Source organism: Nelusetta ayraudi, unplaced genomic scaffold (genome assembly GCF_046127955.1).
Source record: "Nelusetta ayraudi isolate G7.1 ecotype Tasmania unplaced genomic scaffold, CSIRO-AGI_Nayr_v1 ptg000056l, whole genome shotgun sequence".
NCBI classification, from domain to species: domain Eukaryota; kingdom Metazoa; phylum Chordata; class Actinopteri; order Tetraodontiformes; family Monacanthidae; genus Nelusetta; species Nelusetta ayraudi.
Genome location: NW_027466106.1, coordinates 1380345 through 1449495, shown reverse-complemented (window position 1 = coordinate 1449495; position 69151 = coordinate 1380345). Strand labels below are relative to the sequence as shown.

Genomic DNA, 69151 nt, shown 5'->3' with positions numbered 1-69151 from the left:
TTGGAGCAGTTGCAATTCTATTTTTTCAAATCCAAAATATTTCCAGAAAAGTTGAGCAAATGTCAATAAGAGGAATCTTAATTTTATTCAGGCAAATATCACGATGCGTGTGTTATTATCACTAACAAATATTATGAAGGCTTTGGTGTCATGCGCAAGAGATGCAATGGTGTGTGTGATGTATTTGCACGTGTTTGGACGCTTGAACTCACCGTTGCTGTACAATAACTGTAGTTTGTAATGAATCCCATTGTTAGTTTTTTCACTGGTTGGTTCCTGCAAAGGGGGGGAGAAACATTTTTTTGTGAATATCAAGCGTCAACAACAACACCGACCAGCACGTGTTTGTGTATGTGTGTGTACGTGTAAGTGTGTGTGTACACGCGCGCTGGCGACAAATATTTATAGTCAAAGTATAAATAAAAACAGACAAACCGGCTTTGGGTCTACACACAGTGTGTGAGTGCAGACACGTTGCCATTCTTTTCTTTTTAAAAATAAAATAAAATAAAGAAAATCAATGTAACACGTGACAACCACTCGGCCGAGTCACACAGGACCGTTTCCAAAACACGGACCGATTTTTATATTTTTTTGACGTGTTGTTTTTATCCTTTTTTAGTAAAGACAAGGGGAGTAAACGCCGCTTACTTTTTCCTTCTCCACAAAGTCCACAAAAGCTGTCCTTTCGATCTCCACGGGCTGACCCTGTCTGTCATACAGCGCCAGGACGAAATGGAAAAAATTGGATTTTCTGAGGTTGGAGGGTGGCTGCTTTTCATAATGTGCCCGTGCCAAGCCGACACCGCTGCGGGGAGAAAACAGGAGACCATGTCGGTTAAGCGCCCGGACACCGGAGGGGTGGATGGGATGGAGGGGTGGATAGATAGATGGATGAATAGATAGATAGATAGATAGATATATGCTTTGCTTTGCCCTGTGTGTGTATTTGTTTGTTTTGTGCCTGTGCTGCGTTGCGTCGCGTTGTGTTGCGCGCGTGTGTGAGGATGCTAAGATGATGGAGGAGAAGCTGATGGAAACACGTTTGGCGGTGGGTGTTTTTTTTTCCCCCCCTCTTCTTTCGCGAGATGCGGCAAGCGCCGCTCGCTCGGAGCGCGCGGAGAGATTTCTTGATTTGTCACAATATAATGGCTAATCTGATGTAATGAAAGAACGAATGGGGTGGGGGGGGGAGAGAGAGAAAAAAGAAGAGCCGAAGGGGGGGCATTTATTGGTAGCGCCGTAATTGATACGGAGCATTCAGGGGATTGAAAGGGGGTCGATATGATGAGGGGAAAGGGAAAATGCGTGAAGGGGGGGAAAAACAAAACCAAAAAATTCACATGCGGGGTTGTTGTTTTTTTTTTTCTTGGCAAAAGCGTACCTTTGGGCGGCCGTGTTCGCGTCCACCACCCCAGCTGTGTGCATCCAGGAGCGGACCGAGTTCAGTCCACCCAGCGGTTCCTCCTTCATCGTCGTCCCGCCCCGCGGTATAGTTTCCTGAATCCCAAACATTTAGGACGCTGTTCTTTTCTCTCTCTCACACACACACACACACGAATGTGCGCCAAAAAGACGGTGCAAGAAGAAGAAGAAGTAGAAGAAGAAGAAGAAGAAGAAGAAGGGGGAAAAAATAAGAGTAATGATGGAAGAGCCTCCTGCGAAAATTAGCGGAAAAAAATAAACGTCCAGAGCGCGTTTATCCTTCAGGGTTGCTTTCTCTTCTTTCTTTCTTTCTTTCTTTCTTTTTTTTTTTTTTATCGCGGGGGATAAGCAGCGAAGAGCCGAGTCACACTTGCGAGGGAAAACCCGGTCCACAGGTCTTGCCTCCCTCTTCAGTCCGTCCGATGTGAACAATTCTCAAAGTGCTGTACTTAGTTAGAGCGGTATCCACAGACTGGGGGGAGAAAAAAAGTGAATTGTTCAATAGACAAGAAATTTTTTTCTATGTGTGTGTTGCTATTGTTCCTCTTTGTTTTTTTTTCTCTCTCTTTCTCTCCCTCGTTTCTTTCCTCTCTCGTTTTTTTTTTTTTTTTTTTTTTGTGCTATTCACAGAAAAATCGATGGCAGTTGTTTGTGTTTGTGGGTGATGCTGCTCTCAAAGTGCCCACATCCCTGAAGCACCCGCATCCAAAACCTTCAGGACTTCTTCTTCTTCTTCGCTGTATCGAGAGGAGGAGAGAAAAAAAAAAGCCCCAGCCGAAACCCCACTCCTTGGAAAAAAGGTGCTGCCGCTGCTTCTCCTGCAAGACAAACACGGGCGAAGGCTGATCACCAGTGGAGGTTGTTCCTCGTACACAGGAGAGGTGGATAAGGGGGCCCTTTTCGCGTCGCGCACGATGGATGGGAACATGCAAAACTAAGCCCTCTTTCCCCGAGGACTGAAATCTTTCCCGGGAGCCAAAACTCTAAACCCACGGGAGAGGCGCTGTCAGAGAGTGACGCGGTCGGGGGCGGGGTTTTGACCATATACGGAGTGGCTGGCTGTTCCTGTCGAGAGGCGGCGGAGCCTTCCAGTGCGCGCGCGGCTGCAGCCCCCCTGTAAGTGCGGCAAGGCTGAGAAACACTCACTCGCTTCCACTTTTTCCTCTCGCTTATAGGCCCCCCCTCTGTATGTGGTGAGTTTGATTTTTTTTTTTTTTTTTTTTTTTGTTAATGATATGGAAAGAAGAGAGAGAGAGAGAGAAAAAAAAAAAATCAACCGGGTGTAACCATCACACATAATTGAGGAAGAGAAGAAGAAAAAAATAATAATAATTATAATGTAGAATTCATTGCTTGTTATTATTTTTGCGTGTTAAGCCGGCGTAATGCTAGCAATTTCCGCGATTAATTTCGTGGATTAAAAAAAAACTGCTTTTGGCATATTTGTTCGATGAAGTTTGTCATTATTGTTGTTGTTATTATTATTGTTATCATTATGCCACACGCACCTGATGAGGTTGCAGTGCGCTAATTTATCGGTAGGCAGCTTCTCAAATGCCGGCAATAAGTCAGATTTTCAATATTAGCACATCATGTTTCTTTTTATTATTAATATTGTGATCATTTTATTTGTACCCACCATGTGTTGCATGCTACCTCGTGTGATTATGTGGGCTAATTCTAAAATAGCACGACGTTCATATTCAATAATTTATAATTTATTACGATTTTATCGATTGGGATTTTTCAAGATCGTTTTATTGCTCTTTAGTTGTTTTTGATGCCTGTCAAGAGCGTCATAAATATCATTAATATTTATCCATTTTAAGTTTCATCAGGCAGTGTTTCTTAGCAACAGTTTTATTAACGTAGAGGGAAAAAAAAAATCCATCACACCACTCAGCCTTTTGCCAGAAGATAAAGTCACTTCTTCTGACCCCTGTGCACGGAAAAGAAAAATCAGTGCCTTTTGACATTAAAACAAACTTCAGGAAAATCCTTGGTCCCCTGTCTTCTTTATTTCATGCACGTCATGCAAAAAAAAATATATATAAATCTGCAATAATCAGTAACATCTCAATCAATATCTCCTTCTTTTTTTTTTCTTTTTTTTTTCTATAAAGAGCCCCAACTGCCTTGGTGTGCCACTCTGTCCGAGCGGGGCAAGCAAGCAATTCGGTTCATTAGTGGTGAAAAGGAGGAGAGGATGGAGGGAGCGAAGGGGAGGGCGCGAGGAAGAGAGATGTGTGCTATATCCTGAGCAATCTATCTAGCTGGTGCTGAGGGTTAATAGCTGCTGCCAAAGATAAGTGAATTATAAGCTGTTGCTTTCACCTCTGCACGATCCATTGCCAAATTGCCCAGTCACAAAATGAGAGTGTGGGTTCATTTTCATGTTTTTTTTCCATCTTTATTATTAATATTATTTAAGGAGAAACATCCCAGTTTTAATTTATAGTCCAAGTAAATTATAAAAAATAACAGGAAATGCTCAAAGAGGGCATGATGGGAAGAAGGGAGAAAAAAAAATCTCCCCTCTCTTCTGATGCAACAAACCGAGACGCGTGTTGCAAATGTTTTGTCTGCTCTACCGAGATTGCAAATATCTTTTATGCCCACAACCCTTCCCTGCTCCCTTTCTTCCTACAGTTTCGAGTCTCGCTTATTAGAACTTAACCCCTGATTACACGCACCGGGGCGATTTAAATCTGATTATCAAATTAGGAGACTTTGAGACAAATCCTCTTAGATCTGATACTGTTGACTGGAGAGGGAAAATGGATCTCCGCAGCCGTCACGTAGGTAAAGATGCCGCCCCTGAAAAGAAGGGGGGTAGTTTTAAACCGTATTTGACAACAAATGCAGCTGCCCCCTCGCTATTTCAGAAGATATTAGAGGAAAATGAATGCAAATCTGTGTGCAGGAGCCATCTGGACGTGGAGAGAGGGGGGAGTCAGCTGCTGCTGCTGCTGCTGCTGCTGCTGCCGCCGCCGCCGCTGCTGCTGCTGCTGCTGCCGCTGCTGCTGCTGCTGCTGCCGCTGCTGCTGCTACACACTGAGGCTCGAAAAGCCTGAATCCGTCTCAGCTCATTCTGCGGGATCATCTGCGTGGTGGGGCTTACAGCGTGGAAAATGCGCTCTCCATCATTAGGTGAAATGTTAGCATCAAAATAAAAAGGGGGGGTGGGGTGGAGGTTGGGTGGTAGAGGGGATGTGGTGGGGGTGGCTGATCATCCGTAACCCCCCCACACACCCTCACCCTCACCCCCCCCCCCCCCACCTTATTTGTTTTTAGGGTTGCAAAAAGAAAAAGTTTGCGCCGAATTCAACTCTCGCATTTGCGCACAATTTCCTGCGCTTTGAGGGGGGAAAAAAATAACGTCTATGTTGCAGCGCGAACAGAGTGCGAGGGGCCTGCAAGGCAAGCACGCGTTGAAATGACCGGTTGATGACACGCGTGATTCTGGTATCTCTCTTTAACCCCCCCCCCACCACCACCACCACCACCCCTAACCTCATCCCTCGCTATTCAGTGGACAACAATGCGTGAATAGAGGAGACCCCCGCACGATTTGCGTGAGGGGGTGGCGCTGACACAGGAGAGAGAGAGTGAGAGAGAGAGAGAGAGAGAGAGAGAGAGAGAGAGAGGACCCCCCCCCCCCCCCCCCAAAAAAAAAAAGTGACTTCCAAAGACCTCCCGTCCCGTATCGAGGAGGGGGGGTGACGTCTTCTCTCTTTGTGTGTGTGTGTGTGTGTGTGTGTGTGTGTGTGTGTGTGTGTGTGTGTGTGTGTGCGAATTTACGGGGCGCGCGGCCCTCGTGATCTCCTTAAATTTGCATGTAAATGGCGACATCAGCCCGTGCGCGTGCCAGGGGCCGGCGGGGGCCTCCCAGATGTCAGGGGCAAAGTCAATCAGCCGGCCGCTGCCCAGCTGTCCGACCGTCCACGCACTTTATTGGGACGACACACTTTCACGACGCTCACCTGCATTGTTTCCGCCCCCCCACCCCCCTATAATGGATCGATCGCCCGCATCAACCAAAAGAAAAACAGGAGGAAGGAGAAGAAAGAGAAATCTTATTAAGAATCTTATTAAGGCGAGCTACCCACCGAGCTTCTTCTCTTTTATTTTAATCACCGGGCTTGTTTTAAGGAGATTCCCTTTTTATCCCGATTAAATATTAATCGAAATACGCCTACAGTTAAACGCGTCAGTCCCCGCGCCATATGGAAGAAATAGGCAGTCATTGTTTACAGCAAGTCGAGCAAAAAACATTTAAAGCCCTCACACTTTTTTATTCACACCGGTGATATTTAATGCATGTTGCTGAGATTCATTTTTTCTTAATTACTTTTTCCTGTTTGTGCGTCTAGTTTTATTAATTATAGATTTTTTTTTTCCAACTTAAAAATCACGTCACTTCTTTTTTTTTTTTTTTTTTTTTACAATGGACATTTAAAAAATTGCCATTAAAAATAAAAATTGTGTGGTTTTTTTTTTATTATTATTAATTGCATTAGCAAATCGCTTTGGACCTTATTGTTTTAAGCCAATTATTTATGAGCGCGAAAGCAACCCCTTGTGACGCATTTAAACACCCGTATTTCTCATCGTGACAAAAGCGTTGTTTTTAATTAAAACGAGACAAAAAAAAAAGAGAGAAAGAAATCATACATGTCGGAGAGTGACGAGATCAATCATGTGGGTTCCCCGTGTCAAGTAGTTAGAGCTGATAGACGGACAGCGCCCCTCGTTGGTTACACTTGAGATCATTGCGCCGATACGAGGCAGCTGTGCTCTGCGGTGACAAGACAGATAAATCTGAACAATGGTTTATCCATTACTGCCTAACACACCCAACATACGCTCACAAACAGCCCGAGGAGCGGCCAGATAATTATTTATACGCGGGAAAAATAATATACTGCAATAAAACCAAAGAAATTGTGGTCCAGTATTCTTTGAAATTTGCTCGCAGAAATGACTTTTATTTAAATTAAATGAAAAATATTGCACAGTTCTAGATATAATCAAATGAAAAATGCATTATTATTATTATTATTATTATTATTATTATTATTATTATTATTATTATTATTATTGTTATTATTATTGTTCTTAGGCCAAATTTTCAACTTTTATTTTCTAAACTATTGCCCTGTGCGCTATAAAAATCCAACAATGCTGCCCGACACGCAGCTGCTGTGACCTCACATTTCGTCACTAACTCCTGTCAGAGTGCTTCCATGTTAATTGTGCGCGCTGGTGAGTTCTGTCAAGGGCATTGCCCGTGCGCGCACGATTTGCATTTCCATTCTGCTGTGGAAATGATGAGAGAGTTTTGGTGCGCGGTTTAGAGCCTTGCGGCGCAGTCTGTGGGCGAATTACATTTAAAGAAGGCGAGAGAAATTAAATAAGAAACCGAGACCACTTCAGGGCTATTAACATCTAAAATATCCCCTGGAAATTCAGACCAAAATACACATGGCCAAATATCCCGGCGTACCTTGGCGCTCCCATCCCCTCCCCCCACATCCCCCCTTCTACTTGTCCATCACTGCTTTGTGGCGCCATCTAAAAAGTCTTTAGTTAAAAAACTCGCAGCACCTCGTCTCAGGCTCTGGCGTTGATGGACGTGAGGTAAATGTGACCATTCAGCCTTAAGTCGGAACCCATTAAGTTTTAATATAGGCGCCCTAATAGCAAACTGACACTCAAAAAAATTTCGGGCGTGGTGGTAGTGGCTGGGGAGGTGGGGGGGGGGGGGCAGAAAATGTAATGTAACGGCTGAAAAGTCATTTAACAATCTCATCAGTAAATATGATATGAGCTAATATTGCAAAAAAGAAAAAAAAAGCGGCGGCCTCAGCTTTAACCTCGTTCTCGTTGCGCCAAGGCCGCGAGAACTCGGGAGACCTTTGACTCTCCCGCTGACCTCCGCGACGAAGCAACTCTAGGGGGCCTCGCCATCGCCAGCGCAATCGCCGACGCTCGTGTGTGTTTTCTACATGTTGCACACAGGCGTCGCCACGGTCCGGCGGAGTCGGGGGTTTTTTTGGGCCGGGGGGGATGCAGATGGGATGTGGGCTTGGAAGCAGCAAGGTGTCCCCCGCCACTCGTTCAGCCGCCTCTGTGGCTGAATTCTGATTTTTTTTTTTTTTTTTTTTTTTTTCCTCTCTCCCAGAGATGCTCGAACTCGATATCGAACCTCCGAGAGGGAGCGAGGGGAGAGAAAATGTTAATTACGATGTCAAGACGGAGGGAGTCAAGGTGAAGAGCGGCAAAAACGGCGCACACGCAAAACGGCTAAAAATAAAGCACGGCGTGCAGGCCCTGGGTACAGTGTGATCCTGCAGAGGAGTGTCAGCGACAGGGGACCTTTTTGCTGCAACAAAGAGGTGGAAAGAGGTAGTAAATGAATTAGAGTACAAGCCAGATTTTTGTCTTTGTTTCATCCACACTTGTCCTGTCCCTATTTTTCCAACCTCTCCCCGTTTTTTTTTTGTGTCTCTCTCTTCCACCCCCCCGCCCCCGCCCTCCTCGCTTTTTTGGAAGTGCTGCAAATTGTATAATGGTGGTCTTTGTTCTACAGAGTCAAGCCACATGAATAGCTGTCCTGAGCACGGGCGCGCGCGCGCACACACGCACAAAAAAACACACTGACAAACTGATCATCTTAAAAAAGCAACGCCCTGGTGCTCACTTGGCCTACTTTCCACGGCAGCGCTGGGACGTGGGAAGAGGAATAGAATTCAGGGGAGGGATGTTCTCGCACTCTGGGAAACATTCAGTATAGCAAGTGTGATGCACATAAACATAGCCTTTGCATTGTCAACCTTAGACCGGCGCTTGCCCCAGATAACTAGTCCCTGTGTGCGAGGCAATTCTCTTGACTTTGCAATTGAAATCCTGAGAAGATTATGCTCCAGCTAAAAAGAGGCAAACTCCGGGGTGGGATTTTCAATTGTCAATTCCTGTCGGATTTGACTGCATTATGACATATAGTACGCCATCTGTTACTCTTCCCCAGACTGGGTCTCCGCACACGTGGAGGCCTATTGATGTGAACTTCGCTGCAGTCGGGGGCTCTGGGTGGACAGCCGGCGGTAGTCAATCACCTGCATCTCCGCCGCGCAACGCCCCATAACGCAGATGTATGACTCAGCACCGGTGGGGTGGGGTGGGGGGGGCGGAAGGGGGTCCCCAGGTGACAAAACACGGGGGTAAATTAGGAGTGTGGTGGTGGTAACCGCTCCTAACTTTAACCAAACAGACTTCCTGAAGCGCCCGATAATCTGCGGCTTCTATGTACACTGCCTAACCAAATGTCGACATCTGTGAGGGTGTGCATAAAGAAAAGCTCCTCGGAGAAACGAGGGGGGGATAATAATCTTAGTTCCCCCTCACCTTCAGCTCGCCCATGGGGGGGGTGGGGTGGGGGGCTTAAAAGGGAGATGAAGAAATCCTATGTAAACATGCCAAGTCAAATTTTCACTTGAAGTGTGACACGGAGGCAAAGGCCAGGCCGCGGCGCATCGCTAATGTGGCTCGCGCACATTGGGCGCGCTCGTCGCCCCTGGATGTAAACAACCGATGCATCGGAGCTGCGCTTTTGAGCGGCACTGACTCACGACGTGCACTCTGTTTTGTTTTTGTTCACCCACCCACCCACCCCTCCAACCCTCCGTTCCTATTTATTTTTGACAGTACATTTAGTGCATAGGTGAAGAGCCCCCGAACAGCCAGCTTGTCAACAGCCACAGTGTGCTCAACAGCTTCCACCAAAGTGAGTTTAGCTCTCATGAGAAACACACAAAGTTTGAGCATCTGTTCCATCGTGTAGTCTTTGTTGAGAAATTAAATATTGAACTGATCTAGTGTACCATGAATGTTTCACTCACATAGTATTTAGACAGACTGGAGGAGGCGAGACATGGTGGCACTTTAGGCTGCGTTTTAATATACCGCCGCCGCCTGTCTGTCGGTCTGTCTCCCGGTGCCTCCAACGCCGGCTAATGTCGCTGTTGCAGAAAAACAAATTTTCTTTTCTTTGCTTTTTTTTTTTTTTTGTTAGACCGGGGCTGTGTTAATTAGGCTCAACATACACGTGCAATCTCAGGACATGCACTAAACACACGTGCAATTTTATTTTTGCCTGCACAAAACACAATCAGGATATGGAAGGGGGGGAAAAAAGCACGACAAGTGTAGTTTGGATTGCCGTCCTAATTAATTCACTTTAAGAAAAAAATTAAAATTTCCTTATCAACTCAAATGCGTCTGTTTACGCGTTTCCCGTGCATTTCCTGGGTAAGTGGAAGCTCCCCCAGAAATTGTCTCCTTGTTTACAGTTTAAAAAAGCCTCCCTGTATTTCATCATCCAGTCCTCCAAATCAACAGTCCTCCCGGGGGAGGGCCCTTAATGATGTTTTTTTTGACATTAACATTTTGCATTAGACGAGCAGACCGGGGGAACATGCGAGGCAGGAGAAGGAAACGGTATCATCACAGAGATCATAAAATGGTGTCGTGAGTAGTCTTTTGTCTGGGACCATAGGAGAGTTCTGTTGCTAAAGGGAAGGACAAAAGCAGAAGGCGCCACGGGTATAAGGTTCCCCTGAGCAACAATGCTGAAAGTTTCAACTTGCAGCACATGGGTGTAACTTTAACTGGAATAGTGCGGATCAAAGAGTCACAAACAAAGTGGGTGGAAATGCTGGAGGAGTGTCTGCGCCGGAGTGAAGGACAGGTTCACTGGAGGAAAAAGCGAGAGAGACCATTTATGAAACACACAAGCCAGGCAATCAGGACTAATTACCCAGGCTGTGTTTTGTGAACTCAAAGGGCAGCCCGATTCAATTAACAAAATTGATGTGTGTTGTGCCTTTTTTTTTTTATTCCATTTATTTATTTGTTTATTTATTTTGCTCATTTTGAAGGAAAGATAAAATTGAAATCACGCTGCTTGGGAGGAAAACACGAGGCAGAAGGAGCTCCTGAGACCGGGAAACACACTCGTGCTGAAATCACACTGAACAGAGATTTCATTTTCTCTTCTGTCTTACTTTTACTTTGACTTTACTGGGGTTTTTTCGAAAGAAGGGGACATTTCAAACCAGGTCTCAGTCATTTGTCACGCGCAGCCGCCCAGTTTTTCCACTCTCTCTTTTTTTTTGTCAAAGCAGGCGTGAGAGAATTATTCACTAAATAAGAAACACAGCCGCGGACTTTGCGGGGCTTAAGGCAACTCATCAGGTTAGATCAGTGCAATGCCGCTGTGTAACCTTTACACTGCAGTTGAACCTGCACATACAAGTGTTATGAAAGGTCCCCGTGGCGCTCTGCTCTTCTGACATGGATTTGAAGACTTGCCACTTTATTAGCTGCTAAGCCACCCCACCACCTCCACCAACCACCACCACCACCTCCACCCACCCCCAATACTTGGTGTATATAGTGGAGGCCTATGTTATGAGCCGGATTCTCATTGTCTTGTGTTATTAGAGGAAGAGTCTGCAGCACTCGCTGCCACCCCCACTTCACTTCCCCACCCCAGAGAGGGAGGGGGTACGGGGTGCGGTGTGTGGGGGGGTACGAGTGCAATTTAACCCACCTTATTTACAATATGATCTGTTACACAGGCATCCATCACTGCGAGGATTCACATCTAATATAACGCCTCCGTGTGATCCCACTCCATGTTCACTGATTTGGGCGGAGGTCTCTTGTTTAAATTTCATTTCAGCCATATATATATAAATATATATAGAGAGAGATGTGCACATTAATCTGCCGTGTTGGAGTGGTCTCGACTAAAGAAAACTTATGTGTGTGTCCCACATCACTCCAGCTGAGTGCTTTCAGCTACATTTCACATCCAATTATCTCAGCATTGTGCTGCGAGTTTTTCCTCTTATTTCTTTTTTTTGAGAGAGAGAGAAAGAAAGGAAGTAAGAAAGAAAAGGAAGAGTTAATGAATAAATGTGAGCCGAGTTCTTTATGCTAGTAAGAACATCAGCTCGGGGAAAACGAGCAGTTTGTGATCATCACTTGTGTCAGCGGCGCACACGCTCTGCCTCCCAAAATGGAAATCAGCCGCTGCCACCGCATCACAAGTGCCATAGTGCCATCTAGTGCACGCATTTGCACACTGACGAGCGACGGTCGCCGCATGTGAGGGCTGCGACGGACTCTGTGATCGTTCGCGTGTAGCGAAAGAGGCTCAAGTGGTTGTGCAAGAAATTAGGGAGAGAAAAAAAAAAAGTAAAAGGAACCCCCTCTTGTTTATGTTGGTCGCTCGTGTGCGTGGATGTGAGCTTTAAATACACGTAATGACCGCGCAGAGGGGGGGAATTAAAAAAATAAAAAAATAAAAAAAAATCAGGGGGGCGAAAAAAAAAGTTCCAGTCATAGGGGAAATAAACACGGAGACAAAGGTTTGTCTTCCAAGCCAGGTCTTTCACAAGCCCTCGGCGTGCGGAGAGCCGCAAGGATAATCTCCCTCAGACAATGAGACAATGTTGGAGGCTCCGCATGCAAATTATACTGTGCCATCTAAATTACAAAGACGTACACAGACCTCAAGTCATCAGGCCTCATATCTCACTCATTGGGCCTCCTGGCTGCTGGCTTGCCAGAGGATGCTATAGAAACAACAGAAGAGAAAATAATAAGAGAGGAGAAAAAAACAAAACAAAACAAAAATACGGGGGCCAAAAAACAAGAGTCTTGAATAATTGATTGTGTTTGTCTTTTTGCTTTGTGTGTGTGTGCGCGCGCGTGTGTGTGTGTGTGTGTGTGTGTGTGTGTGTGTGTGTGTGTGTGTGTGTGTGTGCGTGTGCGTGCGCGTGTGTGTGTGTGTGTGTGTGTAAGGGCAATAGAGAGAGTTAAAGACTGAGGGTCTGGGCAGCTCTTATGCCCCTGAGCAGAGCAGACACATCCACTGACCATTGGTTTGTGTTAACAAAAAAAAAAAAGAAGGAAAAAAAAAACTGTCTGATGAACCGAATGTAGGGGGAAGGGAGAGATTCTGTGTATGTGTGTGTGTGTGTGTGTGTGTGTGTGTGCGTGTGTGTGTGTTTAGACGCATGTGTGTACATTCAAACTGGCCTGGATGAGGACGGTAAGTGTGTTTGATCTCCAAAGAGCGCAATGAGGGGGTAAAAGAACAACGAGAGGAAAAGAATCAGCGCTGTTTATTTGTGTTGAGCTACAGGAGAATAAAGTGGAGTGGAGGTTTCCAGGGTGGCCAAATGCTTGCTCTTAAGCGGCTCAGGAATAGGTGTGTTGCGCGATGTTAAAAAGTCAATATACCTTCATTTTGTCTGCGCTGGTAATGAGCCATATTTTCTGGGGAAAATGGCTGCTTCTCCGGAGGCAGCGTGTCTACTGAATGTGGCCCTGATCCTGGGATAAAACAGAAGGCTCACCAATCAATCTCTCCAGGTTGCCCACAGCCAGAGAAAGCAGCTGCACCACATGTTTGCCTTGTGCGATAGCGACAAGTTAACATACGGGCAGCACAGTAACCATCCACAAGCAGCCTCTAGCTGTCTTATAATGAATTCCCACGAGGACGGGGAACTATCAGAGTCAGTGGTGTTACTGGAGGCTCGGAATAAAGTCAACACCTCTCCTTACACCTGATGAAGCGAGCGAGCACGCGCGCACGCACGCACGTACACACACACACACACACACACACACACACACACACACACACACAAACACACACGCCAGCATTGCATGCAAGTCACAGCAACAACAGTGAACCTGTAGTGGGTTCCGTGTACACAACAATTAGGATGTACGGTGCGCGGTGTGGAGTCAGATGTTACGCAGTGAAGGAGCCCACAGACAGACAGACAGCTTCTTATGGTTTAAATGAGGCAAGATTAATTAAGGCACCATCTATAATTTATATGCACGGCAATTGAATTCAATGGAGAGGGGGTAGGCGCAACTAAATCACTCTCACTGCAGCCTCATTGAGCAAATTTCTAGCCATGGGTGGTAGCAATCACAGTAAAAAAAAAAAAAAAACAAAAGAAAAGAAAAGAAAAAGAGCTGGAAAGATTCTGCAAGGACCAGTTGCAGGGACTCCTCCAGTGTAAGTCGGCTTCGCGTTTGTGGCTCGACCAGAACTCGTGTGAACCGTCTATTTCGAATCTAAACAGCCCATGTTCCCCGTGAAACGGTGAAGCGTTGAACATCGTTCGCTGCGCTGTGAATAATTATCTCGGAAATGTTTACTGGCACCAAAGATTGCACAGATTGTAACACCTCGTTAGGTCTTTATGATTCACGGTTGTTTGCGTGTTGTTTTATTTATGCGAAGAGCCAGAAACTTGCACGTACGCGTCGGGCCTCCGTATACATGTGCGGATGAAACCATGGCGGTGCTCTTCGCCGCCTGCCCCGCGGGGACGCTGCGTTTGTGTCTAGAGGGATACCGAGCGCACGAGTTACCTGCGACAAGGTCTCGGAGTGATGTGGTCCAGGCCAGGCCTTTGCTTTGTCTTTTTTTTTCTGCTCTTGTCATTTTACTATGAAGTTGAGCAGCGCTCAGGAAAAATCAGCAGGACTCTGCCCTAGTTTTCCACGGTTGAAAGTTATTTTTTTTTTCCCATTGTTATTTAAAGCCAGTATGCAGATATGGGGGGGGGGGGGGAGCTAAAGGCTAAACCTGTAAAGTTTTGCTGCAAGCACGTTTAAAAACCAACTTTTAGCTCATGTGCTATTTTAAGGTAAGGAAAAATGTGTGTTAAAAAAAACAACAACAAAGAATCTAATTTCCCTCTTCAGCAAAATATATATTAGATGTGTGTTCCTGAACTATTTGGTGAAGTCTAATATTTTTATTCACTCTATTTTAATGTGTCCCAGATATTATGTATTAACACACTTCATCAGCATTTCGCCCCCTTTTTTTTTGTTTTGCAGCATGACTTCTTTTTGTACAAGCAACCCCTGTGGGCAACCCTCCTCCTCCCAGTTCTTGACAAAGCCAATCCTACAGAGAGCGCTGTTTGCAGAGGAATAAGCATAAAACCAAACACAGACTACCTCAGCTAAAACATCTATTTTTGTATGCATATTCTGCATTGTGTAAGTGCATGTGCAAACACACATGCACTTACACACACACACACATATATACACACAGACATAAGACACATCGAAAACTTAAGACAACTCTTGGGCTGAATTGAAAAGTTTGTTCCCTGATGTCAACTGTTTAAATTAAATGAATACAAAAAAAACTATCCTAAAGTGAGGCTTTGTTTTGACCAAAAATAAAATAAAATTCAAGTTTGTGAAAAAATGTTGCTCGATGGTTTATATTATCTGTATATTATCTGTAGATAGTGTCCTATTTTACTTTGTGTCGAAGTCACTCTTGTACACCAGAGGCTTTATGCTGGAAAAACACATTACCATAAGTACAGGGCAAAGGGCACATCATTTTATAAATAAATAAATGAGCAATTCGTGAATTCTCCCACAAGATGTCGCCCACGGACCTTACAACGGAAGCGTGGTCACTTGAAGGGGGTGACAATTTTAAGTAGGGACACAGTTGAGAGCTGAAATGACCAAAATCCAGACATTTAATGCATTTGCATTTGTAACGTTGATTTTGCGCATAATTAATTTTAATGAGGGGTAAATCCGAACAAAGAATTGTTGTTAATACGGAATTCAGCTCAAGTCAAGTAAATTAAAACAAGATAGTGAAAGAATGTTACTGCACGCTGGCTTTTGTTTGTTTGATGTTACTTTCTTTATCGTTGATCTTGTCATATATCACTTACACCCGGGATATGTGTGTGGGAATTTAATTTGTCAAACCTTTCAGTGAACACGTCAATTCCAAATGGGGCGTTAAATATTTCAAGATACTTACGTGGACTTGAACGCATACACAAATTCAGTCAAAATGCACGTCTTGTGCAGCTGATGCTCGAGGTGGACGGATGGATGGATGGAGCCAGGATGTGGCATGCGTGCATGACGTCATTTCTCCATGTACTGTGCGCCATTTTGGTCGGAAAAAAAAAATCACGGACAATTTCCGTGGTCTTGACAGATCTGGAAGCGAGTCTCACACTGATTGTGGATGCTATCCGTTTCTCCGAGCAAGCCGCATTGTTTGATCAGGTTTTGGAAGCCGTGTACAGCCACAGCTGCTACATGAAGCAATGGCGGGTAAGCCACTTTTGAAGGGAGGAAAGGGACCCACCTCACTTGGTTGTGTGGTGATGGCCTGAATGTGCAAGTTAGCTGGCCACCGTTAGCGCCTGGCGAGCTAAGTTGCTAGTTGTCAAACTATGTCACTGTCAGGTCATTTTTGCCTCCCCGGAGGCGGACGTGTATCCGCCGCGAACTAACGCTGTGTTCTTTTCGCAGGAGTTGCAGGAGGAAATGATTTTCAGTGGTGTTTCTCTCAAGTAAAAGGGGCGATAGATGAAGATGTTGCGGAAGGTATGTGGCTAACGTTAGCCTGAGCGGCTAGGCTAAAATGCTGGGCTGCTACCAAGGGGCTCTCTGATGGTGATGCTGTGGGTTGGCTTTCTTTTTGTAATGCACGATATTAATACGACCCAGTGTCCTTTCTCGCAAGCCGGCCGTTGCGGTCGACGCGCCTCCATTTATGCTCTAGCCACACTAACGTCCTTTCCACCTTTTTTTGAAATTGCTCTATGTCGTTAGCTGGCTGTATGCTAGCTGGGCTATTAAAGGGGAGCGACCGTATCCGTGACGTCAATGTGCTGCGTCCATAAATTGCCGCGTGACATCATTCGTGTTTTCATTCATTCACGTCCATGAACGAGTGTGCGGTTTGTGGTGCTCGTCGGTGTGCAGGCAGGCTCGTTCAGGAATGAATGACACGTTGCTCCGGTTGTAGCCGCACGTTGTAGCTGCCTCATTCATACCTGTCATCAGTACCACTGTGTGCTAGTGAAAGCTACCAAGTGACTCCCAACTGTGCATTAATGGATTTCATGTGTATTCTTAGCTGACATTATTTCAACGGTTGAGTTCAACTATTCTGGAGAATTGCTTGCCACTGGGGATAAAGGAGGCAGAGTAGTGATATTTCAACATGAACAAGAGGTAAGACTCTCTGAATTGTTGTTGTTGTTGTTTTTACTTGAAGGACTGTGATCATTGATATGTTATCCTTTGTTTGCTTTCAGTCTAAGAATCGTCCACACCTGCGTGGGGAATACAACGTATATAGCACTTTTCAGAGTCACGAGCCAGAATTCGACTATTTGAAAAGTTTAGAAATCGAGGAAAAAATTAACAAAATAAGATGGCTACCCCAACAAAACGCTGCTCACTTTCTACTTTCAACGAACGGTAAGCCCCAAGACACCTGACCCAGTATTTGCCTAGATCCTTGTCAGACTGATGCTCCTCTGTCAACGTCACCTTGTGGTTGCTTGTTGTTGTCAGATAAAACTATCAAATTATGGAAAATAAGTGAAAGAGATAAACGAGCAGAGGGCTACAACCTAAAAGATGAAGATGGACGACTCAGAGAGCCTTTTAGACTCACTTCTTTACGGGTACGTTGGGCAGCGTGTTGGATTGTTGTTTTGTTTTGTTGAAAAGTTTGCATTTTGTATTTGTCCTGAGCACTGACGTGCACGTTATGCGTTGCAGGTACCAGTGCTCATGCCAATGGATCTCATGGTAGAAGCGAGCCCAAGGAGGATCTTTGCAAATGCGCACACCTATCACATTAATTCCATTTCTGTAAATAGTGATCATGAAACGTACCTCTCTGCAGATGACCTAAGAATAAATCTATGGCACTTGGAAATCACAGACAGAAGTTTTAGTATCCTTTTCTTGATCATCGCACAACTGATTCAAACTATGCTGCTCCCCCGCCAGTAGTCTGCACGCCATGACAAAACAAAAGTGCCGGCTTCCTTAACGCATTGTTTTCCAGATATTGTAGACATCAAGCCCGCCAACATGGAGGAATTGACGGAAGTAATCACAGCTGCTGAGTGCCATCCACATCAATGCAATGTATTTGTGTACAGCAGTAGCAAAGGCACCATCCGCCTGTGTGACATGCGAGCAGCAGCACTATGCGATAGGCATTCAAAGTGTAAGTTACCATTTAGTTACTTTAATTGTTCATTACTATAATTTTTTTTTTTTTTTTAGGTTATTTTTAAAAAATGAGTAATTCAATATTTATATAGAGTACTGTCAATATTTGTGCTTTTTTTTCTAATCTAAAAAGAAAATTTTGTACCCTGCAATATATAATTTAGTTTTAACCTGAGCTTTCAGTGTAACGGATTAAGCCAAATTAACCTGCAGTTGTCATACATATGTTGAAAAAAATCAAGTCTATTTCGGTAGTTCTGAGTTCTGATTTGTTGTTTGTTTCCCTTTTAGTCTTTGAGGAGCCGGAGGATCCAAGCAGCAGGTCTTTCTTCTCTGAGATCATCTCCTCCATCTCAGATGTGAAGTTCAGTCACAGCGGACGCTACATGATGACTCGTGACTACCTCTCCGTCAAAGTCTGGGACCTCAATATGGAGAACCGGCCAGTGGAGACGTATCAGGTGCAGAAACACACATAATGACACATGACGCAGCGGTGTTTGAAACACACAGTTGTTTTCACCTAGGCATGATTGACGGTTTATTGGAGAATATGTTGCTGTCAAGTTAATGCGACGTAAAAATAACGCTTGACGTTTTACTTTGAAACATCTTGGTTTAAAAAAAAAAAAAAAAAATCCATGCACGTAACTTTTATGAAACTTAAAACAAAGAAAATAATAATAGTGCCACTTCATTCCTTGCACGACCTCAGGGACTCTTGCAATCTCTGCGGGAGCTCATACCACTGGTGGGGTGTAACGGAAAATATCAGTGGTTTTTGAAACTGACTTTTGGAAACCGCAGTGCACTCTGAAACTGGCAAGCGGCCCATGACTGTGTTCTAGTGTAGTTTAATTTTACACTGGCTTCCTATTACGTCATCATCTGGTTTTCCTCCAGGCTTTTTTTGATTGCTAATTTTTGTTGGTGGTGGTGGTGGTTGTTGAGGAGTTTGAGGAATCTGTAAATATGTCAAACAAAATATAATTTATGAGTAAAGTTTTGAGTTGTCTGGTTCACAAATGGAATAATGTGAATTTTCCACTTATTTATAGTGTCAGCCTGACTGTGGCCCAGCCTGCGCTTCTTACCTCTCTTTACCTTCTTTAGTCATTTAAAATAGCAGAAAAGTCCGCCTATCAGCTTTCTGTTTGTGAACCAGTGGTGTCATGTGTAGAGTAGTAAGTGACATCATCACACGCTAGTCGTTTACTGACCGTAAGCTCATGTTTGTGTTTGCAAACGTGCCCTTCCTGCCTTCTGAACCGCTGGCCTTCTGCGCCCCCTGCGTCGGCGAACAACAAATAACTGAACAGACACTATTTGATTCTAGCGATAGCGTAGCCTTGCGGGTAATTTACAGGGGAATAAACCTGTATGGAAGAAACACAAGGACGGACACTCTCAAATTGCAATATCACGTACTTGATGTTTGCTAACAAAACAGTCACGCTCCCGTCGTGTCCTCAGTGTATCACACGTGGCAGCGAGATGACGTGAGAAAATGTTTTCTTCCAGGTCCACGAATATCTCCGCAGTAAACTCTGCTCCTTGTATGAAAATGACTGCATCTTTGACAAGTTTGAGTGCTGCTGGAATGGCAGTGACAGGTGAGACTCCTCTTGCTTGATCTGACCTGCCACGTTTTTTTGTAATATCTGCAATCTGAAGCACCGCCTGTCTCCATCCATCTCCTCCGCCAGTGCCATCATGACGGGCTCCTACAACAACTTCTTCAGAATGTTCGACCGCAACACCCGGCGGGACATCACGCTGGAGGCGTCCCGGGAGAGCAGCAAACCGCGGGCCACGCTCAAGCCGCGCAAGGTGTCGACCGGCGGCAAGAGGAAGAAGGACGAGATCAGCGTAGACAGCCTGGACTTCAACAAGAAGATCCTCCACACTGCCTGGCACCCCAAAGAAAACGTGATAGCCGTGGCAGCCACTAACAACTTGTACATTTTCCAGGACAAAATCAACTAGAAGATCTCCGGGGCTCCAGAGGATAGGGCTTTTACCGTACCTGTGTAGTTAAGCCTACTACTTGTCTATCTGTATAAGAAGAAAACAGCCTCGTTGTCCTCCTGGTGAAGAATTTGAAAGCACGTGTCTACTTTTTTTTTGCCACAGGAGGTTGATCCATAGGCCTGTTTTATTTTGAGTCTGAGCTTAGGTTGTTTTTTGCCTTCGGCACCAGGGCAATCAACATGCCCCCCCATCCCGACCCAGAAAGCCCAATTCGGGTCTAATTGACGGAAAGGCACTCCCTAGAGGTCAAACTCTTGAACGTCGGTGTTTGTGTTGACATTTTAAGCCTTCATCGTCACGATTTAACGACAGAACTTTTCCGGAAGCCTTGAGAATGACGTCTTGTCACGGTTGTTACATCATCTCAAAAGGTTCGGGGCCCACCGAAGCACGGATCAATGGCCAATAAACCCTAACTGTAACATTCCCACCCCCACCCCCCCGTTTGGCCGAGTATTCAGGCCAATCCGCTGGTGGAAGAGGCCATGAATTTGAAAAAGTGGACTGCTTTCTTTACTCCGCCGCACTCCCTCCTCTTACTTTACCCCTCCCTCCAGTCAATACGGTGACATACATTCACTGACTGTATCTACTCAAGTACACCTTTGTCATCCACATAATAAAAAGAAAACTAAAACTACAGATGTGTTTTTAAATTTAGAATTATGTATTAAAACATGTTTATTTCTTTGCATGTTTTTATGTTGTAGAGAGGTGGAAAAATGTCCAAGTCACACCACTGTCTTTGAGCAGATCTCGAGCAAAAGTTGTTATGGAAAAACGCTGTTTGAATTGGGGCTACCACTGTTGGCGACGACCGATCGCGTGTTTGTGTCGAGAAATTAATTTCTAGTTTTCGATCACGTTTTAAGGATGCAGGCTGGGAACTACATGGCACAAGACAGGCCCCGGGACAAAGGGAATCTGCAGCCTTAATAACTACTTCTTCTTCTTCTTCTCGTTCTTTAAGTGACAGCTACAAGTTATGCCCCCAAACGTTTTACAAACCTCATGTGCATTATTTGTAAATCCTATTTTATAGAGTTATGTCCTCATATACTGCTGCTATACGTGGCCGTCTATGAAAAACACAGAGGAAAATTGCACACCATACAGTTTATGTGATAAAGAGTGCCTCTGAATCATGTACCAAGTAGGAAGAATTCAGACAGGCCTCATACATTTGTGCCCTTATTCATCGGATAGGGATGTCACCCGAAAAAAATTTGAACCACGTGTTGCAAATGTGGATCTTCTCTCCGTCGTCGTGAATGCAGAAATGATGGTTGATCACACAAGACGTATACTGATGACATTTTAAGAAAACAAAAACACATAAATGCATTGTCTTTGTCCATTGATTCCTAACATGGTGGCAATGTATTCACTTGTTTATTATTTTGACCAAAGTTCAATAAAATTTTAATTGTGTTCATCTGCATGTGTTCCTCTTCCTGTTGTAGCCGTGTTCCCCCACAGATGACCCGGGCCATATGTTTTTTTGGTTTTTTTTATCTCCTCTCTTTATTTCTACTTTCATTTCAAGATAAACAAGGACCATAAATGTGAAGATTTTTTTTCTCTCTTATGATTTCAAAAAGCACAAACAGATCAATGTGTGCAATCACTTGAGCACTTGGCTGATGATCTCTCAAACATAAAAAAGGTACCTGAATGATCATATAACATGATAAAATGAGTGATTTTTGCATTGCAAAAAAGGAAAAAGGCAATGATGAGCAGTGTTTTCTTTTTTTTTTTCGGTTCCCTGACATGCAGATTCAAGGAGCAGGAAGCAGCCGGACAGTGATTCCCAGGCCAAAACCTGGACCACAGCAGGGAGCACAGGATTGCTCACTGTTGCGTTCATGTGTCATATGTCATGAACCAGCAGCAATGAGTGATCCTCAACTCCAGTCTGCCGGTGCCAGAGACACTGGGGGTGGGGGGGGTGAGGAGCCGTTTAGTCGAACTTGACCACGTCGCGCTGCCAAGTCTCCCTCAAGTTTGGAAAGGTCCCTTTTTTAAGGCGTCCCAGGATGAGTCACATCAAGGCGAGTGTCGACACACACAAACATCCCATTTAGTAGGTGTGGGGGGTGAAACGCTTCCCAATGTAGATCCTAAGTGAAATAAATAGATTTTGTTTTTTTACAATAGGATGACACCAGAACAAAATGCACATTATCATGATGTGTCCTATTGCTAATGTGAAGTCAGAACACAAAGCTTTTTTTAATGCAGTTTTCTAATCATCTGCTATTTTGCTTCGTCATTCGGGCTTGCAGAAATTTCCCCTTAGCTCCAAAAGCAGATGTGAAGAAACTGAGCTACACTCACGCATAAACAAAGGCTGGAGCCTTTTGCTCTTTTAATTGATTGGCAGGTCATTTAGCAGCGACCTGTAGCATGCTACTGCTAAATTATGCATGCTCCCTTGCAGCCATAAAAGGTCTATATGCTGCCTGTGGGTCTTAACAGTTATTGAATCGTTCCATACTTAAATGTGTGGTTATTTACAAATACAGTGCAGATTTTAAAAATGTCAGACATGTAGGAATATATATATATATATACATATATATATATAGCATGAAGTCAGGTGGCCTGCTTTCTTCCATGTATTTGTGCTGTGCGGTTGTGTTTGTACAATGCTGCTTACCCGAGGCCGATGGCGACTATGTGGGAAAGGATTAAGGAGGGCAGAAACAGCTTTAGGAAGTCAGCGGACAGAATGCCTCCCTTCTTCATGACACTGGTGTTCCTGATGCTCAGCGAGGGCGACCGCTTAGGGTGCTTCAGCAGCAACTCCCTGCAGAGGAGCACATTAATATTTCAGCTTGGAATTCATTAAAATCGATGAGCTCTGGTCCAGTGTTATGCAGACACATTCATCTGCGCAGATATTTCTTTAAATTCCACTCAAAATGTGCTGTTGAGTTTTATTATATAATGTTTTGTTTAACCTCTTGCCTCTATATTTATTTCAAAATGGCTGAAAAACAGGGTCAGATCCATTATCAAATCAATATCAATTCTTGTATTTGTTAGACTTACGTAAATGATTAAACTCTTAAGTAAACAAATGCACTAAAATAGAAGGGGAAAGGCTTTTTGGTCAAAGCTGATAACATACTTTGGTGGACTGTTCTCAGGTCGGCTCGACCAGTCCCAGATCCAGTCGGAATTTTTTTTCATCAGGTTCTCCACTTCAATTCTCCGTTCTTGGAAATCGTCATCAGACTAAAAAAAAAAAGAAGGTGTTATGGTTAGAAAAACATTGTCAGAATTAAATCCACTGCTTTCGCAATTTTATATATATATATATATACACACATATATATATATATATATATATATATATATATATATATATATATATATATATATGTATATATATATATATATATATATGTATATATATATATATATATATATGTATATATATATATATATATATATATATATATATATATATATATATACACACACACAAAAACAAATCACAACAAACACACCTGGGAGCTAGTTGTGTCTGAGCCTTTTATCACGATGAGGGGAGTCTGTGATCTGAGTGGGCTGCGGAACAAACAAAAGAATAAAATCCATCTCATCTCACAAAAAAAACCCATACAACTCACTAAAATCTAGGTTTATTTACACAACATTACCATTAACATCCAGCCAAAGATCAAGACTAGTTTGTCTTTTACGGAAGTTGAAAAGCAACATCGAAGCAGACAAGAAAAACTTGTTGATCACTGTTGATCACGTGAATACATCATGGCTGCAATGCCAACGCTCTCAAATGGCGTGTCGACCATACAGGGAGCAGTAGTGGGTGAGTTCGGGCACCGCCTGAGGCCATTTGCCGAACCTTAACATACCTGTTACACTGAGAACTCCCTTTGGAGCTCGACCTGCCCGACTCGTGCTGGGCCTCCAGCAACATTCTCTCCAAGTCGCCCTCCTGGATGGAATGGGGGATGTGCTCCCGACTTCCCAGCGGGCTGTTTCTTTGGGAGCTCTGGCCACTGAAGTTGAGCTCGACCCAGGAATCTGTGAATCAAAACACAGTGCTCACAAGCGCTTCGTATGCAACTCGCAGCCACTGGCTGGCCTACATATGCTGGCGGTGCTTTGGCCTGAATTGTTTTTTTGTTTTTGTTTTTGTTTTTTGTTTTTTGTTTTTGTTGATCGAGGGGTATTGCAATTGCGCAACATTGCAAATAGGAAACATTTAATCAGTGGCACCATTCGATGTCCTCGAATTGCACTTCTCCTGAAAATAAGAAATGGCGCGTTCACGTTCCCTTTGATCGAAGTGGTCAATTGATGAACTCGGCCATTCACAAAGGTTGGCTGAGGTTAGCGCCATACGTTACTGCTAGCATCGCCGCTGCTTAGCTACAAGATTCGTAGTTGATGTGTTTTTGTTTTTTTTTTACCTTGCAACCCGTCGTCCAGCGTGTCGTCCCTGTACATCGACATCTTTCTAGTGGTTCGGTTTTTGCCAGGCCCACTCTTGTCCCGCGGTTTAAACGCACCGAGATGTAAGCGAAATGGTGGCGAAATCTGTATAAACAGCTGGAGTCTCCAGCTACCACAATAACCCCTGACGCAATATTGTGTTTATCTTGAGCCTGATTGGCTCAGACTCAAAGCGCCAGGCTTTGGGATGCGTTTGATTGAGTACACCAGGGTGTCTGCTTGCGAGCGAGTCGGGCGGAGACTGCGCTTTTGTTCGAAAACCCCCCTCTGGTGTGCCTCGCTGGCCAACCGGCGTTTTGCTTTACCGAAATGAAGCAAATCAGAAAAATTCGTCAGAGATGTTTGCCAGTGTTGAAATGAGCTAAAACATGGAATTCCAGAGTAACGCCGAAGCTGGAATTTCCTGGCTAACGAATGGTTAAATCGTGCTTTCGGATTATATTTAGTTTTTTATTTTATTTTTAATCAAAGGAGGGAAATTTGCCTCCTTGATTCGGAGTCATTAGCGCGTTTGTACTTTGAAGTTGAACACTTTAGGCGTGTTACTAGAATTCGGAGTTAAAAGTCACGTGTGTCACCCTTTTCTCAGGTTCACGCGATTTTGGGAAGTGCGTCTGTCATTCTTTCGTGGATGTTCACGTTGAGATATGTGTAATTCTTTTTCTCGTTTCTTTTTTCTTTTTGGGGGGGGAATTTGAGGTGACCCAGAGGAGGTCATAAAAAAGGAAAGTTAGAGGTGAGTCTGCACGCAGATCAACAGTTGGGAAATCATAGTTTCAGTATTATATTTTGTATGTAAATGCAGCTAATTACATTCATACCTTCCATAGTGGTAATTTTCTTACATTGGTGGTGCATTGGTAGCACGTTTCTTCTGAAAGCCTTGTTTACTGTTGTAATTTCACACGTCTACCTGCAGGTGGCAGTCAATGCCAAAATTCCCAATTGGCACTGGTTTTGTTCTAGGTGAGAGTGGATTAAACAATGAAAAGTGACGTAAACATAATTTTTGAAATGCTGTCGTGTGGAGCGTGCACGTTGTGAGAGAGTAACTCATTGCATGGTTTAATGCTGCTGAAACAATCAAACGGAAGCTTATATACCTCAGGTTGTACTTCAGAAAAAGATTGTTTAAATGCTTTTTTGGTGCACTGTATGTTAGAGTCAGTTCTGAGCCACTAAGTAAAACAAATGGATTTTAACAAAGAAGAAAATATTATTTTCATTAATACAAATGAAATCAGTTTTTTATTTCTTGATGAGGCAATTAAAATTTGTGGCTGGAAAATTAAATTAAGTTTTTTTTCCATGGGGAGTTGCTTAACTGATTACTCCTGCGTAATGGGATTATGTCTAAAAAAAAAAAAGAGAGAGACCATTTGTTTTGGTGCACGTGCCTGACAGGCCATTATCTAAAGAAAATATGGAGCTTACTGGAATATTGCAAATTATAGGTCAATTACTTGAGTAATTATGTGAAAAGCTACTATTGATTCCCCCTTTTGCCTCTTTACTGTCTTGTTGCAGCTGCTTTGTTAAACACGCTGTCGTACTTATTTCATCATCATTGTACCGTTTCCATTTGTTTGACACACTTTGTCATTATTTAATGGCAGGGGAGGAGTGGGAGGTTGTCCAAGATGAATCATGTTTAAAAGATTTTGATGTGAGATCACAGGGACCTTTACCCCCAGAAAATCCGCTCTGTGGACATTGAAGCCAGATAAGAAAAGTAAAGTTTTGTTATACTTTTTATTCGATATGATGTTGTTTGTTGACGTAAACTCGGCTCCCTGGTGGCAGAACATCTTGAGACGTTGTTCAGCACTGATCAACGTAGTAAAACAATGCTACAAAGTGCCGAGTTGTGTTATTAAGTCAACCATCAATACATCCATGGGAGTCAATGTGAACTCAATTAACGCCTAAGAAAACAAAAGCCTTGAGGAATTTGTCATGGTTAACACCACTAATATTGTCGTATTTCCCTTTGGTGTACGCTAATTTTTTTATGTGCTGTCTCGAATTTGTGGCGGAGGCAATATTGCCTTTAATTTAGTTAAGTGTTATGAGCATTGTTTGCCCCTCAGTGTCCCAGCTCTCATTACAAACATGCTCTCACCAGATGGCCTGTGTACCTAAACAGATGCATTTCATTGACTTGTTCCGTCCCTGCAGTTCTTTGTTGTGTTAATAGACGTACGAATCACGCAGCTATCTACAGTGTGTCAAATGTTTACCTATTTCATTTCATATTTTATTATTTCATCCAGCTCAAAAAAATCATAACCTAATTTCCTGTTACAGGTTGGTGCATTTAGCTCAGCACATTCAGGTCTTATGACCAATTGCGGTTCAAGTTACATGTACTTGAACAGTAAAACATCCTAGTATTAGTAGTAGTAGTAGTAGTATGCATAACAACTAAGTTCCTGGCCTCTGAAGCTGTTATTAGGCCTCCTATAAGGTTTCACTCCCCTGGGTTTCATCAAGCTTGTTCCTTTTCTCAGATAAATTAGAAAACTACACAAACGGCTGATTGTTTTTAACATAAAGAACCAATTATCATAATCGTTCCTACAACAATCTAGGGCTGAATAGTCCCTCTGGTTGTTAAAAATCTTGATGACGGAAAATTGAAAAAGAAAATCAATATTTTCAGATTCCATGTTAATCTGCCTCAAATATTTAATATGAGCATGTAAACACAGTTATTCTCCACACTCCAACTAGTAGCGTTTCAATCAAATACATTAAGGCAGTTAATCAAATACAGGAGGCCTTTGGTTATGAATAAGACTTTTCATTAAAACTGCCTCGCTTTAATATGTGACGAGGAGCCGAGTGAGTCGAGGAAGAAACCCAGATGAAGGCAAATTAAACAGGATCTTCCTGCTGCTTACATTACTCAGAGTGTAATTTGATTATCTCTCATCCTTATCAATCCAAGAGGGAGGAAGCATTATACGCCCCAGTGGGCACGATGCTTGGTGCACAATTCATAATAAATGATCCAACATTCAATTAAAAACACTCTATTCATCACAGGCTGCGTTTTTGAAATTGTTAGTCTGACCTCGATGCCGCTGTTTGTCTCTTATCTGCCGCTGTCTGTCTGTCTGCGAAGCGCTCTGTTCTGCACGGCACTCGTATGGCTTTTACGAGAAGCAGGACTGACAGTTTTAGAGAGCGCTCATTAGGTTGTCAGTGGCAGAAATTAGGGGGAGAAACAAGAGAAAGGGAGCGGCAGAAAGTTGTGGGAATCCTCGCCAAGAAGCGGCTCATAAAGCGCAGTTTTTATATGTCAGTGTCACGGCCATAAATCGCTGTACACTGAGGTGGATTTAGGAGAGGGAGGTAAATCGGCCTCTGCAGACTGTGAGCGTGGACGAGTGTGTGCGTGCGTGTATGCGATGCAACCTGCCGCACTGTTTGCAGCTTCAAAACCAGCCGTGGTTGTTAACGAGGACATCAAGCAATGAAATTTAAACACCAGATCTCAATCAAACTTTCCAGGCTTTGAAAACATTTAACAGCATTTATTCATCATGATACCAAGATTATCACTGTGTAACTTCAAAATAAAATGTCGCCAGTCGGCGCCTGATTAAATTTTATGATTTTCATTATTCTTTTTTCGGTCGTTGGTCCTTCATAATTCAAGGTTTGCACTGCTCAGTGAGTATGCGCTTTTAGAGCGTAATGTATGTATCCTGCTGCTGCTGCTGCTGCTGCTCGGCCATGGAGACAGGCACTCTCCATTACAGCTGTCATTTTAATTATGGGATGCATTCTGACCGTCCTGGATGAAGTGGAAATTTTTCAAGGGTCGTCATGTGAATATTTCATAGTAGTAAATGTTACATAATGTCACTTGCTCTGTATTGATATAAATTGTACTTGAGGTTTTTTTTTTTTATATCTCTGTGTCTGATGTCAAATACGGGACTACTTTTGAATCAGTGTGCTGGCTAGTGATGACGAAACGCTGGTGGTTTTTTGTCTTGTCGAAACCCCGTGACCACAGTTTTTCCCCGCAGTATGTCTTGTCAGCACGCTCGTGGGAACTCGCTTGCACTGCAGCGTAATAGATGTTGTATTTTAGGGCTCAAGTCGAACCCGAAACACGTGTACTACACGGATCCCTACGATGTGTACTACACGGATCCCTACGATTTCTCGAGTCCCATGAAGCAAGTCATGGGAATCCCTCACTCACCCGGTGCACTTGTACGCGGTGGTCAGGCAGGGGGAGGAGGGGGCGGGGGTCAGAAGGATGTGGCGGGTGGGGTGGGGGTCATGCAGTCAAAGCATTCAGGAAGGACATAATGGATCTCAGACTGAGGCTGCTCTAGTGGTGAACGAATCCAAGTGAAAGTTGCAATAACAAGTAACGGTAAATGATTTGTACAAAAAAGGAGAAGAGGCGGTAAATGTTGACAAAGTGCGGCGATAAGCCGGCGTGGAGCTTGTGTGAATGAGTGCAGTAATTTGCAGCAGCCACTCGATATTTTTATGGCCGTGTGATTTCTATTTGACTTGAGGGGATGATTTAATGACTTTCTGATATGAAGGGCCATAATTCATGATTACCTGCAGTATTGCCAAGACGCCCGCTGCCTCCCAGGCGTTACCATCTCTTTATGTAATCTCCTTGCTTCTGTTCTCATGCTCAGTGTGATTGAGGCAGGCGGTGGGAGGCACCAGATGCCGTTTCAGATTGTGTTTGTCTGACTAGTTGAACTGCTTTCCTGATGGTCTTGTTTTTTTTTTGTTTTTTTTTCAAACACATTACAGAGAATCACGCTTTGTTTCCAGATAATCCGGAACGATTACTGCCGTTGGGGTGTGTCTCAGCTTCCAGATGTGATTCAATTATTGAGTGTTGAACAGGTAGCAAAGATTCCTCGAGCATAAACATTGACCTGCACTATGATATTGTTGTTTGGTTTCATAACATTTAGGTCACTAACTTGTGTCTGCCTTGTGTGAAGGTCTTGTATTGGTGTGAACTCTGTAAAGGGAATTTTGCAGTATAGCCGACTGATAAAACTGTCATCCGCTGTCAAACTCCAGCAAGTGAAAGCTTGTTTTACTTGCCATAAAAAGAAAAGCACCTTAGGTTTTTGTTGACTTGATACTTTAAACATTTATGATCCATCAAAAAGCAATTAATAAACCACATAAATAAAAAAAGCCTTTTCAGAAGTTTTTTTATAAATACATTTTACATGAACATGCGTTTAAAAAAAAAAATCCTTTTTATAGGCCTCTTCCGTTGCTTTTACAAAGGATCTTTTTAAAAGACCTCCTGAAGTCCTGGTTGAAAACGGTGTATATGACAGGGTTGAGTGAGCTGTTGCAGTAGCCGAACCAGAAGAACATCTTGAACAAGGTCTCTGGGACACAGTCGGCGCCCCACACGGCGGTCAGCGTGTACGTGAAGAAGAAGGGGAACCAGCAGAGAACAAACACGCCCATGACCACGGCCAGGACGAAGGTGAAGCGCCGCTCTCGGTGCTGCCGCTCCTTCCACCAGCCCGCCCTCGCACCTGCCTGCGCAGACGCCTCCCCCGGTTTCACCTGAGCACCTGCAGCGGTGGTGGCGGTGGCGGCGGTGGCGGCGGCCCTCGTGCCTTTCTTTTTCACCCGGGAACACAGCACCGTGTCGTTCCCGTCGAAGGAGGACGCATCCTCGTCCACTTCTGGCCCGTCGTTGTCTTGAGCACCCTCATCTTTCACTCCCTCTGCCGCCACCGCCGCCACCTCCACCACCTCCTCTCTCCTCTCTGGAAGGCATTGCCGTCTGTGCCTCTCACCCGGAGGGTCCCTCGTTCGCTTCTTGGCGATGAGGTAAATCCTGACGTACACCGTGACCATGATGACGCAGGGCGCGAAGAAGGAGGCGATGCTGGAGAAGATGATGTACCACTGCTCGTCGTTGATTTTACACTGCGGGCAGCTCGTCTCCCCGTCCTTCTTCTTCATGGTGATGAGCGGCGGGAAGGAGATGACGGCTGCCAGCGCCCACACCGTGATGACCGTGCATCGAATCCTGCGCGGCGTCCTCCTCTGGTTGTGCTCGATGGCCTTGGAGACGGACCAGTACCTGTCCAGGCTGATGGCGCACAGGTGCACGATGGACGAGGTGCAGAAGAAGACATCCAGAGCGAGGTAGATCTCACACCACACTTTGCCAAAGTACCAGTAGCCCATCAGTTCGTTGGCCAAGGAGAAGGGCATCACTGAGGTGGCGACCAGGATGTCTGCGCACGCAAGGGAGACCAGAAAGAAGTTCTGGGGTGCCCTCAGCGCTCGGCTGGTGTTCACGGCAATCACCACCATGACGTTGCCGAACACAGTCATCACAATCAGGAAACTCACCAGGATGACCAGAGGAGCGGAGGTCTGCACAGTGTAGGGGTCCTCGCCGGGCAAAGTCTCATTTCCGCTCGTGGAGTTTAGACAAACCATCAGGATGAGCTGTGAGGTCGATGATAGCGTCTAGACGGTTCTCTTTAAGGACGTCTGGAAGCTGCACTTGCCAGCAGCCCGTTAATGGCTGATGATCCATTCAAGAACGCGGCATCAAGAGATTTTAATCTTTTCATTTTGTTCGCTCAAAGACGCTCAGCAAGACCTGCGCTTCCGTCAGAGCCAAAGACAGTGACACAGAAAATATTATGTCAGACTCTTTTCTTACATCAGAAAGACAAAAAAGAACTTATCATTTATTCCCCCTTGCCAACATCAGACACGAATGAAAGAAAATCTTGATCCAACAGCCTTTCAAAATAAAAATAAAAAACATCTTCTCTGGAAGACATTTCATTAAACAGACTTACATTGCAGACAGTGCAGGCTCTGGCTGATCTTTTCATCTGCGGTGGGTGAAGTGGTGAGAGAGAACATCCTTTGTACGGACTGATCTGCCGAGTATCTGTGATGCTGGCTGGCTTCACTTCACTGAGAAGGGGAATGGGCGGAGTTGCGACTGGAGATTTAAAAGCAATTTGGTGTTGCGACAGGACCCCAAAACTATTGGCTGAGCATGACACAACAGCTTTTTTTATGCTCTCTGCAGTATATTTAATAACAAATAGTCTAGAATATAGTTTTTGAAGTCTGTTATTTAGCTTTATATAAATATTCTGAAAAGATGTTTAAGAAAAGGAGCAAAGCATGAAACAGTACATATGACGGAATAAAGGTCCCTGCACTTCTTAAGAAAAAAAACAACACAATAAATATATACAATCCAAACAACAGGTCATTTGGCTTTTTTGTTTGTTGTTTGTAGATTTAAGTTAATGTCCCAAAGATTATATCTTGTCCAAATCCAATTTTAAGCACTGGTTCTCAAAACATTTGCTTGCTTGACAAAGCCTTGTCCCAAACACTTGTACTTGTATTTTACCCCCAGGGACTACATTAAAGTGGATGTTGTTTTATTTGCCTTTAGGGGTGAAATAGTATATTATTGGAGGAAAGGAGCAGTTGTTAGGGAGCCCCTTCAAAATAAACATTATGTATAAAAACATTTAGCTAGAGCAGGAGTCAGTCTTCTACTCCCCTTGGAAATGGTCCAAACAGATTCTTCTCGTGACCTCCATGGTAACCTTGGTCCCCAGCTGGGAAAAAGCTTGCACTTTGTTGGTGTGACATATTATTCTATTGTATTGTAAAGCAAGTAGGTCCATTTACAAACATATTTACATGCATGTGTCTTTGCCAGACAGTATGACTATGGATTGTGTGTAGTGTAGTGTCTAAGTGTAGTTCGTGCACGAACATGGACGCTATGTTCAGCTTTGATTTGTTAAAAAAAAAAAAAAAAAAAAAAAAATGACGTCTCTATTTTACTCACAGTTACTCATAGGTCCGCTAGGGGCGCTAAGCACGCCAAGCACCGACAATTCCGTGCGCTCGCCCTCCTTGTTTCATTAGTTTCCGGTTGTGGAGAGCGCTGTGTTGTGTCTCTTATGCAGAGGTGTCGTCTAGCTATTTAAATTTAGTTTATATTTATTTGACAGTAGAATTTAGCCGAACGGATAACTCATCTCAAGGTAAAATGTCAAACAACACATCTGTCTTTATGTTATTCTGTTGGCTGAAATGACGAAATTTCTCGTTACACGACATATTTACGTCGACGAAAGAAGGCCCTGCGTGCTAACTGGTTAGCCTAAAGCTAACATAAGCGGTGTAACGTTGACTTGTTTTGTTGCTTGACTGCGTTGGTTGGACACATGATGTCCAGTCCGCGCGTATAGCTCGGGATGCTTTTTATAGTCCAATTGTTGGACTAATAAAGCCTAATTTACTACTTATTGATTTCAACCTTGACACGTTAAGGGAGCTAACAAACGCGTTTATATATGTTAACCTTTTGTTTGTTTGCCAACACAGATGTCGGAAGAGTTGGGCAAACAGTTGAGCAGCTACAAAGCTCAGCTACAGCAAGTAGAAGTTGCCTTATCCACAGATCAAGATAATGAAGATCTCCTCAAACTCCAAAAAGACTTACAGGTGCGTGTGTGCTGCTTTTGTCGTCATTGTATTGGATTTGGTAACACTATGCAAGTGAAGTATTTCTTTTTAATGCACCCAATCCTTATGATTGCCTCACCACCAAATGTGTTCATTTGTCTCCCACAGGAAGTTATTGACTTGACACAAGACCTCCTGAACTCGCAGCCTGAAAGTACATCCACCACCAATGGCTCAGACACCGTACCTGTCAAGCAGGGTTGGAAGATTGGGGATAGGTGTATGGCTGTCTGGAGTCAGGACAGCCAGTGAGTATCATTGTGTCATATGTTGAGTGTAATTCTAATTATTATATTGTATTGCATTGTGTGTGTGATTTTATTATCATTTTAATGTTTGAATTTTATTACAAAATCACTAAGATGTCATGGGTATACTTTTCTAGTATGATTGTGAAGAAAACTTTCAGCTTCTAATTAAGAAAATGAACTAATAAATGTAAAATGTGTTTGCCTGCTTTGTAAGTAGAGCTTGAGTCTTTGGCTCATACTCACCTGCTTACAGACTTGATTCTTTGGCAGGGTTTACGAGGCTGAGATTGAGGAGATAGACCGAGAGAACGGGACTGCAGCCGTAACCTTCTCTGGATACGGGAACGCGGAAGTGATCCCCCTGCAGAACCTCAAAGTGGTGGAAGAGGGCAAACGCACCCACGTTATCGACGGAAGTGGAAAACCGAAATCAAAGTATGAGCTAAGTAAACTGTAGTGTCCCACAAAACAGATACAATTCATGATTTCACGTGTGTTTTTTTTATTTTTTATTTCCTTTTGTCTTTTTTTTCCTAGGAAAGAACAGATTGCAGAGCAACGGGAATATAAGAAGAAGAAAGCTCAGAAGAAAGTACAAAGGATGAAAGAGTTGGAGCAAGAGCGGGAGGATCAGAAGTCAAAGTGGCAACAGTTCAACAACAAAGCCTACTCTAAAAACAAGAAGGGACAGGTATTCACTTCAAAACGGTTTTGATATTTCTGGAGGGGCCGGGGGGCAGATGTAGCAAACATTCAAAATTGAACCTTCGCAATAGGATCAAGTTTAAATATTTGGGCCATTGCTCGGTAAATCCAAAGAGTAAACCCCGTAGGTGAGTCCGATGAAACTGGGACTTCACAAAGTTGCATGAATTTTAAAGTGGGACACTAAAATCAATATTTTGTGCAATGCTTTTTACTTCTTCAAAGTCAATTTTCCTAAGATCGTTTGCTTAGGTATCCTTTACAGAGCTTTTTACCTTCATCAGTTGATGTGAAAACGGCTTGTTAGTGGCACTTGTCTTTTAAAGGCCCAACGTTATAACAGTTTTAAACCATTCTCTAGTCCTGCACACACAATAAAAAAATGTTTTGTTTTTTATCTGTTGAGCTTTGACAAGTTCAGAATGTCAAGAATTGGCAAACTGTGACTTTATACAGAATAGCTGACTGTTGTCTGCACTGCATCATGAATGAATTGTTGTCCTCTCCTTGTTTTTGAAGGTGAAGAGGAGCATATTTGCATCTCCAGAAAGTGTTAACGGCAAGGTTGGTGTGGGAACATGCGGCATCGCAGACAAGCCAATGACCCAGTATAACGACACATCAAAATACAACGTGAGACATCTAATGCCACAGTGATTCAGCGTATCGTGTAAATAATCTGTATACTAGTTGTACGGTGCTTCTCATTGCATTTATACATGAACCAATTTCCCCAACAAAAACTTTGGCAGGATTTCTTGCCCACCATAATTAGACAAAAAAATGGATGTAGTTTTGTTGGTACCAGAGGAACAAAGTAACTTAAGACGTATAAGAGGTGATTGTCCGTGTACTGAAGGTCACCCACAATGTAAAATGGGAAGTTATGAAGAGAAGCTGTGGATATTTGGCAAGTACTCGTCCGTAAGAACACATATACCTATGTGAGCTACAATACAGATTCTAAACAGATCCATTACTACTGATCCACAGTCTATCATTATTACTATTATTCTTATTGTTTTAGATTGCTTGAAGAAAGATCATTTCTGTGTATATATATAATAGTAAAATAAACATTTGGTTCTCTTTTTTATACTTGTGTTTACCCCGTTTTGTGTTTTATTTTCATTGTGGGGCTGTCCTGTAGATGGCAGTAAAGACATGTACAACTGTTGTGAAAACCATTTCACGATCAGCATGCTCCATCTGTCAACTTGACCTGTGTTCTCATTAAAAATGAAAGACATTTTTTAATTGGTAAGCATGCTTCTCTTTGTTAGCTTGATGCGTAAGGGAATTCCACGGCTGGAGTAAACGCTTTGCACACAATACACAATCCAGGACAGCCGCACTCACTCTCAAAAGGGTGATTGCCTAAAGAGTAACGGTGTAGTCAAAGACAACACGCCTTCATATCTGGGTGGGAAAGGTTTATTCAGTCTGGGAACAATTATCAGGAACTATTACAAAGTACTAGCAGGGGACCAGCAGCACATGTTTTTGCAAAAAAGTCACCTTGTATGGCTGATATAAGCACGAAAAAACATTCTGGGGTGCGCTTCGACACACATCCTTAACAAAAAGCCTTTTTCATAGTGCATTTTGTAGTTTCCCAAACACGATTGGGGGTTGGGGGAGGGGGGGAGGAAAAAGACCTGTAACAAGGAACTTTGTGCAAGAGTCATATACCCATGTTAAGACACAATTTGGTGTTGATCTACGTACAGTAGGTCTTGGACCAGAACAACGCAGGTATAAATGGTTTTGTTGAAATGCCTTATTTGGTTTGATGGGCTCTGATAGGTCAGCAGTGCAACTCTGTGGCATACATTAAACAAATCGTGGTCGTTTTTCAATTTTCTGTTGAGATTTAGTTTCTGTTGCAATTCATACAAGACAGAATTAAACACTTAGATATAAACCAAAATTAGTATTTTATGTTAGTGTTCATGCTACAGACAACTTTTTTTGTTCCTTTTGTTGGATTTTTTTTTAAGACTTGTCAATCCAAATCATTTTCTAACATGATTAGACAAGCTACATTCAACACACATGCACCAGAGATTTAGTTGTTGTTTTTTTTCAAAAAGAAAATAAATCAATTACAATCATTATTTTATGTTGAAGAATAACAACTGATACTAGTAGTGAGAGCAAAAGGAACACTGGCAAATGTCGGACGGCTAAAACGATGTGCTTAACGCTGCCAACGTTGAAAGAGATGCAAAATATTGATGCGTTATTGCTTGAGCCTTGTGCTTGGACGAGTGGCGGCTAGCTTATTACTGTTGGAACAAAACTAAATTTGTGCACAGTGTTGAAAAAAAATTTATACCCTTCCAACAAAAGACCATTGCACAGTGCGTTTAACCAGCAGCACCGCGGCAGAGGGGGGCGTTCAAGTCAGGTAATTTGGTGAAGGTTTAAAAAACAGGAAAAAAAACAAGCAACGTTTAAACAACAGTAGTTTTCCCATTCAAGCACGATCTAGCTAATGTAAAATTAAATATACCAAAAAAATAAATACTATAGTCATACGCAAAATAAATTAGACTAATACAGGTGGACTACATCACCTGTCCGGACGTGACTGTTTGAGTCGAGGGGGAGAAGGAGGAGGAGGAGGAGGAGGAGGGACGCCACGAGAATCATTGATGGTTGTGGCTCCTAAAGCTGAGTTTGTAGGAGTGTATTAGAACATTTTGGAATGCAGACGTTTTAGCCCTTGCCACTGGCTTGTAGTGTGGGTGAATAATCCAAAGAAGGGCAATGTTTCACAAGGCAAAAGGAACAAACGTCCCCAGTGATGAGCTGTAGCTGGTACTGGGGTTCGTTTTGTGTGTGTTTTTTTCTTTATTTGCTTTTCTTTTTTATTTTTTTGCTGGTTCTAGAGGATCAATGTGACATAAGATAGAATGTTGCCCTCGGTGTGTGACGCCGCTGCGATCCGGATCCTCTTTGGGATTTGTGTGTAGTGCAGGAATGGATGTTTTTCAAGCTGGCTTTTTTTTTTTTTTTTTTTTTTTTTTGGAGTGCGGTCAAGGGACATTCAGGGTTGATTGTTAGTCAACGTTGGAAATGAGGTCCGGAGAGGTTAACTCTGGATCACATTTAGAGCAAGGCGAGCTGAACTAGACGACTATTTTTTTGTTTTGTTTTTTTTGTTGCGAGTTGTTGGGAGGTTTTTCGTCTCGTCCGTCGAGGGCGGTTAACCTAAACTGCGGAGGGGCGGGGACGGGGGCGGGGCAGAGAACGGAGCGGCGAGCTGGTACTTTTGAGAGGTGAAAGCCGTAAAAGACTGCAGCTGGAGTAGTAAAAGTACAGGCTGGTGTGTTTTCAAGCGGAGAAGGCCAGTTTGTGACTGCAGGTGGAGTAGCCCTCGTCGCTGACGGAGCTCTGCCGGCTGCTGTGGTCGTCCAGGTCGCTGGCGCTGCTGGTGCTCACACTGTCCATTTCTCCATGGGAGAACTCGGTGCTTTCCACGTCCACTTCGATCTCCTCTGGCGTGGGATGAAACAAACAAGCAAAAAAAAAAGGTTTGCCGACGCTGACATTTGGATTCAGCGAACAAACAATCGGGGGGGTTCCACCCTCCCCCAGATTAACCCATGAGACCACCTGAAAGCCTCAAAGCATTTTTGTGTGTGTATACGTTTCTTTCATTTTAATGACTATCTACATAGATTCTCACTTAAGGGACCTAAACAATGAATGAATGAATCATATATGGTATTATGTAGTGAACAAAAAAGTGTGACATAACTCGAAAACATTTCATATTTTCATTTCTTCAAAAAATAGCCACCCTTCAATACAATATTTAGTTATTCAACAATGTTTTCTTTTAGACATAATTTCATATATACTGCTCATATATTTGATCAATGTGTATCTACAATGCAGAAATGAGTAAAGATAAAGAAAAACCATTGCTTGAGAGGGTTTGTACAAACTTCTGACTATGTGTATATAGATTTATACGCATGCATTATTGCCACTAATGGTCACTAAAATAAATAGTAATTAAGATCACTCTATCTAATATTCTATTTATTATTATTTTTTTTAATATTCACAAAAGAGTAATGGTTATTTCAGGGTTCCTGCATGCTAAGGGATGAAATACTGTCAGGTTATTATAGGCCTTCTGCATGCTAAGGAAATTTAGATTGGTACTGAGTAACAATCAGGAGGATGGGGCTTCCACCCCTCTTCAAATATTGATGGGTATTTCGCACAGTGGAAGGTGGAGGCTCCCCGAACACCCACCTCTGTCAGACTCCGAGCGGTCCGAGTCTACGTGGGAGCCCAGGCTGTCCGTGCGCACCCTCTCCCTCTCGCCGGTGGTCTGCAGCTGGGAGAGCTGCCTCTGCAGGTGCCGCCGCTCTCTTTCCAAAATCTCCATCTGGTGCTGACTCCTCCGGTCCGTCTCCTCCAGTTTCTGGGGGGGGGGGAGAAGAAGCGGGGGTAGGAGGCGGAAATGTAAGCGGATTCCCTTTAAACAAGGACATGAGTGTTGGGGTGGTGGCTAGCCAGGTAGTGGGACAGGCAGGCGCAGGGGGAGCTCATGATAGCTGCGGCCATCAAAATGTTATTCAAATGAGCAATAATGAGCAATGACGTCCCTTTCTCCTTTGTCATCCCAGCTCCCTTGTCGCAGCTCCCGACTGAGGTCGCAGCAGCAAGTCGTGATTATCGTGATCCGCCCTTATGCAACCCTCCCCGTTATATCCAGGCTTGGAAGCGGCAATTAGGACAGGAGGACACGGTGCCACGGATTGAGCCATCGACCTCCCGCCCGGTCGGCGTGCAGCAGCTCTACCTCCCGAGCCGCAGCTGGCCCAGTTATTGTTCACACAGTTAATTAAGCCGACACAAAAAAGATGCCACATGGAATTAAAACCAAGAGATGGCATTTGTGAAAACTATACCGATGGCGGATGGGATGGAAAGGGATGGGATGGGAAAGGGAAGGGAAGAGGCCTTTCTACAATTGTCAAAGCATTTGTTTTTGCTGTTACAAATCAAAGCCCTGTATTATTAACCTCCTGCAGCTGTAAGTGTCGCACTGGCTGGACCAGCGTACACCACATTAGACAATCCCCAGTTACCAACAACACTGTAGCGCAGTGTTCAGAAGCAGCATTTCTCTGAGCTCAAACAGGTCCAAAGAAGTCGCAGGTCCCTTCATCTGCTGCCCGCTGTGCTCACACTGCCACCGTCTGTCGCCAGGACTGGCTTTCTGCTGCAGCCCTCCATCACAGGTAGGAGGCCTCCGTGTGGAAGAGCCATTAGGAAGCCTTGTTTTACACGAGCGAATAGGAAGCCTTGTTCTATGAGAACCAATTGGAAGCCTTGTTTTACGTGAGCCAATAGGAAGTCTTGATTTATATGAGACGATAGGAAGCCTTTTTGTTTTGTGGCCACCTCCTTCAAAATGGATAAATTCTGTCAGATTTGTTTTGTTTAAGCAATTAAATACGGTGTAAGCTGTGTGTCCTATGTTATCTTTGTATTGCAGTCTATGGGAAAAAATGAAATTTTGGGCTAATGAAATTTTTTGCTGCAGTACCTAGAGTGGCCACTGGGAGAAATCGTCACGCCGTTATATTGCCAGTCTGGTATCCAGTTCTTATGACACATCCATGGCCTGTCCTGTGTCTCTGCTTTGTTTCAGTTTGTTTTTTCATCCTACTGGTTCGGCTCCCGCTCTCATCTTCTCCCGTCAACCTTTTACTCGCGTGCCATCCCAATCCCGCACGATGACCTGTGCGATCCCCGAAAAAATGTCAAGAACAGAGCTCAGCATTCTGCAAAAGTCAGCCCCTTCTATAGTCAGTGTGAGAAGATTAAAAACGACCAAAGCAATCCTGTGAGCCTGCAGCCAAATTAATGACAATATGGTGAAAGACTTAGAATATCTCATTTCAACTACCCGGCTGAGGGGTCATGCGACTATTCATTCAAAAAAGGAACAGAATCATGAGGACGAAACGGCTCGCGGCAAGAAAAGTAAGAAAACAGCTGCACGAAGTGAGAACGAGAATGGAGCAAATTTGTTCTAAAAATTTACACCGGCCTACCGAGGGCATTCATTTTTTTTTTTACCATTTCTACTTCGCACTGGTTGTGTCATCTTCTCTTGTAGCACAGGTCTTTGTTACAGTCCTTCAGGACTCGGTGGTATTTCAGTATTCTGTGCACCCGTGTCTCCTTCTGACCTCGCTCTATTCTTCTGCCTGTGACCTGAAAAACAATCATCTTGTCTCCTCGAGGCGGCTGTCAACTACTTTTTCAATGCATCTTGAGGACAGAGGGGACCAGGAGTCGTACCGGCGGTGGTGTGAGCGAGGAGGGGTGTCGAAGAGTAAAAGCTCTGCGAAACTTTCACTTCATCCTTGACCTTAATAACCCGCCTTTGCCATCTTTCAGCGACGGGAGGCTTTCAAATGATATTCGGTTACACGCGGAGCCAAGCCTTGACGGCGAGCTGTAATACCTGCCGCCGTGACTCACTGTTTGAGTGGCGTTAGCGCTCGGCCGGCAAGCCGGTAAGAGAAGCAGAGCACGGTCGCAGTGACGACGCTTACGTCATCGCTCCGAGCGCGTAAAAAACGAAGCGGGCGTGCAGCCGCCGTGATCCCATGATGGCACCGTGCTACGGGAGGACAGACTGCCACACCTTGATATGTGCCTTGGCCTTGTTGAGCAGCCCCAGCGTGGTGTGCCGAGTGCAGTCTGCTTCCAGGGGGATGAGGGACTTCAGCCTCTCCATACACAGGCGGAGGTGTGCTCGTCTGCCAAGAGGGGAAACGCAGACAACAACACACAGACTATGGTTTAGTATTATTTATTTTATTTTTTTTAGACCTTTTCATGTTCAACCAATCATGTTCCTTCTGCGCTTAATCGTGGCAACAAAGTTTAACCAGACACGGCATGTTGGCACACAATCCGCTCATAATTACACTGTCTTTTCCTTTCTACGATGAGAAATGTCACATGCAAGACGTTCAGGAAAGCTGACTGGTGTGTTTATGCATTTTGCCAGTCGCCTACGCCATCGGACTCCTATGCAGCTGTGTGTATATATGGATACATCTGGCCCTAGATGTATAAGCTGCTGAGGTCAGCCGCACACTACTGTTTCCGACTCACAGAAGGCCTCTGGGCCAGTGGGCCTGAGCGCACGCAGAGACGTGGCAGAGGACGCTGCCTATCCTTTCAAATAATGTAGGTCAAGTCGTGAGATCATCTCTCCGCCCACTGTAAGCCACCAGAAAAGACCCCCCCCCCACACACGACAAAAGACAGATTTCTCTGACTACATCAACCAAGGCCGTTGACTTCTGTGGCGCTGGCCGTGAATTCATTTTTTTTTTGTTTAACAATTAAAAGGTGTGCTGACATTTGCTTCCCCCCAGCCAAAGCTGCCTCATCCTGTGTCAGGATTCAGGAAGGAGCCCTGTTGTCTGGAAACAGAAGGTTCCTTTTGCTGACAGAGGAAAGTTCTGCATGTCCTCCAGGAGGCAAGAGGTGCTACCAGGGATCCCTGCGTGTGCCTGGGCAAAAAGGCTTGCTGCAAATTATAGAACCTCCATAGGTAATCTTTTAATGCTGAGAGATGAAAAAAAAAAAGTCCATCTTTAAGGAATAATGGGTGTGTGTGGGGGGCGTTAAAATGGCACGGTCAGCGACTTCACAGAGCAGGATGGGCAAACATTGTGCAAACACAGGAGAAAGCTTCAACAGCTTCTCATATAAAAAAAACTAAATTGACTTTGAATGTTGGAATAGTGAATAGTCTGTTTCCTAATCGTGTATATATTTTCTGCATAAACCAAATCGCAGACGGCAATCATTTCAATCACTGCTGAGTGGAAATGATTGTGGACATCTAAGAGGGGCTGCCCACTTCCAGCCATTGGAGGTGCACTCGAAACCTTACAGTGATAACTGTTCTTTAACATGAACGTTCAAACTTGCATAACTCAGCCTTTTTTCCAGTCGCTACATTTTAAATGTTGTCATGGATGTTTAAAACACAGATCAAAAGCGTTCAAATGACCTTTTGTTGCAAAAATAAATAAATCTTGGATAACTCACCGATTTTTTTCTAGTTCATTGTGTGCAGACCTGTAAGGAATAGAAAATGGTTATTCAAGTTAAAAAAAAAAAAAAAAAAAAAAGTAATTCATGCAGCCTGCAAAAAAGAGCAAATTTTCATCTCTCCAAAATGCTTCAAGGGGGACTCAATCATGCAACACCACAATATTGAAGATATGTGTATATCATGTATCCGTAAACATCAGAACAAAGTACAAAGTTTTAAAGATGAAGTTTTAAGTTGTTAAAATTGTAAATATACTTCAAATAAATATCTATTCAACTACATTATTTAAAAAAAATGTTCATGTATGAGGGATTCACTGCCACTCATCGTTACCTATTGTGAGTGCTGTCCAGTTTCCTGTTCTTGAATTTACGTTGTTTCTGTTGATGTGCAGTCTGGGATGCTGGATAAGATGAAGCGTACCCGTGCTCATATTCTGGTGATTAGAAGGGGGGGGGAGATCATCAGACTTAAAAGGTCTTTTTAAGTGATGTGCTACAGGCATAAAAGCTTCATGCAGGCCGGCATTTGCATGATAGATGTGACCTCATTTAGACTGAATCCTGCATCACATACATCTCTGTGACTGGGGGGGCGACGAACCGACTTAAATTAAGCCCAAATCCCATGTTATAAAACCGATTATGCTACACGTATAATACACATTATCTCCCCGTGGTTACATGAACGTAGAAACACTTGGACGTGCACCTTTCTTTTAACTCGTTCAAAAGAAAGGCCTCCAAATCCCACAATCCCCCACTCCCAGTAACAAAGACGTCAGAATTCAGAGCCGGCGTGCAATTGGCTGACATCGGCCACTCCAGCGCTGGGAACATTGAGTGCCGACCAATCAGAACTTCACAATTAGTTCCATGTGGAAACCATGTGAACATCACATACAAGGAAGAAGCAGCGGCTGCCTCAGAAAATGATCGGTGTGCTTTAAACTCGATACTCCGAGGAGACATAAGCCCCCCTTTAAAAAAAAAAAAAAGAAAGAAAAGAAAAAAGAAAGCCCCACATTGAATCGATGTGCGTTTTGCACGGAACACTGTGCGTTTGTTTATTGGCAAACGGGGATTGAGGGCGACATTATTCGCGGAACTATTCTTTCAGGAAGTGCACCGACAGTGGGATAAAGGATGAGAGGAGGAATTAGAAGCCTCGCACGCACTCACGAGAGAGAGAGAAAAAAATTCCCTTCGTGCACAAGCCTAGGAAATGAGCACGGAAGTGTTTTTTGGGGGGGAGACAAAAGGCACCGAGTGGTGCCGTGTGGGTTCAAAACCATCCATAACACTGCGGAAGGAGAACCTTTTTTTTTTTTTGAAGGGAGCAAAGCGTCGAAGCTGCAGCCCTGCTAAAAAAAATTACCTTCCCAACCATTTACTCTCATTCGCACTTTATCCTCTGAACAGAAATGTATCTTTGGAGCATAACATTGAAAAATATCACACGAAGAGTGACTTGGGAAGTCCATCTGTCCTCCTTTTGCACGTCTATTGTCGCCTAGGCTATTGTTGTCTGCTCGGCGCATTACGTGTTAAACGTCGCCCCCCCCCCCCCTCTCCCGTCTCCCGTCTCCCCCTGGCTGTCCGTCCGTGTGTTTACTTACTTCCGCTGCTTCTTTCCACATTCTCTATGTAATTTGCCGCATCGAGCAGCACCTGAACGTTCTTCATGAAAGTGCCGATCTGGTCCATCGCGGCGCAGTCAGAGTACAAGACGTCACTGAGCGAATAGCCGGACATCTCTGCGAAATCCTGCTGGTCCACAGAGGCGTCCGACTCCGACAGGACCTCCTCGGCTCTCAGCCCGCTGCTGCTGCTGCCGCCGCTGCTGCTGCGCTGCCTCATGTACTTTACCATTGCAACGACGAAGGCTCGACGTTTGTGCTCTTGTTTTTGTTGTTGTTGTTTTTTTATGTCTTTGAGTGTTTTCTTTTCTTTTCTTTTCGGTGAATTGTGTTCTCCGTGTCCCGTCGGCGCGCCGAGCTGGCTGAGGTGGACTAGTAGGCTCGGCGGAATTGCAGTGCCTGCTTTAGCCTCAGCAGCCACACTTGCCCTACTTGGTGGATAATCCCTCCCACTAACGCATGCATATTGCATTCATTGTCGAGCATGGAGCGTGCCATAATAAATCCTCGTAATCAATGCTGCAGGGGAGGAGGGGGTTGTTGAAGAGTGGCACAAGAGTGGTTTGTGTGCTGAAATTAAAAGATAAAATGAATATAAAATAAAGATGTTGACAAGGGGGGGGGGGGGGGGGGTGAACTTGGTGGTTGTTAGTTACTGATGGGATTGGTTCAAGAAGCTCAGCAAGAAGAACATGCTTATACTTTGTATTCAGCAAAATTCAGACACACACACACACTCACACACACAGCATCTAATATAATATGTGTTTCTCTCAGCATCCACATGCTGCAAGTGAAAGAAGGATAATGTTTTGCTCTATCTTGGCTCTACTTAGAGGCGTCTATCTCCTGAGTCATCTCCTCCAGGTAAAGACTGAGCAGCTTCTCTGAAGAAGGCCTCTTGAAGAGACACGTGGTGCGGGACAGGATGTTTGGATGCGGTGTGTGCCTGATAAAACGATAAACTGAATAACTAACTATGAAAGGATGGCCACTTCAAGTTTAGATTTTGCATTGTTGCGCTCCGTCCCATGCTAAACTATGATAAGACAGTCATTTTGGTGAATTTTACACAAATTAACATATTTTTTTGGATATTTTTTTGTTGCATGAAAAAAAGTCCTTCTCATGCTAAGCTACGATAGGACGTTGGTTTTTGTGTGTTTCGTTCTGATTAAAATGTATATATATATATATATATATATATATATATATACATATATATATGTATATATATACATATATATATACATATATATATATACATTGTCCTCCCAATTTTCGGACATGTTGAGATTTTGCTTGGAACAGCTCCTCTCAAGCTAAGCTATGCTAAGGAGGTGGTTTCTGTGGGTTTCGGACTGATTAAAGTATTTTTCCCCCCCAAAATTTTCTTTGTCCCCGGAAAAAAAACAACATATGTATGTATTTTTTCCCCCCAATTTTCAGACCTGTTGAGATTTTGCTTGGAACAGCTCAGTCTCAGGCTAAGCTATGCTAAGAAGGTGGTTTCTGCGCATTTCGGACTGATTAAAGTATTATTATTATTTTTTTTTTTTTTTCGTCCAAGGAAAAAAATCAACCACCACACTGTACATACGTAGTTTTTCTTCTCAATTTTTGGACATGTTTAGATTTTGCATTGTACTACTTTGTCTCATGCTACACTGTGATGGGATGGACAGTTCAGTTTCAGTGATTTTCAGGCTGATTAAAGTTTTTTGTAAATATTTGTTCCCATAAAAAAGAATAGACATATGTCCTTTTTTCCCGAGATTTTCCCGAGATTTTACATTGCACCACTCTGTCTCATGCTATGATAGTACGATCATTTTGGAGAATTTCGCACTGATTAAAGTACTTTGTTGTCACCTGGTTTGAAATCACAGTAATAAAAAACACCAAAACAAATCCAGTTAAAGCCAAAGTTAAAATCAATTATGGGGAATAATCTTGGATAATCATGGCTATAAACATCACAATTATAGCTCCTAAAATCACAATTAAAAATTGGCTAAATATCTTAATTAAAAAGTGATATTTTCTGCCATGATTACGGTGGGAAAAAAATAATTATCACTACCTATTTATTACCACTAGTCTGACTATGTGAGTCATGACATTCATAACGTCAGTCCTGGCACTTTCTTTATCATTCAAACATCATGTGATTTTCGACCAATCATGTCAACGTCAGACTAGGTTACTAGGTCAATATTTTATTTCGACATTGTTTTCTGAAATTCAGAGGTTAAAGTTGTGAGAAAATGCCGCCCCAAACAGGAAAATGTTGATCAACTGCATCAACTTACTTTAATTTTTGTTCACCTTGAAATTAAGAGTAATTCTTGACGCTCAACTCCTTCTTTCTGACTGATTAAGAAGTCATTCCACACCAACGTACACACACACACACACACACACACACACACACACACACACACACACACACACACACACACACACACAGAGTGAGGAATAAAGGAGGACAGAAGAGGGAAAGGGCCACTTTTACAAGGCCAGCCATGCGTGCAGGGTTGTGTTGTGCCTCCCAGACAATGAGTGCAGATGGCCGGCCGGCTGCAGATGTGGCCAGGCCTGTAACGGACGCCTGTGAGAGAGCACTCCCTCCCATGGAGTCTATTTCAGCTGTCTGGCAAAGGCACACAGAGCTAATTCTGGACACAGGAACACAGACACAATCGGCAACACGTACGGGGAAACGGGGCCAGAAAACACAGCAAAATACCACTAAATATCTGTCCACTGAGGATGGTTCTATACAACACGTACAACAAATCACCACCCACAGCGACCCATGGGCTGAGTTACCAAGCTGAGACTGGAGAGGGGATGGGAGGGGGGGGAACGTGTGAGCGGTTCATCAGAACATGCACGTCTCTGCTGCCTCCAACAACCCCCATTGCAGACTGCCTGCACAAGCGATGGCATGGCTGACGACCCCATGGCCGATTGGGATGCTTGGTGTAGAATGTGACCCCAACTGGGGTAATGTGAAAAGCCAGAGGATTACATCAGGGGCTCGGCTGTCACAGAGGATTCAGGGTGACACTGCGTTGCTGCTGCTGCTCGGTGTGCACTGCGCTAATGAAAGTGCATGTGCTAACCCACCATGTGCAGCAGCGCATCCAGCCATCAATCCTAAAATCAGAAGAATTTTTTTTGGTGAAAGACAAATAAAGTTCTTTGATATATTGAGACTGTGGCGGTGGTTTTGAAGAAGTTTGGAGATTTTGTCATAAAAAAAAAAGAGTGAGAATTTTTGGGGGGCTGTTATGTTCATTCATTGAATGTGCAATTCATCCGAACAACACAGACTCTCTCTCCATCTGCCTGCCTGCCAATCAGCGGCAGCGGTCCCGGATGACACCATCGGATTAAGCTTTGTGCGCCCCCCCCCCTCCACCCTTGTTTTGAAACAATGGGTGAACTTTGCCCTGAAGTCACAGCAGAAGGCCGCTGCTGCAAGGCCAGACATGCGTCACCTGCTCCTCCATCCTCTCCTTCGCACCACCGCAGCCCAGAGCTCGGCGAGCCACCTCAGTCATTCTGAGGTTTTGTAAGAGAGATTATATATTACAATTACGTTGAAGAATGGGAATTTTTAAAAAAATATATAGTTTTGTTCTGTTTGGTAAAACGGCAGCTTTTGACCTACTCCTCCATCTTGGTGCCATCTTGCAGGGGTGTGTTTGCACTCTGGGTTGGAGGCGGTGCATGTATATAGATACCCCCCCCCCCCCCCTTCCTTCCCAAACTTGAACACCTGTTGGAGACACCAAATCCCCTCCTTTGTCTTCACAGCCCCCTCTAAGTGGATTACCATGACAACGGCCATTCATATCATGGCTGAGGTCTGATTATAGAGCTTCACACAGTCAATTATCACTGAAGAGTGGGTATTGTTTTATAGACCTTGCTTTGTTTTGTTTTTTTAAATAGTGGGCCTTTATTTCCTTTTGAAAAATAAAACAAAACAAAAAAAAAACAACAACCCCCAAAGCTTTATCTAACACTCATGATGCTGCGTAATATCTGAGCTCTTGCATCGTGCGGAGAGTGCCTTCACCATATCACACGGCAATAAAGATCCAAAATCAAAAGCCTTGCTCGGGTTTAAAATGGGATTTGAATTAGTGGAATGAATTGCTTCAAAACATCTATTGGAAACACAAGGCAGCTTTTATTAGGGAGAACATTTAAAAAAAGATTGACTTGCACTGTGGGAAAAAGTCAAGCAGCACAATTAGTAATGTAAACAGAAAGTAGAAGCACTAGTTACACAAACTACAGTTTGAATATCATTTGTAAACACAATGTGCATTTTGGTAAATATATATATGTATATATATATATATATATGTATATATATATATATATATATATATATAAAAACATGAATAGTAATGTTAAAATAGTGTTATTAGATTGTACTGTCACATTTCTACATAAAACATTTGGTTTAGCATTTAACAAAAGAACGTCACAAAATATTTATGTACAAAGGCAAAGAGTTCTCTCCCTTTGGGTCAAAACAATTCACATTACTGACTGGGATGTTAATATATGGTCCTCTAATATAGTTGACATCAACCTTCTTCAACAGTGGCTATGAACACAGGCTCTCCGCAGCAGACTGCAAGTGACCGACTGCTCTGACAACGACGTGAGTCACGGCATCCATCACATCCACCTTCCGATGATTCAGCCCCGGCACTTTCATTGTCATTCAAACAACTTGTGATTTTCAACCAATCATGGCGAAGCCAAACGAGATTACTCAGAATCATCAATATGCAAAAAAACAAAACAACCCAAAACAACCAAACAAAAAGAAAAATCTTTTCAGTTACTCACATTCAGACTCCTCATCCCAACTGGAAGCAGCAACCATCGGAAGAACACCGTTGACAGGAAGGTAAGTACAGTGTGACATATCACTGTAAGATCAACCACTGCGTGTTTAGTAGAAGAGTTAGTATTGAAGTAGATTAGCCAACAAACACTATATTATAAAAACTATAAAATAAACCAACAATATATTATCACAGGGTCGTATAATGGTACTAGGTTTAGATACGGATCATACTTCTCGTAAGGCTAAACATCGTATAAACTGTTAGACTGTTTAAACAAAGTTCTTTGCTTTCAGTATACATTCAACAATAAACTTGTGCAAAAAGTGAGACTAATCTTATGGCTTCCTAAGATTCACTAAGTAATGCTATCTCCACCCGACGACCCATAGTATGAATGGGTAAAAGCTGGAGCCCGACTGATGCAGCTGCTCGCCAATTACAAAAAAACCTGTCAGCCAGAATGAGCCTGAGCCTTACTGGCTTCTGGGCATCGACGTTTAAGTCTGTCGATATTTGTAGATTTTGTAGCAAAGGGTGCTCAGAAACACGCTTTAGCAGTCGGAAATCGTGCTATTACAAAGACCCTCCAGCAGAGGTTGCTGACACCACACTGCTGTGCGGAAATGATTTTCAGTACCATCTGGTAGAATCACAAAAAAAATGGATTTTGTCTCACTGTCCCTCTCTCTCTTTCTCTGTGTGTGTATGTGTGTGTTATATAACCAATGAAGGTTCCCTTAGTGTTGAGAGGGTCAAGACAGGATCTTTTGCCATTAAAGAAAAAATATATCATATTAATATATCACACTGGTGGTGTCCGGGATGGTCCACATCAGTCGGGCTCTACCATTAATAACAAACATGCAGCTGTGGCAGCCCTTTGAGGATAATCATTTAAAATTCTAATTAGGGAAAAAAACAAAAAAACATTCACATTTGATACTAGCTGAAAACTGGGGAGGACGTGTGAGAACAACACACTCCTTTGTCTTTTTTTTCACATCACTTAAAGAAGCTTAAAAAAACTGAGAACGATTCAAAATGTGTTTATAGCAAACAACTAAAAAAAAAAGGAAAGAAAGGCCTTTAGGCTTCCGCCTTTTCTTTCTCTTCCTTCTTTTTCTTGCTCTTCTTCAGGAACGACGGCGTGCGGAACTTCTTCTTCTTCTTCTTGGGGGACTTGTTCTGGCTCTCCAGGGTGGGAGCCTCCCCCGTCTTCTCCTTGGTAGTGATGCAGATCTCCACCGTCTCGCCGGCGCTCACGCTGAGCTTGGAGACCTCCACGCTCAGATCCTCATCCAGCTCCGAGAAGTGGTCCTTCCCGTTGGGGATCGAGTCTGTCGGCAGGGGGAGGAAGGGAAAAGAATGGAGGCAGTTGAGAGGCGACGTGGGTTTCGCAGACAAAGTCTAATTTTTCTTGCCGGATGTTAAAGGGGGCGTCACCTTCTCTGGACGGCGTCATGATGGGCGAGAGGGAGAGGGAGATGGTGGAGCCGTCAAACGTGGTCATCTCGTCGGCGTCGGTCGCGTCCTCGTCATCTGTGGAAGGATTGAGGCTTTCATTTGCATTACATTGACAAATCCCTGGATGTTCTCACTGGTTTCCCGGGGCAACAAGAATATGAATTTAAGGATGTAGTTTCAGTAAAAAAAATATTTTCTTTTATTAATTTGTTTTTGGATGTGTCTTAATCCGTGCAACCAGTAGATCTACACATTTATTCTGAAAAATACTTGGTTTAAAACGCAAGGCCACGGCCATCTGAACATCTAAACTCGTGGCCACTTGAGGGCGCCAGAGAAAATTAGTTCATCTGAAATGTCCAGGGGCGAACTCATGCAGGATTTCACCACTTTAATAATCTTAAAAATAGGAAAAACTCTTCTGATATGCACCGTAAAGTGACAGACGGGCCAATGATTGACGCCCCCCTTCAGGGCAGGAAAACAAAACAAGAAGGCTAAATAAAGCCAGACAGATAAAACCGAGGCCAAGCTGAGGCTGCGGCTCTGCGCCTCTGGCGTCAGCGGTGAGACAAACCTTCGTGGCCTTGTTGTTTCCTCTCCACCGTGTTCTTGTACTCATCCATCTCCCTCTCCGTGAGGTTACCGAAAGGGTTCGGGGGCAGGGAGCGAGTGTACTCCTCGTCCTCGTGGATGAAAGCCTGAACGGGAGGAGGAAGAAAAAAAAAAAACAACAACAACACAGACGTCATGATTGTTGGGAGAGCCACCAGTAGTTGCCTGTTTGACTGGCTCACTTCTCGTCTCCGGTAGCCGACTCGCGCAGCAGCACATTAACCCAGCCCGATATTTGCTGAACATTTCTCAAAATGCCTCACGAGGAAATTTTGCAATCTTGAGGAGAAAACATTCAACCACTCCAGTTTATTCCGTCACCGCTTTTCTCTTCACATGTTTTTCTCAGGACAATTATTTGTCAGCAAAGCCAGAACATTCCTTGTCTTTTACAGACCAGTCCTTTCAGATTGAGCGGTTTAAACAGCATTTTTTTTTTTGGATGCCGACGCTCACTTTATTCTACAGAGTCTTTGGCTGCTTTCACCCGAGCCTGCAAGCGGCTTCAGACGACGGACGTCACATCGAGGAGGATGCAGAGCTGCCACATCTCTCTTTGGAAAAGTTTATCCGCTGAGCTTCTGTTAAGTCTGGACTCCAGCTGTTCCGTGGCCTATAGAATTCACAACAGAGCTAAACTCTTCTAAAAGCGTCCTACCATCTCTCTCACTCTGTCTGCAGCGGTGGATGAAGCGCCGGTCCACTCCACCGACCGCAGGATCAATTCGAGGAGAACAGAAATGGACCACCGATCAGCTCAGGCTCAGCCCAACAGCCGTCAGGAGATATTATCCACCAAGACCCAGGGATTCTGGTCTCTCGCGGTAGAACTGAAAGGAGAACGGTGAGTACACTCACTGGTCCTGGGATGGTGTCCACAACGATGCCGGAGAGCAGCTGAGATTTGGGTCCTGGAGTCATCTGATCTCCCCTGTGCTGCTCTTTTATCTGTGGGGGAAAAAAGCATTTTATTAAGAAAAAAACAAACATTAAAATGTGCTGATGAATTTTTTTTTTTCTTTCTTTTTTTTTTAAAGTAGTAGTAACGGATAAACAAAAACAACCCAATCAGACTCTGTAGCTCATTACTCACTCAGCGTGGAAGAACGCCACAAAATGTCACTCCAAAAAAAAAAAGTCAGTTGTGAAGCAAAACAATGTTGTTCACCAAATCAACAGCCTGCGTTGCTGTTTAATGATCATATTTTCCATGAAAGTTGTGATGAAAGTGCCACTAATGCAGCACTGGCACTTTAACGGCTTCTTCTTCCTGCTCCCTTCTTCCCTCTACTTCTCATCTTTTTATTCACAGAAGCTGACTGATTAAAAAAAAAAAAAAAAAATCGAGTGACTACCTCAAGGTTTCCCAGTTGGAATCCGAGAAGTCCAGGCTGCCACATAAAGTTTTATATTGGATCCCTCCCGTACCATATAGTGTATGTATATTACATACACTGTATAATGACATATGAGAACTGCTGACATCAGCTGTGTCAGCCACTGGAATTACATGAATTTTGAGTCGGTCATTTTGCAGAGCACCACTATCTCCTCTGCCGGCAGCGTGGTAGTGATGCTGACACGTCTGAAATGTCAGCTTGCGCCGGAGGGCGTCCTTTCAACCTTCCTCAAAAAGGCTACCCTAAATATTTAAACACTATATTTATATTTGGATAGCCCTGCAAAAACACTAGTAGAAGGGACGATTTCTAAAAAAATAAATAAAAATAAAAATAAAAATAACGGGACGTTGTCTTCACTCACTCGATTTCTCTTGTCCAGAACCTCCGTGGGATCGGTGTTTAGTGGGACAAACTGATTGAGGTCCTCGATCTTTATTGGTGTGCCAATGTTGGTGCCCGGCTGTGAAGACTTCATCCACTGATTAGGGTGGGGGGGGGGGTGGGGGGGGGGGGGGAACAACAACAAAACAGTCAGTAAAAGCAGAGCCAAGAAAAAATAATTTTCCCAATATGGTCACAAGAGGGCAGGCCTGCACAAAGAAAAAAAAAATCCTCCCAGCTCACTGACTATTATTACACGAGTTTGTTTTTTTTCATCGCACCATGGTCTTGGTCCTGGGGCTGACGTCCCCACTGGGGGAGCGCTCGGGAACGTTGACCTTTAGGTAGCTGTTGGGCGAGGTGAGCCACCGGGTCCTCTCCCTCTGCTGCTTCTGCATCATGAACTTGAAGGGGCTTCGCACCGCCAGCTCGCCGTCCTCCGGGGACACGGCCGACACGGTGGCGGGAATCTCCACGTCGTTCTTGGTCCGGGGCTTCTCGCGGACGATGGGGTTCTTGTAGGAGTAGCCCGTTCTGTAGCCCTGGAAACCACACACACACACACACACACACACACACACACACACACACACACACACACACACACACACACACACACACACACACACACACACACACACACACACACACACACAGACAAACCGTTATTTTGGAAGAAATATTCCTGTGTTACTGTATTCTGTTAGGCCGTGCTGTCCTGTATTATTGGGGGGGGGAACAACATTTCAAACTAGGTATGTTAACAATTAATGGATTACTGATTAATTGTCGATTAAGAATTTAATCAACTAAATTAAATTAGTTGCAAAACATTTTTACACGGGTAGTTGACATCATTATAACAGTGTAGTGGAAGGGAAGAGCAATTCACCTGTAGATACTATGATGGTCATAACATACCTAAAACAAGTTACTTTGTAACAACTTTAAAAAAAAAAAAGAAAGAAGAAGTTGAAATGTTACCGACTAGAAATCAACTTAAAGTCAGAGGATAAATGTTTCGGGTGTTTTTACTGTTCACTCTAATGTAAAAATGGGTCACACTGGACCCTCAACATTATTTAAGGATTAAATAATTTGTCCCAGACACATTTTCATTGTGAAATTTAGGTTCTCAGGAAAGATTGCCGCTTATCAATTAATCGTTAATCGATCGATAAGGTCAACCAACCAACGATTAATGAATTAATCGGAAATTTGCATCCCTATTTCAAACACTACCTGGGTCAACAGACAATACAAATATTTAAACCACACTGTACAAACACAATATGCATTTTTTCTTCGCAGATGCGCTCACTTCCAGGGAGAAAAATGATAAACTTGGATGGAAAAGAGTTTGCCATAAAGTATACATCAAAGGCGTGGGGAGCAACCAGCTGATAACAGCTTGCAGAGTGTGCAGAGTGCAGGGCGAGGCTGGCGGTGCAACGCTGCAATCAGCATCAAAATACTATTTCTAGCCGCACTATGACAAGTTTGCAAGGGGGGGGGGGTGGCTTTCGTACTCGGCTTTGAACACAAGAGTGAACTTTGCCCTTTTTCTCGCTCACCGTACAGTCGAGCTGACAGCACAGCTCACTGAGTTCCTACAGGATGTCATACGGTAAGCTGCACTTGAGGGCTGAAGGCTTATGGGCATTATGGTTTTTTTTTTTGACAGCATCGCTCACCGACCGTGAAAGGAAGCTCCAGCCAGAGATAATTAACCAGTGAATAGTAGTTAAAATGCAGAAATACTCCTTGAAAAAACAAACCAAAACCCCCCCCCCAGAAAATAACACACATAGTAATTCAAAATTTCTTTAGCGACTTAAAAGGTTAGTGATCAGATCTGAACGTAGCTCCAGCTATAACGTCACACACTTTCAAAGTTTCTGCAAAGACGCCTGCCATACACCTCCTTGCATTAAATTTAGCACTCAGGCTCCACAGTGCACAGCATGATGCTCGACAGACTTCCAGCTGGAATTTAATCCCTTAGATTTCGAGTCTTGTTCACGTCATTTCCAGCGAGTTATCTAGGAGGGCGCCACGTCAAGCAAATGGTGTAAAAAAAAAAAAAAAAATCATGAAATCGTATTAGCCGAGCAGACTTCCTCTTTAAACAAATGACATCTGCACGCAGCGCTATAGGAAGCGGTATAGGGGAGGAAATAAAATGAGCCAAACAGGATTTTCTAAACTGGGTGAACTGGAGTCCTCACACTAAGTGGCTGCGTGGTCTGTGTGGCTGTGGCTACACCGCGGCGCGCCTCGCCATCTGGAAGCAATGATAGAAAGGCTGGGCGGGCCGACATCACACGGCGCTAATGCAGCTGCGGCCACACTAGTTAGTGGGTTACACACTCCAACAGCTGTAGTCCGACATTCTCTGTGATGCACAAAGGCACAGTCTGTGGCCGGTCACTGTCACGCTGAGTTGTTGGAATGGTGGGATTAAAAAAAAAAAAAAAAAAACAACAGACAGAATTCAAGCAGCAGATAGCAAGTTTGCCAGATATGACGGAGAGTCGGCTGTTCTTTAAATGGCAAGGGAAGGGCGATGCTATCTGGCTAAACCCCCTATCAGCCTTCAAAACAGTCTGATTCAATTACATCCATCATTTTTGGCTGAAAACAGATTAGAGGGGGAAAAAAATGAAGCCAGTTTCTCATTGTGCTCTCTAATCGGACACTTCCTGAAGGAGGAGGCAGGAAACGCAATGCATGGTGGGTGAAAAAAAGCCACAGGTCAGGGATCACTCACCAGGTTGTCCAGCATCCTCATGAGGGACTCAAACTCAGCTTCGCCCACTTTCCACTTGAGCTCGCTGTTGAGGGGAAGTCCAGCTACGGGGGTCTTTGAGGGCTGGAACTTCTTGCTGTCCAGGAGCGTGAGGTTGCCCACGCCGCCTGAACACCTCAGAGCATTGACCTAAGTTTCAAGAAAAATTAATAAAATAAGAGGAAACCATGGAAATAAAGTTTAGTTATATTGTAGCCACTGGAAACTCTACTATGCACGAGGGAACAGAATCCCCTGTGAGTTCAAGGCAATAACTCAATTTTATCCCCCCAAAAATAGGGAAAATATCTTGGTTTAAACTTCAGTTGAATTGAACAAATTATTCATACACGTATTGTAAAACAAACTTTTTAAAGTAAATGAAGAACATTTTTCTGTCATTTGTAATGTAACCAAAGACCCACCAAGTGTGATTGTATTTAGCTGACAATAAAAAAGAAATGAAATCATTATTTTATGCACCTGGACTTCACAAGCTTGCTGCGAGTGGTACATGTAGTAAAAAGCCTCCTCCACCGTTTCCCCCAAGGCGAGCAGGCCGTGGTTCCTCAGCAGCACCACCTGGAAAACACGGCCGTCGTTCAGCTCATCGCAACCCCATAAAGCATCGGCGAACAGATCCGGCGGAGCCGCTCGGTTCCAGCGTGAACCGCACGCGCAGCACGAGCGCCGCGTCCTGAGGTTTGGACTTGAGAATGAGAAGGTGCAAACAAAACAACCGTCTCCCAAGGCTGTAATGAATCTATGAATCTGCTGTAAGTGAGGATAAAGACACACCTCATTTATTCTTCATGCGCACTCAATAATTCATTTAAATGTCCTAACCATTAGACATGAATAAACTGAGCGCAGCGCGCACATAGTATAATAAGCCCATGAGATCACAGCAGTGTCACTAATGGAGTTACCCGCTCTGACAGTACCTTGGCAGTCGGGCCCAAAGCTTTCTGAAACTCCACCTTCTCCTCTTTATTATCCAGGCTGCCATGGTAACCGAAGCAACTCACGTCTCCGAGAAGCAAGGCCTCATGGGAAACGGGCAAGATTCCACATTTCATCGAGGACACCTGTTTGCAGGGGGATAAAAAAAAAAAAAAGCCAAGTCGGTGACGCATCACCATGTAAACACTGGCAGCTTGTGAACTATCGGCTGTGTTCATTTTACAGCCCTGCCTGCCTCAGACTGTGAGTTAGAAGCTCGTCTGTCTGATTGTAAAATAATTAACAATGGCGGTTTTAACACCCTCCCACCTCCGCTCTATTGTAAAATTCGCACATGCAGCTTCTTTAATGGCCCGGAGCGTACGTACTGCAGCTGTGGCCGGGGTGTGCAAGTGGATGATGCATCTTACGTCCGGGCGCATTGAATAAATGGCGGCGTGAGGAGCAAACCCAAAGTGGTCGATGCCCAGATCGGTGGTGCCCTCATCCACCACCTCACCGATCATGTTCACTTTCACCTGCAGAAACAGAACAATAGCACAAATGATTTTCAGAGGATATTGATCTCGACCGCTCTGCTGAAAACAGCAATATGCAGGAGCTGTGCGCCATCTGGCGTGTTTTTGGTTACACAAAAGTCACAAAAGTGTAACATCAGTCCTTCTATCACCTGTGTATTATGCATTTCACATATGAATGCCCAGTGCAAAAATCAAATCAGGCTCATGCACGTGTAAGCCACCCTTCAAATGGCTAAGATTAAAAAAAAAAAACAACTAACAAACAAAAAACAACAACAACCAGAGGGCTGTTGTGGGTTAATTGCTTTTTAATTTAGCGTGAGAAAACACGACAATGCGAGCTGCATTCATAACAAAAGTGACAGCATAAGTATGTGTGCATTTAATTTACATCATCTGAGGGATGATTGTGATTAAAACAACAAGGCTGGAGAGAAACTGGAATCTGACTATTTGCTCCTTTGTTTTGCAGGAGCTGAACCTGCGAAGGGCAATTAGTTTTTAATAAGAACATGTTGTTGTGATGCAGGGAAACGCATTTTTCTCACACAAGAAACCCGGTTCAAACAATGTCTTGTCACTTGAAGGTGACTGGAAAATTACGCAGTGTTGTTGTGCTCACCAAATTTGCCCCGGTCACTTCAGCGTAGGACAAACCTTGAGGACTGATGAGAACGTGGTCCTGCTCTTTGCTGACACGCACCTGAAACAAAATGAAAATATCAAGTTCCCAAGTCTTAAAAAGTCTGTACTGGTATGGAAAATGTATATGCACTTGATCCAGCAGCAGTGTTTCCCCATGTTTTTATCTGTCTTGGTTAAAAAAAAAGCCAAAGGCATCGTTGCCGCAGAGGGCAAAAAATATCTCTGGATATGCACGGGAAAAGTTTCTGACTTTCTCAGGAAATGCATCCACAGAAGAATATTTCTTTTCACCGTGACAAACTCAAAAATTAGAGTGTGGGTTGATGCAAACAAGCTTCCCAGGCTTTGTCTTTGGGGAACACTGAGATTCAGATGTTGACATCACAGGTGTTCAACACAAATGTAAGCGCGATTTTCATGCTGTTCGTGACCGGCGAGGCAACTTTTAAACAGCACCATAAATAATTTATGGTTGCGGGAAATAAAGAGCATGTTTCGCTGCCAAAAGAACGGAAAGCCTGAAATAAGGATACGCGAGCGCGGTGCAGCATGCGACGAGCGGATGTGCGGAGGGGAGGAGGCACGGGGCGGAAGCTGCACTCACAGTTATGTAGGAGTTTGTAAATTTGGCCCAGCTGAAGACGTCAATGAGTCGGTAGAGGCTGGCCAGCTTACAGCGGCTGTGCTTCTCCCCCTTGGTGAAGGAAGGAGACTCGATGCCGTACAAGTCATTGACTGGAGTCACCATCCCACAGCCTGGCACAGTGAGAGAGAAAAAAAAACAACAACATCAGAAAACGGTCACAGGTGACAGGGTTCGCTGACGCTAGGCTGAGAACTCGCCCGTTTTCCAATCGTTCCAGTGTTTTCCAAAGTGCTGCTGACACTTTCTATTCCACATAACCGGTCTTGAGTTTCGCACAGAGGTATAAAATTGCAGTCAGTGGAAAATCAAGTAGTCCAACATTAAAAAAAAAAAGAAAAAGACAATAGACCAAACACATGACAGCTCTAATTTGTCTCGCGAGCGCAAGGCTAAAAGCAAAGCATCTGCTGAGTATCCGCAGTGTTAACGTCACGGTTCGAGGACTTAAGCGTTGACTGATACACCTTCGAGGCACTTGGAAGACATCACATGGGAGACAAGTTCCCTTTTTATTAGTTGTTTGTGAGTAGTTGCCTCTGCAGACCTCCACTGAATGGAATTATTCATCTCCATGAAACTAAGAACAGCAATTTGCTTCAGAAAAGGTCATTGTAACCGTGATGAGTAAATAGGGGAAATTTCACAATGGAACTTTGCTTGTGTCAGGAAGGGGACACATTTGAGGTGGTCTAAAAATGGTGCTACAAATATTAGCCTTCTGTGACATCACAAGCAGATGCCCTCTGAAGAACATAGCAATTTCTGGGATTTCTGGGCAGCTCCCTGACTGGCCGGGTATTATTCTTTTAAAAAACACTGACAGAGTGAATTTCCAAAATATGGGGCCATTGTAAAGCCTCCTTTGACTCATTTAAACATATTAAAAAAACATTCAATGCATATTAGTGTTTTCCTTTATAAAACTAACTATGCCTCTGTGAGGCTTGAGTATCTGCAACTAATGCTTCAAAGAAAAGCAGTTCCCAGAATTCCCAGAAAGAAACAGAAGGGTATTTTTGGGCTGTACTGCCATATAAGGGCTTAATGGTACAGTCTCTCATCATTTACAGCCACTTTAGTTTTGTGAAAAGGCAGGCCTGCCTTCGAGACTTTATGGTTATTTCCTACAGGGACTTTTTCCAAACACTAGCAGGTTTTTAAAATTTGCCTTTTCTGCTCGAGGCGGCTCGACAAACACCCGAGAAAACAGAGGTAAAAAGGTTACGCAATCATAATTAGCTTTGCACACTGCCGTAATGTATTACTAAAACCCCGGTCATGAGGGCTACCTAATTGAAATCCTGACAATGAAGAAGGCTGTCGACTACTTTCTGCCTTTTTGGCACTTTCGGGGTTGCTCAGTGTCACAAGAGTTTGACAATTCAGCATCTGACAATGAAGATATTCAGCTTGCATAAAGCACTTGGACAGAGAGCGCGCTGAATAACAATGGGGCCAAGAAGACAGACAGACACACACACACACAAACAAACAAACACACACTCACTGATGGGTGAAGTCAGGGGACCGGCTCCTCCCAAGAAGCTCGCCATGACCAGGTCAGCAATCTGCCTCAGAGCCAGGAGACCTGTGGGGTTGTTGCCCTTGGTCAGCTGGTCCTGGATCAGGCCTTCCAGCTCATCCTTGAACACCTGCAGAAAGAAGAAGGCAGGTTTTTGCTTTTCACGTGGAAGTTTATAAGACGTGAGAAAAGCCACTGCAAAAGTCCAGTGAACAAAACACTCTTATTACAACAGTGTACAAATCAAGTCAGTAGGCCTTTGGCTGTAACAGAAGCCCGGGCTGGGGGATTAACATTAACAAGTGGCCATCAATCCTTTCATCGGCTCTGAATCTAAAAGCAACTTTTCTTTTCCCCACTGTGCGCCGCCGCTACATGAGAGCATTCTGCCTCATCCGCCTGCAGCTTCCATGACGACGAGATGAGCTCCACTTGTTGTGCCAGTTATATAATCACAGATAAGTGGGCTGGTTTCGGTGCACTCCACTGCATGCGGCTGCGCTCTCCTAGCTGGTCTTGGTTGCTTATCTCAGGGCGCAGACGCAGCTGGACAGTTGATCACGAGCCAAGGACAATCTGTGCCGTCCGTAAATCAATTGCGATACAAAAATCGGGAGATGTGACAAAACCCACGTCGTGATCAATCCTTATTTGGCGTCGGATCTGCGTTTCAGAGGAATCCGAAGGATTGCGTCAGTAAATACATAAATAACAAAAGACCGCCACCGATGCTCGCTGGAGCATCTTGGGTCTTGTTACTTACTTTCGACAGCATTTGAGGAATGTTTGCCTGTGCAGAAAGTCAATACACAAGCACTTGTGTTGTCACAGCGTCAAGTTCTAAATCAGGACTGGAGCAAAACTGTCGGGCGAAACTGTCAAATTATTATATAACTTTATTGGCTATCGGTCAAAAGAATCAAGTGGTTGGATGTTCACTGTAAAACAGATTATAAAGACAATATGAGAAGCCTACAGTGCTTGCCTCAGAGTAGCCTCAGAATCCAACGTTGTTTCACATTCTTTTCTTGCAATGGCTCTGCGCAAACATCCATGACTAAAGTTACTTTTTTCTAACATATAATAAATGGCTCATAATAAATGAATCACATTACGTATGACGAAAGGAGTCTTAAGACTTTCTGGAACTGATTTGTTTTGCTTGAGAGCTTTCATGGTGCAGAATGCTAAAAGTAAACTGACAGATGCAACTGCTCAGACACTTTACCAGCAAAAGCATCGGCAGCCATAATATGGAGGTGGTAGTAATATACAGCCGAGTGCATTTGAATGGCCTTCGCAAACACACACAAGAATGGAAAAAAAAAAAAAAAAAAAAAAGCAGCTCAGTCGGTCTTATGTGAAGCTTTACTCTGCCTCTCTGGGTTTTGAAAAGCTCTCTCCGTGACTCATACGCTGTGAAAGTGTGCGTGGGAGGGCTTAATAAGGGCGCCGCCGGCTACGTACTGGACTCTGCAGGATCTGGGTGACCCTCTTCTTCTGCTCCATCATACTGAAGTCCTGCCTCAGGTCCGGCGACATGGCCCTGCTGCGGAGGGACTCGGGGTCGCCGCCATCCACCCGGTCCAGGGGCAAGGTGAGCGAGCCCGCCGCCGGCCTCACCTCCACCATGCTCATGCTGTCGCTGCACCCGACCTCTGCAAAAGGAGGGGAGTGGGAGAAAAACAACTTGCCTCACGCTCGTGCTGTCAAGGCAACGGGTTTGTTGTCTCGAGGCCGCTTTGCCTCTGCTGTGGTGACTCATATAATTACAGTGACAGAGACAAAAAAAATAAAGTGTGGGGAACATTGTCATATGACGGATGCAGGGGTCTTTCGGATGCAAAGCAGGATGAGTCAGACACAGCTGCTATGGAATATCCTGAGACGGCACACAGGTTTAATTTTCGTGTGTGGGAGAGATTTGTGTGCACAAACTCAACAGCTTTTCGCCTTCAAAAGTGTTTACGCCTCCTCGCACAGACAAAGGCCGGCTCGTAAAGTGAGAGCGAGGAGGTGTGTGACTCTCCGGACAGCACAAGCACACAGGGAGCTCGGCTGGGGACTGCAAAGAGTGATCAACATGGCCCAGAAGATAGTGGGTTGCTCTCTGGCCAGCCTGGACGACATCGCTGGCTCTCGCTACCAAAGCAGAGCCTATCAACACGATGATAATGACAATGACATCATCAAAGACTCCTCTCACCCTGGTAACCACCTGTTCGAGCCCTCCAGGCGGCAATACACGTCACACCAGAGGCCAGACAAACAGGCTAAGAGACATTTGCTCCCCGAGAGCAAAATCCACAACGAGAAAAATCAACATAACTTACTGCCAACACTGTGACACTGTCAAACTGCTACACCCTGTCTATTTGCACTATTCACTGTCATTTTATATCTGCGTTGCTATTTTTTTAAAAAAAAATAAATATTATAAACAAATATTTGTACACTATTTTAACTACTATTTTAAAGACATCATCTTTAAGGAGCAGCTGTTCAAATTTCGTTGTGTACAATAACGACAATAAAGGTGATTCTGAAGTAGCGAACAAAAGGTAGACCCTGATGCAAACTAGCAGAAGTGGCGCACAACACCTTTTTTTTCTCCTCCCTTTTTAGCGCCGACGTGCTACCTGGATGGTGGAGGAGGAGGGGCGGAGGGATACGAGCCAGGACTCCTTACTTTAACAGAGCGGGTAATGTGGGGGGGGGGGGAGAAAAAAGTTTCCCCGCTCGAACAAACAATATAAACGCTTTTATTAGTTCTTTCAACTGCGTCATGGGTCCAAGGCACTGCTCGCTTAGCGTCAAATTACAACTCGAAGCCATTTATACCTCTCTTTAGTTTAACGCGGGACTGGAGAAGAGGGACGCTGGCCAGAGCTCCACACTTTGGTTCGTCGAGCTCCATTTAAAAGAAGCGAATTTCGCGAGGGAGATGAACGGTAACTTACAATGAAAACTAAACTAAACAAAACAACAAAAAAAAGTTTTTTTTTACCTGCAACGAAACGCTCTCAGTTGGCGACTGTCCCCCGGGGACGGTAGGGTGTCGAAATACTCCGACGGAGACTCCCAAATACAAAAGAAAGGAAAACAACGGTGTGAGTGAGGCGAAAAGTAAAAGCGGGCGCAGATGTTGCTAGGCACGGTACGGATGCATGGTGACGGAAGAATTTTTTTTCTAAAGGGGTAGGGGGTGGGTGGGGTGGGGGGTTAGTGAGCAACTTGATGCTGCTACAGTATCCTGCCGCGGTCTCTCCAAACACTTGGAGAAGAGTGGAGGAGGAGGAGAAGAAGAAGAAGAGCGGCTGCGTGCATGGGAGAGGATGTGGGTGTGTTTGTGTGGGAAAGCAGGGAGAAAAAAAATGACCATGTGACTTCACTCATCCGCCCACCGGGCCTTATGTATGCAGCGGGACAAAAGAATGGCCACTCAGGATCGGCGCTGTCTCCCCCCCACCCTTTTTTTTCTAGGGCTTTCTCTTTCTCAGACCTGTATGCACTTCGCGGGAGCGCGCACCGCCGGAACTTCGGAGCGCTTCGGCAACGCGGAGACAAGCATCGTTGAACACGATACATTTCTTTGTCACGATATAGTAACTATCACGATAATATAGTCATCAGTGTTTCGTCAAACCCCGGAGCAGTGAGCGCGTCGCTGTGATCCGAAAAAGACATTTCTGAGGGCAGCTTGCGTTCTTCATTTTCACTTTGACCTCCACAAAATAGTCACAAGAGGGGTGCGTGCATTTCTCGGCAACAGTCATTTTTGACACTGTCGAGAAATGCACGCGTCGCTTGTCTGAACGAGCTGAGTAATACAATGCTTCAAACGTTCTGTGTCCAGTCAGAAGTGTACAAAAATACCAGCCGCTTTGTACTTCTGACTGGACACAGAAAGTTTGACTACCGGCCTACATTTCAAATCAAATCGTCCGGTGAGATGACTGCGTATGCTTTTTTATTTATTTATTTATTTTTGACAGATCATGTTTGAAACATCAAAGTCATCTTCACATACATGCGAATCTCAGCAGGCAAGCAGATCTCTGCGTGACACCGGATCAGCGACCTTATTTTCTCTGCGTGTCGCTGTCTCGGATGTCTCGCCAGGAGCTTGTTACCGAGTTGAGTTGTTTTATTTCTTCGTTGAGGATTTGAAGTGTGTGATTTTCACCCCTCCCTCCTCCCTCCTCTCTTCATTAATCTTATTCTCCCTGTGCCTGTATGCGTGATTCATTAACTCCTGCCACTCGGTTGCACAAATAACTGAGGTACTCCGGTTCCTGTCGCACATCAGAAGGTTTTTCCATCAAAGCCGCATGGCCCAGCCAAAACAGAACACTTCACAGTGAAACCAGTGTTTCCTCAACTTTAAAGAAGAGACTGAGGGAAAGTAAAAAAAATATCTCAAAAACTAGAAGTTTGCTGTCATGAACTAGTAATCAGAGAAAATAACTCAGCATCATATTTTCAGCAACAGTGGGACAATTTATGATTTAGCGCAAAAGGGATTTTTCCTTTACACTTAATTAAAGTAAAATTATACTGAATAATGCAGTCTTGTGACCGCTTGCTCCAGAACACGCTGCTCTTCTTATTTGACTGCTGAGATTTCAATTCCGAAGTTTCCAAGTGTTACATTACGAGTGGGTTTCTGTTTTAGTTTTAGCGAAAGCAGAGGAGAACTGCAGCAAGCTGTCTTCACAAACCACAGAAAACAGCGATGAGAGCATGTGCTAGCCTAGATCCTTCTAAAGAGATAAAGATAGACGCCGCAGGAGAAACTGTTTTAGCGAAAGTAGATTTTATTTTGATATTAAATGCAGAGCAGAAAAGGAAGGAAAAACAAGGATTATCTGATATGGAAGCAGCATATTTAGGAAGGGTTCAGTTTGACATGCCAAGTTTGACATTTGTATGTGAAAATAAAAGAACAAAGAGCAACTTTAAGCCAACGTAAAGCTGTGCAGATGTTTCAATGGCAAAACATCAACTTTGCTTTTTCAGTCTCGGTGGTTCTGCATAGCAACATTTAATTGTGCTCGCTTTAAAAGAGATTAACTACTACATTGATCATTTGTCTATCATCCTGCACCAGACTCCCCCTGACACACAACACACACACACACACACACACACACACACACACACACACACACACACACACACACACACACACACACACACGCACGCGCGCGCGCCCTCGCCCTTTCAAAAACATCTCGATTTTGGGGAGTAAGAGCGAGAAGGACTGTATCACTGACTGACATAACAATTCCAGGAAACGGAGTGGAGTCTGGGAGGCGGGGCAGATATGTGGACATTTGGGTTGATGTAATGAAAACCAGAACTTTCTCACTCCAGAGCTGTGTGACCCCCAAAATCCCCTGAAAGCCGGCCTCTCTTTTTCTGGCAGGCTTCCCACCAAAATCACGTACAGGCTGAAATATCTGCACTCAGACGCACATGCAGGCAGCAACATCCTCCCTCCTGCCCGCCCTCGCAGTCTCGCTGACTGTTTGAACTTTCCAGTGAGGGCAGTCTGTCTTGGAAGCATTGACCAAATGTCATGTGTTGTTAGCCTACGTCTCATTAACAGAGATTACTGCCAGGGGTACAGATGCCCACAGATAAAAGCATACCTTTGTCTCTGCACAGGTCAGCCACCCCACTGGAAATGGCACATGTCAAACACATGCATAAATCAATTAGGAAAAAATAAAAAGTACATCAAAGTTCTTTGCACTTACTTGGTGCAGTATCACAAATGTTTCAGTGCCATTAACTAATAGAAAATAAAAGGAATATTGTTAGAAATTACTTACATAAACTGAAAGATTATACGGCCTAGTTTAACCTAAAAGTGTCTTCACTTTGTTGTTTTTGCTCTGACCCACTTTCCTAAAGCATACAGGCCCATGCCGGGTAATTAAAAAAAATGCAAAAAAGAATTTACGCGGCAGCACCAGTCGTTTCTCATTACGTGCGCTTTCTTCCGCGTCGTCAAAACCCAGCACCCAAGTTCAGGCCGTGTCGGGCCAGCAGTTTGGAGATTTGCACTAATGTAGCCCGGAGCTCTTTGCCTCTAGCTGTGACGAGGAGCAGGTACAGAGATCTGGTAACTGCACTTTTTTTCTTTCTTAATCAGAACCCTCTGACAACACATATACATTCGGCATAGCTCCCTCAAAAGTGATGAAAGCCTTCAAACAACTTTGACTCTTGCGGTAGAAGTCCCCGAGAACTTCTGAAGTGTAAAATAAGGCGACTTCTAACTCTGTCTGCAGGCTTGAAACTATGATGAGGCAAAAAAAAAAAAAGAAAGAAAGGAAGACAAGTCAGAGCCAAGTGAGAAGGCAAAATGTTTGGTGCGAGATGAGGAATTATTTGGTTTACCAGCGAAAATCTGCAATAAAACAAAACCAGCAATTAGGGAGACAATCGCAAAACACATATTACTTTTGGCATGCTGCGGTTGAACTCTTGAGCATAAATGTGATATACACAGCTTTTTAGCTCAATTACGGGATATCACTGCAGTGTTGAGGCGGCCAGTGACGTCTTGTGTACACATAATCAGACCGTATTACTATATTTTGTGCGTGCACGACAGCAATTAGAAGGGGTTATGCTGAGAGCTAGTTGCAAAACTCCAAACACAATCATCTGCGTTCCAAGCCTCTCGCTAGAACTTTTTGACTGCTCCAGGCTATTTTATTATGACGGTATTAGATAACATTATCAGTTCAAGCTTTTGATAAAGACGACATTATTTTTGGATGTTAACCTCTATCTGTTAAGGTCAGTGAAATTCGATATGACTGATGAAATGAACCTAAAATCTGCCCACTTTATCCTTCAAGCCCAGAGGCAATGGTCTAAATTCAGTCTGCACTATTATCCGTCACATATATCACTTAAGTGCTGCAGGGACATAATAAATCAGGGTTCACTTTCCCTGCATTTTTGCAGCTTATTTTGGCTTGATGCAAAACACGCTTGAAGCCTCGCAGTTGACACTGAGATGAACAATGCAAATATTTTTATTATTATTCGTTTGCAAGAAAGGGAAAGACAACCATCGTTTCAGAGCTGTACCAGACTGGTTTCCATAGAAACAAATGCTGTCTGTATAGTCTGAGGTTGAATCAGGGGAGGAGTGAATCACGCTCACTTTTTTAGACAAGGTTTTCATTTTATTTTATCAGTGCAGTGCACAGCATTAGACAATTGAAGAATTGAACTTGACTGTCTCATAAAAATGAAAGTCAGATAATGAGAAATCAGAAAAGTAAAGATAAAACTCTTCGCTCGGCCTGTTTGATTGATGGTCATTTATTTTATTAGAATGCAAGTCAAAAAAGTTGCAGCATCAAGTGAAGACAGTTTGACCCCTCTGTGTTTTTCCTCATGTTTTAAATCCAGCCCACAGCATGTCTATCTAAGAAACACTCAGAGGCCCCAATTTACCTTCAAACACAGTTAGGTGATGTTGATTTTTGTAATTTTCCAGAAGCCTAGATGATAAACTAAAGGTGTTTATAATAAAAACAACAACGTTTGAACACAACAGGCATTCTGATAAGTCAAACAACTCGAAGACCCTTCATAAACAACTGCACCTCCCCCAAAAACACAAGGGCAGGTTCCTGAGCAGAGATGGACGTGCGCAGCAGCAGCATCTCCTAACTGTGAGGCAAACTTCCTGCTGTAGTTTTCCAGGAACACTGTACACTTGCTCGGAGCCAAACTTGCACACAAAAGCTTTTCTGCTTCAAGGATAGAAGGTTGGGGGTGCTGGTGGGTGGGTGGGTGGAGGGCTGGCGGTTGTCGGGTGGGAGACGAGGAACTTGCTCCTCCAAGTTTTTTTTTTTTTGCCATAAAACAACGCCATTGTTTTGATAGCTTCACACAGAATATATCATTCCACAACATGCTAAAAATGGTCCTGCACTACTCCCACAGCAGGATGGGTGGGAGCAACACAGCACACTTTGAACCTGGAACAATTTACATTGTTACAGTGGGAGCTTTGCCTCTTTCCCGCTCTCGGTATGGAGTGGCACAGATGCTAGTAATCACAAACTCACGCGCGTGCACGCACACGTGCACGGACACACACACACGGCTGGATTTAGTTTACTGTTGACTTAAGTGGAGAACTTGGCTGTCGTGCCTGCTGCGGTTGTCTTTGGAGAGCACTCATTAATAGAGAAACAAATGGTTAGTTTGCGGCTCACTTTAACTCAGGGCGAGCAAGCGGTTGTGTCGTCATGCTGTAAACTGACACTGTGAGAAAACCGTATGCTGACTTTCACTTTAGCGGCGCTCGCAAAAATTCACGAAAACCACTAGCCTCTACACAAGAATCTGACATTTACCGCGAGTTGGAATGCGTCAGAGTTGGGGGGGGGGCGGAGGCTTGTTTAAAAAAAAAAAAAAAAAACACACCAAAAAAATAATAATTCAGCGTGAGAATGAAGACGTCATAAAACTGCAAAACGTGAAGCGTGAAAACCTTGGAAATAAAAAAAAAAAAAAAAAACACGCAAACTGCCGCAGGAACAGTCGGTTACACGGGTGAAGAGGTTTGGGTCACGACCTGCCTTTTCAGTTTTACGGCTGTCTATAACTCACATCACCAGGCGCACATGTTATGAAATCCTGTGCTTCCCCAGACCCACATCTAAAATCAACAAATGGTTGTTCCAAGTAATGTTTCTCCTGAGTGACATTAATGGAAAGCAGCTGTTTGAAGCCTGAGCAGCTGGAGTGGACGCCGCAGCTGCACATACATGTTTGGGCGATAAAGATACACAACGCTCAATGAATGAGAATGGATGCTACAAAGTAAAATGCAAAAATTAAACATACCCACAAAGTATCAAACCGGTTTTGCAACAGTAAAACGTTTAAAAGAAACCCACACCGCCATTTGAAATGAGTCACCTTTTTTTTTTTAAGCAGTAAGCCAAACAGCTCAGCACCTAAGAGCCCCACAGACTTCAAAATCAAGTCATGCTACGTTCATTTTCCCCCCCCCTCGTCACTCTGATCCCAGTTTCAGCTAAAGTCAAAGACACAAGCAGCACTTACAACATTGGTCCAACTCACCCTCAGAGGCCGATCCTGCCTGAGACCTTTTCACAATTTTTTTTCTCCCCCTTTAAACTCCCACGATTCCAGCAGTTGCCAACTGTTTACATTATCGCTTTGAGGAGGGTCATCTGGCTTTTCCCAGGAGAGATGAAACTGCTGGTTTGCTTCTGATCTCCTGAACCTCCTCCTCTGTGCTCGTCAGTGACAGCGCCTGCCTATTCTCAGAGTCAAATGGGGGGGAGAAAATGAAAAAAAAAAAAAAAAAAGATTCTTGTCAGTGGAGATGCTACAGAGAGGCTTTTAAAAGGGACTGCTCAGAAATAGAAGGGATGGACTGTCCTGCGCCCACACAGTAAACCATGTATGCATAGTGCTTCTTGATGGTAGCTACTTTCCCATAGCCAAAAGTGACTGAATGCACTTTGAAAATATACTTCATGAAGTAAATCCTGCAGGCTTCTATTATGCAGGGATCATTTGCAAACTTGTTTGCGTTGCATTTGCCAACTGTCCAACCGATAATTTGGGAAAATCTGCAGCAAATCTCCTGCAGCGCAAGTCTCCCCCCCTGCATATTGAGCTCGCCTCGTGTTCTAAATTTTGCTGTCGAGGAGGACATCGCACACAGCGAGAGCCTGCCCGCTATCACCTCCTCCCACATACTCGCTCAGAGTGAAGTGAGTAGGATGCGCCGCTATCGCTCTGTGCTGCAGCACCTGAATACATAGAGCGTCTGATTGGCGAAGGCTGCGATTGTGCAGAAATACAAGGCGATCGAAAGCTGCGGGCTGCCAGTTATTCTGTTAAATCACTAATGCTGAAACGTGATGGGGAGCAAAAGAGGAAAATACTTCACTTTTGATAGATGAG

General features: G+C 44.0%; 7 protein-coding genes across 15 annotated transcripts in view; 2 read left to right on the top strand and 5 right to left on the bottom strand.

The window, feature by feature from the left end:
• The window catches only part of LOC142896542 (transcription factor COE3), a 77159-nt gene extending 75103 nt beyond the window's left edge, over positions 1-2056 (bottom strand). For all 8 annotated transcript variants that reach the window (XM_076038247.1, XM_076038252.1, XM_076038248.1 and 5 more), the window contains exons 1-3: positions 1385-2056; positions 652-808; positions 213-276 (exon numbers count right to left, since the gene is read on the bottom strand). In XM_076038247.1, coding sequence (XP_075894362.1) covers positions 213-276; positions 652-808; positions 1385-1515 — 352 coding nt within the window. In that variant the 5' untranslated portion in view covers positions 1516-2056. The remainder of the gene's footprint in view (positions 1-212; positions 277-651; positions 809-1384) is intronic.
• Positions 2057-15455: 13399 nt separating this feature from the next.
• On the top strand, positions 15456-21021 carry LOC142896533 (serine/threonine-protein phosphatase 2A 55 kDa regulatory subunit B delta isoform). Its single transcript, XM_076038238.1, has 10 exons — positions 15456-15633; positions 15835-15909; positions 16445-16542; positions 16626-16791; positions 16888-17000; positions 17098-17275; positions 17390-17554; positions 17851-18020; positions 19081-19172; positions 19266-21021. The coding sequence occupies exons 1-10, from the start codon at positions 15627-15629 to the stop codon at positions 19543-19545; spliced, it is 1344 nt and encodes a 447-aa protein (XP_075894353.1). The 5' UTR covers positions 15456-15626; the 3' UTR covers positions 19546-21021.
• Positions 21022-21086: 65 nt separating this feature from the next.
• Positions 21087-24292, bottom strand: bnip4 (BCL2 interacting protein 4). Its single transcript, XM_076038239.1, has 6 exons — positions 24039-24292; positions 23478-23649; positions 23109-23169; positions 22727-22833; positions 22253-22402; positions 21087-21713 (listed from the first exon to the last, which is right to left on the bottom strand). The coding sequence occupies exons 1-6, from the start codon at positions 24079-24081 to the stop codon at positions 21674-21676; spliced, it is 573 nt and encodes a 190-aa protein (XP_075894354.1). The 5' UTR covers positions 24082-24292; the 3' UTR covers positions 21087-21673.
• Positions 24293-29343: 5051 nt separating this feature from the next.
• LOC142896536 (alpha-2A adrenergic receptor-like) lies at positions 29344-30604 on the bottom strand. Its single transcript, XM_076038240.1, has one exon. The coding sequence runs from the start codon at positions 30553-30555 to the stop codon at positions 29344-29346; it is 1212 nt and encodes a 403-aa protein (XP_075894355.1). The 5' UTR covers positions 30556-30604.
• A 1388-nt stretch (positions 30605-31992) lies between these two features.
• Positions 31993-34844, top strand: smndc1 (survival motor neuron domain containing 1). Its single transcript, XM_076038241.1, has 6 exons — positions 31993-32147; positions 32491-32610; positions 32740-32879; positions 33153-33317; positions 33420-33573; positions 34107-34844. Exons 2-6 carry the CDS (start codon positions 32491-32493, stop codon positions 34242-34244), a joined length of 717 nt encoding a protein of 238 aa, XP_075894356.1. The 5' UTR covers positions 31993-32147; the 3' UTR covers positions 34245-34844.
• A 161-nt stretch (positions 34845-35005) lies between these two features.
• Positions 35006-43737, bottom strand: LOC142896538 (max-interacting protein 1-like). The gene is made up of 6 exons (XM_076038242.1): positions 43322-43737; positions 42037-42139; positions 41697-41726; positions 40273-40387; positions 37860-38031; positions 35006-37090 (listed from the first exon to the last, which is right to left on the bottom strand). Exons 1-6 carry the CDS (start codon positions 43572-43574, stop codon positions 36927-36929), a joined length of 837 nt encoding a protein of 278 aa, XP_075894357.1. The 5' UTR covers positions 43575-43737; the 3' UTR covers positions 35006-36926.
• Positions 43738-48325: 4588 nt separating this feature from the next.
• On the bottom strand, positions 48326-68321 carry add3b (adducin 3 (gamma) b). 2 transcript variants are annotated; one of them, XM_076038244.1, is made up of 15 exons: positions 68297-68321; positions 60638-60828; positions 59156-59300; positions 57607-57758; positions 56980-57060; positions 56205-56354; positions 55818-55961; positions 55357-55455; positions 54856-55023; positions 52367-52627; positions 52066-52182; positions 51160-51249; positions 50264-50387; positions 49666-49761; positions 48326-49559 (listed from the first exon to the last, which is right to left on the bottom strand). In XM_076038244.1, the coding sequence occupies exons 2-15, from the start codon at positions 60806-60808 to the stop codon at positions 49309-49311; spliced, it is 2049 nt and encodes a 682-aa protein (XP_075894359.1). In that variant the 5' UTR covers positions 60809-60828; positions 68297-68321; the 3' UTR covers positions 48326-49308. The 2 variants fall into 2 exon arrangements, with proteins under 2 accessions (XP_075894359.1, XP_075894358.1); XM_076038243.1 differs by lacking the exon at positions 68297-68321 and adding an exon at positions 62178-62319.
• Between the last annotated feature and the right edge of the window lie 830 nt (positions 68322-69151).

Excerpts from the sequence above, each read along its gene's own strand:
- LOC142896538 (XM_076038242.1), bottom strand. The coding sequence starts at position 43,574 with ATGGTAAAGTACATGAGGCAGCGCAGCAGCAGCGGCGGCAGCAGCAGC. Across the intron at positions 40,388-41,696 it reads AATGAACTAGAAAAAAATCG|ACGAGCACACCTCCGCCTGT; the intron begins GTGAGTTATCCA and ends CCCTCTTGGCAG. Across the intron at positions 37,091-37,859 it reads CCGCTCGGAGTCTGACAGAG|AGGAGATCGAAGTGGACGTG; the intron begins GTGGGTGTTCGG and ends ATCCCACGCCAG.
- LOC142896536 (XM_076038240.1), bottom strand. The coding sequence starts at position 30,555 with ATGGTTTGTCTAAACTCCACGAGCGGAAATGAGACTTTGCCCGGCGAG.
- add3b (XM_076038244.1), bottom strand. The coding sequence starts at position 60,808 with ATGAGCATGGTGGAGGTGAGGCCGGCGGCGGGCTCGCTCACCTTGCCC. Across the intron at positions 57,061-57,606 it reads TTACAAACTCCTACATAACT|GTGCGTGTCAGCAAAGAGCA; the intron begins GTGAGTGCAGCT and ends ATTTTGTTTCAG. Across the intron at positions 49,560-49,665 it reads CATGACGCCGTCCAGAGAAG|ACTCGATCCCCAACGGGAAG; the intron begins GTGACGCCCCCT and ends CCCTGCCGACAG.
- LOC142896533 (XM_076038238.1), top strand. Across the intron at positions 17,276-17,389 it reads AATCACAGACAGAAGTTTTA|ATATTGTAGACATCAAGCCC; the intron begins GTATCCTTTTCT and ends ATTGTTTTCCAG. Across the intron at positions 19,173-19,265 it reads TGCTGGAATGGCAGTGACAG|TGCCATCATGACGGGCTCCT; the intron begins GTGAGACTCCTC and ends CTCCTCCGCCAG.
- bnip4 (XM_076038239.1), bottom strand. The coding sequence starts at position 24,081 with ATGTCGATGTACAGGGACGACACGCTGGACGACGGGTTGCAAG. Across the intron at positions 22,834-23,108 it reads CAGACACAACTAGCTCCCAG|TCTGATGACGATTTCCAAGA; the intron begins GTGTGTTTGTTG and ends TTTTTTTTTTAG. Across the intron at positions 22,403-22,726 it reads CCTGAGAACAGTCCACCAAA|GGAGTTGCTGCTGAAGCACC; the intron begins GTATGTTATCAG and ends GCTCCTCTGCAG.
- smndc1 (XM_076038241.1), top strand. The coding sequence starts at position 32,491 with ATGTCGGAAGAGTTGGGCAAACAGTTGAGCAGCTACAAAGCTCAGCTA. Across the intron at positions 32,880-33,152 it reads GTCTGGAGTCAGGACAGCCA|GGTTTACGAGGCTGAGATTG; the intron begins GTGAGTATCATT and ends ATTCTTTGGCAG. Across the intron at positions 33,318-33,419 it reads AGTGGAAAACCGAAATCAAA|GAAAGAACAGATTGCAGAGC; the intron begins GTATGAGCTAAG and ends TTTTTTTCCTAG.